General features: G+C 39.4%; 1 protein-coding gene and 1 long non-coding RNA gene across 3 annotated transcripts; one reads left to right on the top strand and one right to left on the bottom strand.

Annotated features, from left to right (window-relative positions):
• The first annotated feature begins 2,999 nt into the window (after positions 1-2,999).
• Positions 3,000-6,080, top strand: LOC133801880 (uncharacterized). 2 transcript variants are annotated; one of them, XR_009877043.1, is made up of 4 exons: positions 3,000-3,126; positions 3,217-3,287; positions 4,836-4,901; positions 5,893-6,080. It is a non-coding gene; the product is annotated as an uncharacterized LOC133801880 (long non-coding RNA). The 2 variants fall into 2 exon arrangements; XR_009877042.1 differs by lacking the exon at positions 4,836-4,901.
• Positions 6,081-25,042: 18,962 nt separating this feature from the next.
• Positions 25,043-35,626, bottom strand: LOC133802200 (gamma-glutamyl hydrolase 2-like). Its single transcript, XM_062240477.1, has 10 exons — positions 34,590-35,626; positions 34,163-34,249; positions 33,707-33,796; positions 33,069-33,163; positions 32,850-32,910; positions 32,444-32,533; positions 32,257-32,319; positions 31,586-31,674; positions 25,552-25,644; positions 25,043-25,275 (listed from the first exon to the last, which is right to left on the bottom strand). Exons 1-10 carry the CDS (start codon positions 35,037-35,039, stop codon positions 25,230-25,232), a joined length of 1,164 nt encoding a protein of 387 aa, XP_062096461.1. The 5' UTR covers positions 35,040-35,626; the 3' UTR covers positions 25,043-25,229.
• Positions 35,627-72,089: the final 36,463 nt, after the last annotated feature.

Raw genomic sequence — 72,089 nt, 5'->3', positions numbered from 1 at the left:
CTTCATATCATTCTCATCATCTGACCTTAAAATCCTAAACCCACCTTTAGATTTCAACTCTACCATCTTCAACAACTTCCCATGGAAAACAGAGTGAGAAAACACAAAACAAAGCACAAGTATGACAAAAAGGACCTATTATTATCAACAAAACTCAGAATCGAACTAATTCAACAAACTATTTTAGCAAAAAAAAAAAATCTGGTTCAGCTATTACAGATCATAGACAAAAAAAAATGTGAAGCATACACAAACACTTCAATCAAAATCAGAGAGAGAGATTTCATACTTGGTTCAGCTAGAATTGATGAAAGAGATAAAGAGAAGAGGCAGCTAGGGCTTCATAGCTAGAAGGAGATGAAGAGAAGAGGAAATACGTCTGAGAGAAGAGTTGAGATTCTAGTCAAATAAAAGTCAAATATTTTTAAGTTAAGATATTTCTCCCAAATAAAGTCACATGAACCCCACAGGAAAATTAAACTCTAAGCTAAAAATGTAAAAAATGACATATCAGACATGAGTTTGTCTCCACATTCCCATTCCTACGTTAGGATTACCCATACCAAACGCCCCCATTGTTTTATGAACTAAACTTGCCCATAAAGATTCCCCACCCCACCCTTACAGAGAAGGGGTATGAATCAGGGTAGGGGACAAGGACAAGGAATGCATTTCCTACAAGATCCCTATTCTGTTGACATTGCTAGATCACGTTGATGGAGTTTGATATATTAATAACTATTCTAAGATTGTACTATAATAGGAAAATTATTTATACTTTATCTTATTATTTTATGATTTCAATAAAATAAAATAGGGATATTACTTTATAAATATTTAGTGGGACACACTCAAATCACACACAATGATTTGTCATTAATTCTAACTTCATAATTTAAAATAACGTGCGATACATGAAAATTTTTAAATGACTAAAATTGATTACATAGTGTGTGATTTGAGTTTTTCTGGTTCTATTTATATAATTTATGATATATTTCATAATATTATAATCAAGGATGAAGCTAGAGCATATGGTGAAGGGGACTATATTGAATTTAATTTATTTAAAAAAAAATGCTATTTTTTTGTATACATCTAATTTTCTAGGTTATCGTTTGAATAAATGACCGTATAATAAAAATCCAACGGCTAGTTTTTTTTTCGATAAGTTTCCAAGGGCTAGTTTGGTTACACTTTAGTAATCAAATACCAATTTAATATGTAAATATACAATATTTAATACCTAAATACATACAACAGAGTATTTTAAATAAAATAAACAATTACATATTTCAAGTAAGCAAATTTAATTATTTTATAATTACAAGACATTTTCATTATAAGATACAAGCTTTCAAGTCATTATGATTATATTTATGGCAGGTTTGGTATTGTATTGTATTATTTTTATACAACATTATGTTTGGTATTCACTTGTATTAAAATGTTGTATTAAATTATATTATGTTTGGTACGCAATTAAAGTATATTGTATTAATTAAAACTAAATAAAATAAATATTTTTAAACGATATCATAGGTGACACTACCCCGGCCCCTGACCCCAACCTCTAACCCGATCCCGAACCCTGCCCTCGACCCCAACCCTGGCTCTGGCCCCAACCCTGACCCTAGACCTCGGACTTCACCCCAACCCCGACCCTAGACCTCGGACTCGGCCCCAAACCCCAACCCCGACCCCGGATTCCAGCTCGGCCCCCGACTCCGGACCCCGACCCAAGCCCCCAGCCTCAGACCCCGACCCCGGACCCTGGACCCCAGCCACGAACCCCGACCCCAACCCCCGACCTCGACCCATCCCTTAGCATAATACAACTTAATTTAAAAAATATTACAATACGAACTAACACATACCATTTTATATATATTGAATAATACGGTTGGTATTGTATTAAAATTTGTAATTGTAATAATTAATACAGTAAAACATTTATATATGAATACTCTATATAAGAATAACCTCTATTTTATTATAAAAAAAATGAAATTTTTCAAAAAATCTGGCATTTTAGCTCTCAATGTGCAAAAATATGGGAGTTAAATTTTCTTTAATTTGTATAGAAAAATATAATTAACAAAAACTTAGTTTATGGGAAAACTAATCCCATATTGGCAATCAAAATTAATAAAAAAAAATCAGCAAAATGAGGGGTACTATAATAATTAACATAGCCAAAATTCATTCAACCAAGTCATATATCCTCTTTCATTTTGCCATAACCACCTCTGTAACGTCCTACGTTTTCGGGTACCTTTAAACGACTCGGGTCGGGATTTTTTCCCCCGGGTTAAGAATATTATTTTAAATAATATTATATTTTATTTGTAAGTATTCCATGAGTTATTGCTAGCCAAAATATGAATTTTGTGATTTTAAAAGTCAAGATAAGACTTTCGGTCCTGGACCGACACAAAAACCCTGATCGGGTAAACATCTCGGAAAATAAAACGAAAAATCATGGCAATTATATTTTGGGCATAAAATACATTCATAAAAGTTAAAGTTTGATCAAAAATAATAAACCTAAAAGAAAATGGAAATTTTAAGGCATTTTGTGGTAAATGCCTAATTTTGCCGAAATGGGGAATTTTATTCCATGAATGGACCTTAGGTTAAATTTTATTATGTGATTAATTAAATTAAATGTGAGAGACATTTAATTTAATTAATTAATGTTAAGTTTGGTGATTAAAACTTAATAAGAGTGAAAAATGTGTCAAAAGCCAATTTGGACTTTTCTTCTTATGAAACCTTTATTAACCTTTATAAAAAATTAAAAAAAAAATTAATGATCACATATATGGCAAAGGGTGGCCGGCCATGTGCTATTTTAGAGTGGTGTGAACCCAACTTAATAAAGATAAAATCTCATTTTAAGTAAGTCAAGTCAAGTGGGCAAGTGGGAGTAAAACATTTGAGTGTTTTTAGGGTAAATTAGATAGTATAAACTCTTCCAACCCTCCCCAACCGACCACATCACTCTCTCTCATTCACTCATCTGATTTTTGAAGACCTCTCAAAGTGTTATCTCAATATTCAACCTCAAGAACACCAAGGAAACTTGGAGGCTAAGTCTTGGTCTAGGAAGTATTTTTCCCTAAGGTAAAGTTTCACTAATCTAGGCTTTTGTAAAGTTTTAAGCATAGAGTTTCAAATAGCTAATTAACTATGTTGTTGGGGGAACTTGGTTAGGGTTTTTGATAGGTTTTGAAGGAGTCAAAGCTTATAGGAAGGTCCAAACCTTAAGCAAGAACACCAAAGAGGTAAAAAGTTTACTTTTGATGATTTTGTTGTAGGGTTTTTAGTTTTAAGCATTATTTTGTATATTTAATGCTTAAAGTTTCTTGTTGGTGATGTAATAAGGTTATGGTAGTTGTTTAATAATTTTTATGATGCATGTGTATTGATTTTTGAAAATGGGAACCAAAACTCCCAAGGGTTTTGTAGGATACCCTAAAACAAAACATGTTTTGAGCTGTGACTTCCAAGGAGTCAAGCAGCCACTGTATATTGTTTTTGTAAAATTAAATTGTACTGTGATGTTGTTGAGATTGAGTACATAAAATTGAGCTTTTGAAACACTAAAAAATGTTTAGAAATGAGCAAGTTATGCTATTTCAAAGTTTAGGTAAAAAACTGTTTTTTTCGTATTCATATTTTCGGAACTAAGTTTGGACAGCCACTGCATAGGGCAAATGAACCCAGTTTTTTCTAAAATTTTGTGGACATATTTCTGGCATAACCTATTATTCCACTGTAAAATTTGGTAAGAAAATATTGAACGGTTTGAAAGTTATTAACTGTCAAAGTTTGGAAAAAATAAGGACTTGAAAATAAGGTCATTTTTACCTCATTGTTGGAAAATGATTTCACCAATCAAAAATGCTCATTTTGACCTAAGATTTTACAAAGACCTAAATGGCATAACAAAAATGGAATTGGGAAATTTTGGTAACAATTGGGTAAGTAAATTTCAAGTTATGAACTAACGAAGTATGTAGTTAAAAATGTGAAAAATAGGCTTTTCACACTTAGTGTAAAAATGAGATTTTGGAACATAAGGTAAAAAGAAAAATTTTGTTTATTTCAAGATATAAAATGGTAAGTCTTGAAATCATATTTTCACTAAAATTACCCCTTTGAGTTTAAATGAATTATTTTTATTAAGGAGTTTTTATTCTTTTTAAAAATAAGAGATTTAATTTATTAATAGTTAATAAATTAAAAGATGGTTTAAAACCCTATATTTTGATAAAATAATTAAATGAATTATTTTTCTAGTAAGTAAAATTGATTAATTGCTTTTGGAAAATTAATTAGTCAAGATGAGAAATTTTTAACGGTTTTCCTAATTAAGACAAATTAGGCAATTTTCTTAAAACGGTTTTTAGATATTAAAACCTTAAGAAAAATAAAAGGAAAATTTAAAGAGTTTATTTTCTTTAAAAATAATTAAGGAATTTATTTGTATTTTCTGGATATAATACCGGCTAAAATCTTACATATTTTAACCAACTAGTCGAAAGTGCGGGTTAATAGCGATACCTTGAAAGAATAAGATTTTTAGCGGGTTGTGGGGAAATACCATTGTGATACCCGAGCCTAGGTATCGAGACCTTAGGATAGGTCTCCCCGAGACTTAGGGTTTAGTCTCGAATATTTTGCATGACTTTCCTTAATAGGTTTAAAACCAAATAAGGATTATAAATCCTTACAAATGACTTTTATTAAAATGACCAAACTGCCCAAAATAATAGTAATGAATTATGAGTGCCATAATTAATCTGAGTATACTGTATGGATAACTACAGTATTGGCTAAGTGTAACTGGACTGAACGTTGGAGGGTGAAAACCTGCTGAGCACTAAGGACTCCAAGTAAGTCAACTTATATTGTATGGCTGCAACATGAAATTATTATTGTCTTGTATGTTAGTATAGGGATACATGCACATATATAGGCTGTCATAGAAAGTTGCTTAGAGACGTTAGTCTAGTGAGTGCTGATTTAGAAAATATGAACGGTAGAAGTCCGTCATATCCTAGACGGTGGATCCCCGTCACACTGCTTGATTTTATTTATGTCCGGTTCATTACCGCGACGAGTGGCCATGAGATGAGGATAAGCTGGTTAAACCTAGGGGCGCCAAGATAAATGGGACCTAGGGGCCCTCATGCTTACTTAATCATTGGACGGTTAGAATCCGAGCAAGTGCTCTGATAAGTTATTCCCGGATAGCAGCCGTGAATATTGGCCATTCAGTGAGAGTGCCTAGAGATACTAGGGGTTGCCAAGATTGAGTGAGGCTGAACACCCTAGGGGCAACTGCTCACCAGCACCACTGATTAACATAGAAGTCTCTGTAAAACCGTGTAAATTGGATTACACTCTTGAATAAGTAGCGATGCCCTAGGTAACACGATAGTTACCCTTGATGAGAATATTTATTGGCTAGATCTTAGTGTGGAGACTCGGTTCTCTTTTACAGATTAGCAATTATGTTGGAGGGCGCGTTACGCCTTAATTGTTGGAAATTGTCGAGCGTTGGTCTCGAATTATGTTGTGATATAATATATCTGCTTGCTCTGGGATTTTCTGAGTGCAGGGATATAATTTTTGATAAGATATAGTTATGATATAATATATCTGCTTGTTCTGGGATTTTTCTGAGTGCAGGATTTTTATCTAGTTATGAATTAATTTATCCTTGGTTATCAGGCATGACCATAAGTTTGCCAGGACGCTTTAGCGTTCTTGAAATTGATTGTGTAGGGTCCGGATGGGTCTGGAACCCTAATTCTCTACATGCTTTGTTTGAAAGTTGATCTTAGTAAGCGTTTTCGCTTACCTAGTTGTTTCATGTTGTAGGTAAGAACAAGGGCAAGGCAGAGCAGTGAGCGCTGGAGTCTTCCTTGCAAATGTACATGTGGACCGACCTTTTGGGAAGCCTTTTTATTTTTGGAAATGTTGTGTAATTTTCCTAAACTAGGCTCACTCTAATCTTTATAAAACATGTTTGTAACTAAATGTTAAGTATGGCCATACGACTTTTTAAAAAGTTTTTTTTTTCTATGGGTTTTTTAGACATTTTATTAAATGAAAACATTTATATTTCCGCATTATCAAGTCTTGAAAATACGGGTCGTTACAGCCTCAACAGCATATATAAGCGAAATTTTTTTTTAATCCCAATAATAGTTAAAAAAAATTATAGCGTTTAGCTAATATGTATATATATGTATATATAATTAACTTTTTAAAAAATTGCATCAATATATATGTATATATATTTATATATATATATATATAAAAGTAACTATATACCATCGTAGCATGTGACGAGACCTACTTCACGAACTCGTCCGAAGTCCCAGGAATGGTTCCGTCGAGGTGAAGTGCTCTCTCCACCTCCTCCGTCCCGTTATCATCTTTGTCCTCATCAGTGGTTCCACCACCGTCTGATTTGCTAGAAGCTCGCCTCCATGATCTCCTAGAAAGCTTCATGGGTGAGCTCAGGCGTGTACCGGAGAAAGAACAAGAACAACGACTCTGATTCTGTAAACGACAAGAAATATAGAAACCCATTTGGCGAGGCCGAGGACAAAGGGGATTATTTGGGGATAGAACTAAAGAGGGCGAGACTGCAGAGAGCGAATCCATGGCGGCTAGCGGTGTTATGCTAGAATCCAATGAATATGGAGCTATGAGAATTGTTTCAACTATTTTTTGGGTCTTTATGTAATATTGTCAAACATTTGGCTTGGTCGGCGTGGTAGAAAAAAGGGACAGAAAAAGTTCTATGCGTAAACGGCTGCTTAACTTGAGTTGGTGTCACACAAAAAAACTGGAAAGAAGGTTCAAGAAGGAAAATTGGCTTTTTGTGATTCTCTGTGAATCTTTGGATATTTTCTGCCTCATGTCCGTGGCGGGCCCGGGTAACTGAATTAGACGGGTCAATTCGAATGCCCATAATTTTTTTCTTTTTTTGTATTTATTCATTAGGAAAATTAAGTACCGTTGTAATGATCCAATAGAACTTGAGTCAAATCTATTTTTTTTTTCAGATCTGTGGTAACTGGTTACCTTCACGTTATTTGTTTGTATATTTTAGGAGGTAACTGGTTACCTCCACATGCTGATGTGTGTGTATATTTCTGGGTTCTATATGGTAACTGGTTACCTAGGTTACTAAATCATACTTACTCTTTTTTTTCCCTTCAAATGTAATGTTTCTTTTCATTTCTAATATGAGTGACTCGTCACCCCTCTTATAGTAACTGGTTACCCCTCTTATGGCAGTAAGTTACTAATCTCACTGTAACTGGTTATCCCTCCTGAGACATGTTATTTAACGTCTAAGACTATTTTTTACATAAATGTGAAAAATCAAACAAGTAACTGGCTACCCCTCTGGATAAATGTTATTTAAGCTAGTTGTATGATTTTTTTTTACATAACTTTGAAAAATCAAATAAGTAACTAGTTACCTTACCCAGGTTTTGAAAAAAAAACGTACAACCTAAAAAACAGGGAAAAAATATTTACAATAAATAAAAAATAATAATAAACACAATTCATATTACAAAAAAAAAAATATTTGCAAAACAACCATGGGAAAATTTAATATAAAAATAGTTATATAAAATTAATATAAAAAAATAATCAAATTACAAACATACCCTTCCAAATTAATAAAACTTGATTAAGAGTGAAAATATGGCATAAACAAACTTTTTATACAAACATATGGGAAACTAAACCCATAAAAGTGAAATTTAAAAAAAAAACCATAGATTAATTTTTCTTTAAGAAAAGCCATATTTTTGCACAATCTATTAAAAATCCCATATAACATGTAATTTTCACTAAAAAAAAAATTGTCCCAATTTGAGCCAATTATAAATAAGAATAACCTCTAAAATATAATTAATTATACATTTTTTAAGTCCTGCATTATGAAAATATACCTCTATATAGTAATAATTATGTATACAGTCAATTAAATATATATTGTGTTATTTATTTGTACCAAATGAGAAAATTAAAGATTTATTCAACATTTGAATTACATGAATTACTTTTAAATATGCAATAGTTTATTAGGGAATTTTTATTGTTATTATTGTTAAAGTTGATACGTTTGGGTGTTTGGAAATATTTTTGTACCGATGCCTCTATTTAGTTATAATCTTTCAATTAGAATACAATTAGTTTGGTCCCAAAGCTATTCTTATATATAAGTTTTACTGGACAATACAAAATTCATTCCAAACATAATTTTCACTTATTTAATACATTACGACATTCTTATACAACTTGTCAAATGTGGTCTTATGTTGTTATTAGAATTATTGTTATATGTATAATACTATTTTAAACCCTCTATTTTTACTAAATATCAATTTGAACCATATGCTTTGAAAAATAATTTTCTAGACTTATATTTTGTAAATTGATTACAAAAGAATTTTTTAATTTGATTGTGAAATTTCGTTTTTAGTAATTACTAAATTAATTAAATCAAGTAAATTAATTAAGGTGCAAAATAGTAATTAAATGTTGAAACAAATTTCAGATCTGTCAGGACAGAATATGAACTTGTCACGACAGAAACTGAACACAATAAAAAAGATAGTGCAAAAAAAAAATAACACAACGAATTTTTACAAAGTTCAGAAACCATTTCGGATAAACTACTCCTTAGGGCCACTCCCAGAGAATAAAACCAATTAATAAAGAATCACAAGTACAAAATATTGAATTAAACAAAACAAGACTCCCTCTTGAGATTTGCCGCAACTTTGTACTAATCTGATTCTGATTGAAACGCCTAACCACTTGAACTCATTTCAATGGCCAGCGAGTGCTTGCATCCTCCCGACGCAAGGCTTGTAAAAATCTTCTCCTAAAAGCTATAAGAATTGTGTTCAAATAACAACATGTATTCACTCATGAATGTGGTTCAAACTCACCACAAAAACTAAACACTCATTTTACTACAAGATCACGTGAATATAATGACCTTGCATACAAACTAGGAACTCTCACAAATATTACAATTCACTCACAAACTATGCACCAAAGAGTTCATTTTTTCTCAATGCCTTAGAAGCCTATTTATAGAGTCAACTTCATGCTCAGAAAGGCTAAGAAATAATCTTCTAATAAAAGTAAGAATATTTGAAGATATTCTTGATTAATGAAGATTTGTCATTTTTAGGTTATTCTGATCCAACAGATACAGATTTGGCGAGGACAGCTAATACTTGTGTCAGATCAAATTTCTCAAGATGGAAATAACAATTAATTACTTCAAAGATTGTGTTTCCTGAAGTTTATTACCTTGAGCAGCACGAAAAATAAAATACAAATATTCCAAAAATGATTTTGAGTAAACACAGAATATTTTTTTATATAACGAAGATATAAATTCCCTTTATAAACATATTGTAATAAAATCAAGCTAAATAAGAAATTATATGAAAACCTTACAAATTAATTCAAGACATTAATTTTCAAAAAACACAATAATAGGAATTTAAAATTATCTTTTAAATAAAAAGATATTTCTATAAAATTTATCAATTTTAGGATTTACAGATTGTGGTTAATATATTTTTTAAAATGACTGTGTAGGTATCAGTGCCTATTGGGGATCCATGCATTTTCTACATTAATAATCTCGCAAATAAAACTTAAGACCAAAGATATTTTGCCCAAAATCAGATTATGGAACTATATTTAATCAATTTACAAAGCACATGATCAACAAAATAATTTTTTTAAAAAAAGAGAAATTATAGTAAATGGTCCAAAATAATAACATCAGAAGCTAATGTCCTTATTTTAAATTTTTAAGAGAAATGACCATTTACATTGTTGATTACATAAATTGTTATTTTTTATCATTTATTTAGGAGCACATGACTTTAATATAGTGATATATGTATATTAATTTTATTTAATTAGTTTTTATTTTAAAGTTATATTGATTTTTTATGGGTTGTTAGTGTAGAATATCAAGATGTCGATACATATTCAAGTGTATTTATTATTGCTTTCTTTTCCTAGTTAATAGATTTACTGCTATGCTTATTTCCTATTTACAGCTGTTTTTTTTATTTTCCTAGGTATCATTTCCTCTTCTGTATTAATTAGCTGCCATGTTTGTATATATATACCCTTATAATCTATGAAAAAGATACAAAATAAAATTATTCTTTTACCACGGTAAGCTTCATGGTATCAGAGCAATAGTTGGCTTCTCTGTTCACCTCTGTTTTTCATTAACCAAAACAGAGCTCCTGCTCCTCAGAAGTACAACCCTTCTGTCAACTACTCTTTATCATTATTTCATCCTAATCTGTTATCTCTTGCTATTTGCTTCAATGGCAAATGGTGGAAACACATCTCCAAAGAGTGGCGACTCCTCTTCCACCACTAATTCTCAAAAATCTTCAACTCCAGTCACTTTGCTCCCATCAGATAGCACTGTTATTCCAATGACTAGTCACAAACTCAACGGTCAGAATTATCTTTAATGGTCCCAATCTATTATGATGTTCATCAGTGGTCGAGGACGTGACGACTATCTTACTGGGGCTGCCATTCAACCAAGTGTTGATGACCTGCAATATAGGAGCTGGTGTGTTGAGAACAACTTGGTGATGTCTTGGCTAATCAACTCAATGACAACTGAAGTCAGCGAGAATTTTCTTCTCTACAAAACAGCACAAGATATTTAGGAAGCAGCCTGTAACGCCCTACTACCTTAGAGTCGTTACTAAGTGAGTTTTAAACGTGCATACAACTCGCTAATCGAGGTTTTTAGGCCAAAAGTGTAGTTAAATCATAAACAGCGAAACAAACTTTGAAAATAATTCCATTTACTTTAAATCGTTGAGAGTTTGACACTTGGGATACCAAGATACTGTTTAGAAATATTTACAACATATAATTACAAATTTGAGTCGACTAGACGACAAAAATCTAGGTTTTAATACAATCATCTCCCAAAACCACTGGCCGTGGCAGCCAGGCAGGCCAAACATGTACACGCCGCTTCACGCTCTCAGTATTCATGGTTGGTTGACTATCCCCTTGCCCTTACCTGCAACACAGAGCACCCGTGAGCCGAAGCCCAGCAAGAAAACTAAAGCAGTACACAACATATGCATATTATATAGTCACTACAACAGATAGCTCATAACTAGTCAGACAGTCCATATAATCAACACATATACAGACATGCCGTCCCAGAGGCGTTACCAAAGCCTGGGATCTCGGTCTATACCGTAGGGATATCCCATGTATCCACTGGGGTCTCACCCTAACCACGAGCACTCCATGTGCTAAGTGGTATTCTCGGCCCCACTGCCGTTCTCGGCCTTCGCCGTTCTCGGCCTTTCACCGTTCCCGGCCCTTCGCCGTTCATTTTGCTATTTCCACATTTAGCATACTCAAATAACAATCAAATACATAATCATTCATGTAATGCTACATCCTAGCAATAATACAATCTAGGGCCGCGCCCTGTAACAAAACTATGGGCCCAAGCCCTGCTCTACCGGTGCTACAGTTTCCTTACCTGTATCCCGGGCTTTCTGATGCACTAAGGCCGCGAGCACGGTCCTCTATCTCGAGCCTCTCTGAAAACCTAGTCACAACACATATAAAACACCCTTTAATTCTAACCAATCCAAAACCACTTTCCGGGGCCAATCCCCCACTCTCGAAACCCCCAAATCCCTAATACAATACATCGAAGACATCCCCCGAACCCCCGGAGCAAAGGCTCAAAATTGCAAAATCACATGTTCTGAAAATGGCCTAGCGCCGCGGCGCTGCCCTAGAGGTCCGCGGCGCCCAGCAAGTCAGAGAGCTTCCCCTGCCCAGAAACAGCCTCGCGCTGCGGCGCCCAAGAGCAGGGCCGCGGCGCTCCTTCGCGAACCCAGAAATCTGGGTTTTTCCTCGCGTTTTTCCCGAGCTAAAACCATTCCAAATCATTCCAAGCAAGTACCTAAGTCCCAAAATCATTTCAAAACCCTAAATGAACCCTTTAACAACCTATAAACATCATAAACAACCCCAATCACAAAATCACACCCAAAATCCCATCTTGAGTTTCAAATTCCTAAAACTTAGACTATGGCTTCCAAGACTTAAACCAGAGCTTGAAAACTATAAATCATGCCTCTAAAATCTTAAACCACACCAGATACGAAAATTAAACATGCTAAGGATTTTTACCTCAATCAAACTTATCTTGAACTCCTCCCAATTCCAGCTCCAAGCCCCTTTCCTTTTGATTATCCTAACTGAATTTTCCAAGTAAAACCAGCCATATTTCCTTTAGGTTCCCACACTTATTCTCTGTAAATTCAAGCTTAATTTCAACAAAAACAGAGTTCAAACTCTTACCTTTGATAAATCCTTGCTCAAATTCGAGTTTGATTGCTCCAAACTCCCTCAATTCTCCTCCTAGGTCTCCCAACCTCAATCTTCCTCTTCTTCCCTTTTCTTCTAGCTTTCTCCTCAAATTTCAGCATAAACCCAATTTCCCAAATGAGAATAACGTGAATGATTTTTCCCTTCAGCTCAAGCTTATCTCTTCTTAGCCAATGGACCATTTTACCCCTCCTTAATTATCCCTTCCTAACTAAACCTCAAGGGCTCTTTTGTCATTTCTTATCTATTACAATTCTACCATTCCTTTCAACCAAACTTGTTACTCTCAGTGGTTACTAGCAGTTACACAAGTTACCAAATTACCAGTTACCATTAACTCACAAGAACTCAATTTACAAAATCCCCAAAGTACCCCTAGGCTCCTCCCGAACCGGGTAGTTAACCCCGTTGTGACTTTTAAACTAATTAGCTCCTTAGGACCGTCTCGGCACGTGCATCACACTGTTATCACCACGCTCACGTGGTGCAAATCGCATAACACATTTATGCCCTCACGGGCTAAAATTACCAATTTACCCCTATCATGCAAACGGGGCTCACATGCACATTTATACCACCTAAACATGCATTCTAATCACATATTCATTTAAATTCACATATTATCATATTAATTCACTTATTGCCCTCCAGGCATGCTAATCAAGGTCCTAAACCTTATTAGCAAATTGGGGTGTTACAATTATCTCCTCCTTACAAGAATTTCGTCCTCGAAATTACCTGAACAACTCGGGATGCCGCTCCTGCATATCGGACTCAAGCTCCCACGTCACCTCTTCAACCTTGTTGTTCCTCCACAGCACTTTAACCAAGGCGATGGTCTTGCTCCGCAAGACAGTACACCCCGTACCTCCGACTATAATTTTCAAAGTCCACCGCTTTTACTCTACTCCTCGACCATACTCTTACAAGAGTAACAATCTTGTTCCACAAGATCTTGTCTGTTATCCATATTTTCGTAAGCCCCCTGCTTACATCACAACCCCGCTGAAACTTCAGGGTCTGCTTAGCTCACAATGATCACCTCATTGTCTTATTCTTGATTCCAGAAATACCCATAAGTCATCACCCCTACTAGGGTGAGATCAATTTATAGGCCCCTGGCCCAACCCTTGGCACAATTCCAGAATTTATGTTGCTTCAGGGATCATAACTCCCCTTTCTTTCTCTAAACACCATTCTTCTCTTTGTCCGCGCTTACTTAGAGAGACACCAATCTCTTATCCCGGAACTTTATTTTTTCCAAAATTTAGCAATTTACAAGTTCTTTTATTCCTCTAGATAGGCAGACACTCCTGCCTTAAGAATTCCAACAACCTCTTCGGCTTTCTCTCTGAACCAATACTAAACCGTAGTATTCACTATCTTTCACCTCTTACCATGTCTTATGTCATATTACCTTAGCTAGATGCCAGTATTTGTCACCATGACTAACTTATCAAGGATCACACTTTCCTTAACATCTCAAGTATTCGCATACCCAGCGCTAAGTTCCTTAAGATATTTGTTAAGCTTTCAGACTGTTATTCCATTTGCATTCCACCAATAATTCTAGGTTCCTACTCTATTTTCTTTATTCTTTAGTTCCTTTCCAAAACTTAGAATATCATAGGGTCTCGATTCAGTACCATCGACGTTCTACCCTGTTACCAGTTCACCTGAACCAACTACCTTAACTCATTCAGCTGAGTTAAAACTTTTCATGTCCAAACATCTTGCTTATAGTCTAACGTGGTCTACTCCTGTGATACACCACCACATCACCTTACCCTCCTGTGTCCAAAGGAAGATACTAAATTTTGTTACCCGCTCAGCCCTCTCGGTACAACATACCCTAGGAGGTGGAATGATATCCATTCAGAGTTCTCATTTCTACACCAAGTTCTCATTGGATCTTTCATCCGATCCTGGTATCCCAACTTGTACTACCTTGACAGGGTTCTTCCCTGTTTCAACCAAAGCCAACACTTTGGACTCCGTAGTCCAGTGATACTCACCCGCTTATCATTACATACTAATGCATCACCAATTTCAGTCACTGCTTTGTCCACTCCATTACAATCTGACACACATCTCTCAGTTAGGAGTTCCGCCTCCAATTAAGTTCCCCTCAGTCGAGGATTCCAAACACCAATCACCCATCTGTTGTTTTTCACTAAATATGGGTCTCAGTGTTATCTTTCTTACGAATGACCAAATATTCATTACCTTTTACTATGCGTACTTTGCCTACCCATTAAATCAAGTAAATTTACCATGTTCTCACTTTACCTTCCACGAGGCTTAATCCATCCTCTCATCAGTTTAAGCCTGGGCATGCCCCAACCTGTGATGCACCCCTCACAGTTTCCTATCTTCATCAAAAGTTAGATTCTTTACGCTGCAACCATCTACCCAATAATAACACGCTTATTCCTGCATTACCAAATGCTAATCAATTCTTACTCTGTTCTTTGAACTCCTAATCTAACACTATCCATTCAGTCTATCTTCAAGTTCTGCCGTTTCCCCCCAATCTTCGAAGTAGGCTTCTGCGAAGACACTTGTGTAGTGGATGACGCGTTTGCCATTCTTGTTGTGCTCTCTATCCCTCAGACGTTCTTTAGTAGCTTCTCTGTGGCTTCAGACCAAACCTCTACATACCTATCCTCTCTTCTTCTTGTAACGTTACTCTGAATTCCCCTGACAAGACCAAACCGACACTTCATGGAGCTTTACCTGTGACCCTGCTTCTTTAATGCTAACATCTTCGGCGCAGTCGTTCGCTTTCTACTTCTGACTTGGAGCAGTCCCTCATACCGTCCATAAACCTTGAAGGAGATTTGTCTGTACAGTTCCTATACCTTCTATCTGTAGAGCTCACCTGAGTCGCTAACACTTAAATCAATTAAAAACCTTTGTTACCAATCCATCACGCCCTACCCGGTATAAGTTGTGATTCCCGAAATGTCTCTCTCCTTGACCCCCAGCTGGTGATAACCAGACCGTAGATCAGCTCCCGGAGACATTTTCTTGTCTAGTATCTGGGCATCTAATCTCTTTATCCATATTAAATGCTGCTAACAATTTCCACAATGCGATGCTCTGACTAATTCACCCCAAAGTCAAACTTCTTCAACTGCTTCAGTAGTCTCTTTTTTTCCCCTTGTCAAACCATTATCATCTTTCATAATGTCCCTAATACCGAACCTATCTGCAGCCGAGTTATGGAACGTGCCCAGTCCTCCCTTGTACACCTATCTGAATCGCTACTAGTCAGCTTAGTTTCTATTCCGTCCAACTAAAGTATTCCAATCGATTTTCTCCACTATCCATAGTTGTTTCTTAATAAATTTATTCCCATTCTGACTCATGCCAAGACTTCCATATGACGAGCTCTATCGCTCTCCCCACGAGCTCCTTTATTACCTGTGTCCCAATTCCTCTTCTAGAAATTCCTAATTCTTCTCAATATTCCTCAGCCCCTCGCAAAGTATCTTGAAACATATTCTCTATGTCCAACTCCGTCTTGACACACTCTCAGTACCGAACTCTTTCAGCTTGTTATATATCCAGAAACGTGAACTTCCAGTTAGCCAGTCAATTCTAAAAAACTAGCCTCAGCTTCAAATGTAACAAGGCATTCCAGTCTTCCATCCCCTAGCCATGGAAAATCCATCTTAACATACCGAATCATTCTATGTAGAAGCCATACTCTCACCTGACATCCTCCCAGGTGGTACCTCGTGCCTCCGGTGCATAGTAGACAACTGCACTGGTTTCCATCACCATCCTGACAACTACCTTGTCAATCATATTTTCCTCCTTTCTGACAAAACTAGAAGCCATAAAGCTATCCGGGGTTCTTCTGCTTTGATTACCGGGAATCCATCCTTACTAAACTTCATCAGAGGAAGCACTGCCATTTTCAGCTCTGGCACTCATGCTCTATACATCGTTCCTTAGTTCTTCGAACAACATGGCCCTCTCCGTTACCCACATACAGATGATGAGTTCTTACATCGGAGCGACCCAAATACTTTGGACTATTCCAGAGTTTAATCTTTAAATGGGTCATCATCATTTCTAACTACATCCGTCTGTATCAATTTCCCAAAATGAGTTACCCCAATTCACAAAAACCATTGATTTACACTGTTGTTACCCTATTATTCCAAACCAAGCTTATAATCCCTCCAGTCTCCACAGTTTAAACCATGTCTTTCTAACCTCTTCTATCAATTCACCATCTAAGTTATTTCCAACCTATCACGCCAATATCTCGGCCCGAGTACCATTCCAGGCATCCCTCTGCCATAACATTTAACACAACCCTTTAATCATGATCTCTCATCCTCTTAACCAACGGTGGAATTAACTCTGCCCATCCACTGACCAATTCTTTGTCAACCCAAACTTCCCTCAAAATCAGAGGATAACACCCCTTTAGGCCTTTCACATAATACCCTTGTCTGTCCATATCCTCCCAACAAACCAACACTGGTAACCTTACTACTAAAGCATACAAAACAGCTCTTTTGCCAGAGAAGTCCACTGTTCCTCTGTCCCGTCTCAACTATTAAACTCCACAGCTTGCTCACACACTAGCGATCATCTGCTGCGGTTTTCAGGGATAGATGGAGGTCTCCAACTCCAACTATTAACTAGAATCCCCCTACAGAGCAATGCCAAGTCTACTTAACCATTCCAGACACAAACAACTTGAGTTTCTCTGCCACTACTGACCAAACTCCTCAACCCTGAGGTTCACACTCTGAACCAATCCACAACTAGATCCAAATAACCACAGTTATCATGCATACATAAAACATATTAGGCCAGATCCACAATGCCATACATTTAGCTACCGAGTTTTGTCACAACTAAGTATATCCACATTCATCATGCTTCTTACAAGCCAATAAACAGATATATCATATGAATTCAATTTAGGCAGTTAACCACATACACTCAACATACAAACCATTATCCCAATATTCATCCACATGCAATAACAATGCTATTCAGCACACTCTAATCTCATCATGCAATAGTCAAGGGCCAGGCCCTATCAGTATCTCATGCATATATCAACTCATTCATCATGCTCCATATCAACAAGCAGGCAAACAGGGCATTTAAACACATATTCAAGCATATCAATCACTAATACCAACCAACCCTGAATCGAGCTTGTCACTGACAGCAAGCGTACAAGTTCGGTCAATCTCCAGAACCAATAAACCTTGGCTCGCTCTGATACCAAGTTGTAACGCCCTACTACCTTAGAGTCGTTACTAAGTGAGTTTTAAACGTGCATACAACTCGCTAATCGAGGTTTTTAGGCCAAAAGTGTAGTTAAATCATAAACAGCGAAACAAACTTTGAAAATAATTCCATTTACTTTAAATCGTTGAGAGTTTGACACTTGGGATACCAAGATACTGTTTAGAAATATTTACAACATATAATTACAAATTTGAGTCGACTAGACGACAAAAATCTAGGTTTTAATACAATCATCTCCCAAAACCACTGGCCGTGGCAGCCAGGCAGGCCAAACATGTACACGCCGCTTCACGCTCTCAGTACTCATGGTTGGTTGACTATCCCCTTGCCCTTACCTGCAACACAGAGCACCCGTGAGCCGAAGCCCAGCAAGAAAACTAAAGCAGTACACAACATATGCATATTATATAGTCACTACAACAGATAGCTCATAACTAGTCAGACAGTCCATATAATCAACACATATATAGACATGCCGTCCCAGAGGCGTTACCAAAGCCTGGGATCTCGGTCTATACCATAGGGATATCCCATGTATCCACTGGAGTCTCACCCTAACCACGAGCACTCCATGTGCTAAGTGGTATTCTCGGCCCCATTGCCATTCTCGGCCTTCGCCGTTCTCGGCCTTTCACCGTTCCTGGCCCTTCGCCGTTCATTCTGCTATTTCCACATTTAGCATACTCAAATAACAATCAAATACATAATCATTCATGTAATGCTACATCCTAGCAATAATACAATCTAGGGCCACGCCCTGTAACAAAACTATGGGCCCAAGCCCTGCTCTACCGGTGCTACAGTTTCCTTACCTGTATCCCGGGCTTTCTGATGCACTAAGGCCGCGAGCACGGTCCTCTATCTCGAGCCTCTCTGAAAACCTAGTCACAACACATATAAAACACCCTTTAATTCTAACCAATCCAAAACCACTTTCCGGGGCCAATCCCCCACTCTCGGAACCCCCAAATCCCTAATACAATACATCGAAGACATCCCCCGAACCCCCGGAGCTAAGGCTCAAAATTGCACAATCACATGTTCTGAAAATGGCCTAGCGCCGCGGCGCTGCCCTAGAGGGCCGCGGCGCCCAGCAAGTCAGAGAGCTTCCCCTGCCCAGAAACAACCTCACGCCGCGGCGCCCAAGAGCAGGGCCGCGGCGCTCCTTCGCGAACCCAGAAATCTGGGTTTTTCCTCGCGTTTTTCCCGAGCTAAAACCATTCCAAATCATTCCAAGCAAGTACATAAGTCCCAAAATCATTTCAAAACCCCAAATGAACCCTTTAACAACCTATAAACATCATAAACAACCCCAATCACACAATCACACCCAAAATCCCATCTTGAGTTTCAAATTCCTAAAACTTAGACTATGGCTTCCAAGACTTAAACCAGAGCTTGAAAACTATAAATCATGCCTCTAAAATCTTAAACCACACCAGATACGAAAATTAAACATGCTAAGGATTTTTACCTCAATCAAACTTAGCTTGAACTCCTCCCAATTCCAGCTCCAAGCCCCTTTCCTTTTGATTATCCTAACTGAATTTTCCAAGTAAAACCAGCCATATTTCCTTTAGGTTCCCACACTTATTCTCTGTAAATTCAAGCTTAATTTCAAAAAAAACAGAGTTCAAACTCTTACCTTTGATAAATCCTTGCTCAAAGTCGAGTTTGATTGCCCCAAACTCCCTCAATTCTCTTCCTAGGTCTCCCAACCTCAATCTTCCTCTTCTTCCCTTTTCTTCTAGCTTTCTCCTCAAATTTCCGCATAAACCCAATTGCCCAAATGAGAATAACGTGAATGATTTTTCCCTTCAACTCAAGCTTATCTCTTCTTAGCCAATGGACCATTTTACCCTTCCTTAATTATCCCTTCCTAACTAAACCTCAAGGGCTCTTTTGTCATTTCTTATCTATTACAATTCTACCATTCCTTTCATCCAAACTTTTTACTCTCAGTGGTTACTAGCAGTTACACAAGTTACCAAATTACCAGTTACCATTAACTCACAAGAACTCAATTTACAAAATCCCCAAAGTACCCCTAGGCTCCTCCCGAGCCGAGTAGTTAACCCCGTTGTGACTTTTAAACTAATTAGCTCCCTAGGACCGTCTCGGCACGTGCATCACACTGTTATCACCACGCTCACGTGGTGCAAATCGCATAACACATTTATCACATTTATGCCCTCAACGGGCTAAAATTACCAATTTACCCCTATCATGCAAACGGGGCTCACATGCACATTTATACCACCTAAACATGCATTCTAATCACATATTCATTTAAATTCACATATTATCATATTAATTCACTTATTGCCCTCCAGGCACACTAATCAAGGTCCTAAACCTTATTATCAAATTGGGGTGTTACACAGCCCGAGATACTTACTCCAACCAAGATAATACTTCTGAATTGTTTCATGTGGAAAATCTCCTCCACGACCTTCGACAAGGTGAAAACTCTGTTACCACATACTTCTCTGCCCTTAATCGATGTTGGCAGCAACTAGATCTCTTTGAAATTTATGAATGGAGGTGTCCAGATGACAGAAACCAATTCAAACGAATCACTGAGAAAAGACGTGTTTTCAAGTTTCTTTTGGGCCTTAATAAATCCTTAGATGAGGTGAGAGGTCGTATACTCAGTACCAAACCTCTACCTAGTCTTCGGGAGGCTTTTTCTGAGGTTCGTAGAGAGGAAAGTCGCAGGAAAGTGATGATGGGACAGCCTGAATCTGCTGTAGAAATGGATGGATCAGCCTTGGTAGCCCTCAAAAATCAGGTCATACCCGATTCAACAGCGTTTAATAGTCGTGGGGGGCCTCAACATCATGACAATCGGTCTCGTAAAGGTAGACCATGGTGTGATCATTGTAAGAAACCTGGGCACTACAAGGAGACTTGTTGGGTGCTGCACGGCAAACCACCGGATTGGAAACCAAGACGAGATTGGGACAGCAGAAGCATATGGCCTCAGTTGAAGCTGAAAAGACCCTGCCAAATGTGAAAAATGTGCCTTTCACAAAAGATATTCAATAGGCCTTCTCAATCAACCATGGCTTCTGATTTAGCGGCAGTCACTCAGCCAAGGTCTGATAATCATTCTCTACATGTTGCAAAGCCATCTTCTAGCCCTTGGATTGCCGATTCTAACGCATCAGATCACATGATAGGTGACAAGTCATTTTTCTCTCAATACTCTCCAGCTAAGAGTCGTCATACCGTTCGGATAGCAAATGGTTCTCATGCCATAGTTGCTGGGAAAGGAACCATACATCTCTCTAAAACCCTGACTCTTTATTCAGTCTTATTTGTTCCTGATTTTGACTATAATTTGCTCTCAGTTAGCAAACTTAATAAAGATTTGAACTGTGAAACTAAATTCTTGACAAACTCTTGTGTTTTTCAGGATCTGGATTCGGGGAGGACAATTGGCAATGCTAAACTTTGCTCTGGCTTATACATCCTCAAAGGAAACAATTCCTCTTCATGTCATGTTCCTAGTTATCAGTGTCAAAATGTCAGTTTTGAGTCTAGTAAGGATAGTGAAATTATGTTGTGGCACCAACGATTAGGTCATCCTAATTTTATGTATTTAAAGCGCTTGTTTCCCTCGTTATTCAATAATAAAAATCCAAAACTATTCCAATGTGATGTTTGCCAATTTTCAAAACATACCCGCAGCAACTATCCTCCTCAGCCTTATAAATCATCTCATCCTTTCTCTCTCATTCATGGTGATATTTGGGGACCTACAAAAATATCCAATATCACTGGTGCCAGATGGTTCTTGTTATTGGTAGATGATCACACACACCTAAGTTGGACCTTTCTTATGAAAGAAAAATTTGAAACAAGTCAAATTTTCAAAAACTTTCATGCTATGGTTCAAACCCAATTCCAAATGAATATTCAAGTGCTCAAAACAGATAATGCAAGAGATTTCTTCAATTCCTCTCTTGGCCCTTACCTTGTTTCTAATGGGATCGTTCATCAAAGTTCATGCGTAGACACACCACAACAAAATGGAGTGGCATAACGCAAAAATAGACATCTGCTTGAGGTGGCTCGATCATTGCTCTTCACTTCTACTGTTCCTAAGAGATTTTGGGGGGAAGCGATTCTTGCTGCAACCTACCTTATCAATAGAATGCCTTCTAGAATTATAAAGTTCAGAACTCCAATGCAAGCTTTCCTTGAATACTGTCCAAAATCTCACTTGGCTTCGCAAATTCCTCTCAAAGTCTTTGGATGTACTGTATTTGTTCATATCCATAGTCAAAATCGAGGTAAATTGGATGCAAGAGCCACAAAATGTATCTTTGTTGGATACTCACCCAACAAGAAGGGATACAAATGTTATTGTCCTACTTCCAAAAAAAATGTTCACTCAATGGATGTAACTTTCTTTGAACACCTTCCATACTTCTCCAACTCTGCAATTCAGGGGGAGAACTACAGCCATGAATCACAAAATTGGGAATGGTTTATAGATTCGAATCTGCCAAATACTCATAAACTTCATTCATCAATTCCAACACCTCTAGACCAGCCATCAACTAGTACTTGTCCTAAGTCTACACATCCTGAACCTCCATTTCAATCTATTCCCCTTCTTTTTCCAAAAAATAATATCAAGATTTACACAAGGAGGAAAACATGTGAACAACCTGTGCCAGTTCAGCAAAGCCATGAGTCCAATCCGAGACCAATCAATCCTGAGATTGTGCAAGAAGAAACTGAACTTGACCCTAGTATTGAGTGTGATTCAGAGTTAGACAAGCCAATTTCTCAAAGAAAAGGAGTCAGGTCATGCACTCAACACCCACTTCGAAATTATTTTTCATACTCAAGTTTGTCTCAGAACTTCAGAGCTTTCATCTCAGCCCTAGATCAAATTCAGATTCCCAAGACTATTCATGAAGCTCTTTTGATACCTGAATAGAAGGCTACTGTTCTAGAAGAGATCCGAGCCTTTGTAAAGAATGGGACATGGATGATTACTGATTTACCTCCTGGAAAGAAGACTGTGGGATGTAAATGGATCTTTTCAGTAAAACAAAAGGCTGATGGGAGTATAGAAAGATTCAAAGCTCGTTTGGTGGCTAGAGGTTTCACCCAATCTTATGGGATCGATTATCAGGAAACCTTTGCTCCTGTAGCCAAATTAAACATAGTTCGAGTCATCTTATCTGTTGCTGTGAACCAAGATTGGCCATTGTATCAGTTAGATGTTAAAAATGCATTCTTGAATGGAGATCTTTTGGAAGAGGTATATATGGATGTTCCGCCAGGTTTTGAAAGTAACCACTCTAAGCACCAGGTATGTAAACTTCGAAAATCTCTTTATGGGCTCAAACAATCACCTCGTGCTTGGTTTGAAAGGTTTGCAAGAGTACTTAAAATAGATGGTTACTCACAATGTCAAGCTGACCATACTTTATTTGTCAAACACTCATCTAACAATAGAATTGCCTTATTGATAGTGTATGTTGATGATATAGTAGTTACTGGAAATCATGAGGAGGAAATTAATCATCTAAAGAACTTGCTTTCTAAGGAGTTTGAGATCAAGGATCTTGGGCAGTTGAGGTACTTCTTAGGAATGGAAGTTGCTCGTTCCAGTCATGGTATCTCTGTCTCTCAACGGAAATATGTTTTGGACCTTCTAAAGGAGATGGGAATGAGTGGGTGCAAACCTGTAGAGACACCCATGGATCCTAACATTAAATTGGAGCCTCGTGGTGAAGGAATAGTGACAGACAAAGGGAAGTTCCAACGTCTTGTGGGTAAATTGATCTATCTAACTCATACTCGCCCAGATATAAGCTTTGCTGTCAATATAGTTAGTCAATTCCTGAGCAATCCTTCAGAGGGACACATGGAAGCTGTATATCGAATCTTAAAATATCTCAAAAAGGATCCTGGAAAAGGTCTCATGTTTAAGAAATCTCTCAATCGCTTGCTTGAAATTTACACAGATGCTGATTGGGCAGGGTCCCCAATTGATCGAAGGTCAACCTCTGGATATTGCTCCTATGTATGGGGTAATTTGGTTACTTGGCGAAGTAAAAAGCAATAGGTGGTTGCTCGCAGTAGTGCAGAGGCTGAATTCCGTGCTTTAGCTCATGGAATATGTGAAGGGATCTGGATAAAAAGACTGCTGGATGAACTCAGAATCAATGTAGAAAGCTCCATAGAAATGATGTGTGATAATCAAGCTGCTATTGCCATAGCCAATAATCCAGTCCATCATGATAGAACAAAACATGTGGAAATTGATAGATATTTTATAAGTGAGAAAATTGAAGGCAGAGTAATCTCACTAAAGCATGTTCCTTCTCGTTTTCAGATTGCTGATATCCTTACTAAGGCTCTACATCGTACAAATTTTCAGGATCTGAGTTCCAAACTTGGTTTGACAAGCATATATTGTCCATCTTGAGGGGGAGTGTAGAATATCAAGATGTCGATACATATTCAAGTGTATTTATTACTGCTTTCTTTTCCTAGTTAATAGATTTACTGCTATGTTTATTTCCTATTTACAGCTGTTTTTTTTATTTTCCTAGGTATCGTTTCCTCTTCTGTATTAATTAGCTGCTATGTTTGTATATATATACCCCTATACTCTATGAAAAAGATACAGAATAAAATTATTCTTTTACCACATTAAGCTTCAGTTAGTATATTATTTTCCAACTAGTGTATATGTTTTTTTTGTGGTATAGTATATAGTTTTTTATGATATTTTGTTTTTATATTATTATACATAATGATAGTATATAATTTTATATCATGGTATATACATTTTAATAGTAGTATATAATTTTCTTAGCATAGTATTTACATTTTTTAGTAATAATTTTGTAAATTTTGTTCGTATATTATTTTTTAATTTTGTATATTTATTTTGTGTATAGTATATCATTCAACGACTCGTAAAAAACGAAAAAAAATCAAAATAACTTTAAAATAAAAATTAATTAAACAAAACCAATATTCATATACTATAATATTAAAATATTTAGAATAAAATAATAATTTATTTAAGGACATATTTGATAATATGTAATATTAAAAAGGTGGTTATACTATTTTACTATAAAATTAAAAAAAAGACATTTACTTACTTTCACACAACATTAAGAACCATTTTGCACCAAACTCCTTTAAAAAAAGAGAGTACAAAAATGATATTATCCTTTATTAAATTTTACTTTTATTTTGACAATATATTAAGAATTGTTTGTTTAAAAGCATAAGATCTTAAAAGTTAGGCCAATTATATATGTGTGTATATACACACACAAATAATAAGAGCAAGCAAAGAAAGGTCTTGAAAGTCGAATGTTAAACCATGTCCTTAACATCAAATAAAAGGAACAATGGCATATGCCTCTTAACTATCTGGCATTATACAGTAATTCACAACCAATTCACAACATAACCTATACAAAGATTCACATATTAGATCGGGTGAAGATGTAAACTTCATCATATCCCTTCCTGCAATCAAATTCACATTTCACATTGAGATCAAAATTAAAAAAAAATATAGAGCAAATCTGAAACCAAGTAATAATAATAATAAAGTTTCAAGAAGGCATTTTTCATCCAAAAATAAACAAAAAGATCACTTGTCCAAAAAATTTGTATAGTCCACCAACTACTCAAATTTTAACTATAAAAAATTGTATCAAAACTTAAGTAGTTGGTGGACAAATTGGTACAAGATCTTTGGACAGTGATCTTAGAATAGTTCCAAGAGCATTTTGGGCTCACCCGGCTTTCCCACAAAACGTAGGGCTGTAATTGTAGATGAGATTGTCAAGCACTTTCTGAGTAGGTGGTCTGTTTAGGGACTTCCTTGCCTCGCTGCACAAAAAATATATGGTTTGAGTGAGTTGAAGAGACGGTATCTTCGAAGTTAGAACCATTTCTTACCTTTACTCTCTTTCTTTTTGAACTTATAATGGTAGAAGTAACTATGCACAATTGCTTTCCTATATTTTTTTTTGTAGCACTTTCCTATACATATTGGTTTAATAAAAAAACTACGTGAAATGGGGCATAAAAGTGGTACGGGGGAGTAGAGTTAGGAGATTTGTGGCTGGATTTGATTGTAAATGATGATTGTCCATGTATATAAGTTGGATACAATCATGTCTTTCCCCTACAATTTATAGACAAAAAAAAGGGGAAGATTTCTGATAGGCCCGATAAGCCTATCATTCGGTTCACCTATACTAGGAGGGGAACCGGGTACATGAACCAGGGGTAGGCCGAGTCTTTTTGTATTGGATAAATTGTTAATTGGTTAGAGGGGTAATTTGGGCAAGTGTTAGCCTATTAGTGGGAAAGGGAAGCTAGTATTCTGTTATGCAAGAATTTAGAGAATTCTAGGCATCATGGAGATTTCTCTCCTTTTGTGTATGAACTCATTTCCATTTTTATTCAACAAAGCTTCTGATTGTTCTTTACTGGTTTACTGTTTCATTGGTTCATTACTGCTATTACTTTGGTAGTGTTTGTGCTTCTGTGAATTACTGGCAGGTCCTATTAATTGGTATCAGAGACAGTCCCGGTGTTTTGCATGCCGGTATCGACCAGGATGGAGTCGCGCGTGGAGGGTGTCGAATCGTCTCTGTCCTCTGTCCAGCATCAGCTTCAGGATCATGGCGTGCTCCTTAAGGAGCACGGAGTGGAGCTTGGCTCCATGAAGGAGGTGCTAGATCGTCTGGTTACGGCTCAGGGTCGGGTGGCTGACGAACTCGCGTCGCTGCGAGAGGGGACGTTGGGCGGCCCTGGTTCGCATCGCCGACTGCCTGGCGAGGGTTCGGCCGTGACTGGTGGTGGTTCTTCCAGTCGTGGCGTCGATTGTGGTGAGAGGCGGTCGGACTTTCGGCCCCGTAAGATTGAATTACCAGTTTTTGTGGGTGACGATCCGGATGAATGGACCTATCGGGCTGAACGCTACTTCGAGTTGCAGCGACTGTCCTCCACCGAACAATTAGAGGCTGCGGTTTTGTGTTTGGAGGGGGCGGCCTTGAATTGGTTTCGTTGGGAGAATCAACGCCGCCTTATTACGACTTGGGAGGAACTGAAGTTGCTCTTGTTAAGGCGATTTCGTCCCGTGGGTGAAGGCTCTGTTTATGACCGATTTTTTGTTCTGCAGCAGGTGGATTCCGTTCAGGAATACAGAAGGAAGTTTGAAGCTCTAGCTGCTTTAGTGGAGACGATGGGAGAAGCTGCTTTACGGGCTGCATTTTTGAAAGGGTTGAAAGTGGAAATCCAGGCCCCTTTGAGAGTGTTGGAGCCCAACGGGCTAGTTCACATGATGGAGCTGGCTGAACAACTTGAAGCAACCCAGGCCCTCACTAAAGGCCTTCGGACTGGGCCAGCTGGGCCCGTTAAGTCCAATCCAAAACCTCCCTTAGGCACTCTGTCTATTCCTGATGTTCATAGTAAGGGTACTTTCGTACTTTCCCCTTCTTCCTCCACTTCGACTTCCACGATCACCAGCCCCAAACCAGTCACGGCTCCAGCCCAGACCTCGACGTATCGGCGCCTGTCAGAGGCAAAAATCCAGGAGAAAAAACGTCGTGGTGTCTGCTTTAAGTGTGATGGTCGTTGGACGCGGGGCCATGAGTGCTCGCAGGCTGAAGTGCAGGTCATTATTCTTCAAGATGACGCCATGGAGGATTCGGCCACTGATCCGCTTGGGGCAGTCTTGGGTGTGACGGAATCGGCTGGGGATGCGGAAGCCCAGTTGGTGGAAGTTTCGTTGAATGCGGTAGTTGGGTTAACTTCTCCCAAGACCATGAAACTTCTGGGCTCGATCTTGGGTCATGAAGTAGTTGTTTTGGTCGATAGTGGGGCGACCCACAATTTTATTACCACGGAGTTGGCCCAGAAACTTGCGCTGCAGGTGTCCGAGACTGAGACATACGGGGTACAAATGGGCAGTGGTAACGCAGTGAAGGGGGCGGGAGTGTGTCGTTTGGTTCATTTACAATTACAAGGCATTGAAATTGTGGAAGACTTCCTTCCCTTGCAGCTGGGTAGTACAGACGTGATTTTGGGTGTTCAATGGTTAGAAACTCTGGGAGAGACTACACATCACTGGAAAGAACATACTATGAAGCTTAGAGTCCGCGGGCAACCTATCGTCTTACACGGGGATCCTCTCCTCCATAAATCGTGTATCTCGTTGAAGCATATGATTCGCTTACTACAAAATGAGAAGCATGGCGTGTGGGTCGAACTAGGTTGTACAGAAGTATCTCAGCTTTTCGCGGTGTATTCGGAAGGCGTACAGCAAGTGTTGCAACGGTTTCGCAACGTATTCGACACCCCATTTTCGTTGCCGCCCCAGAGACGTCATGACCACGCCATTATTCTTTAGCCAGATGCAGCTCCAGTGAGTATTCGGCCCTATCGATACCCCCACGGCATCAAAGACGAAGTCGAAAAGTTGGTTCAGGAGATGTTACGAACAGGAGTGATACAACCAAGTACCAGCCCCTTTTCGAGCCCGATTCTTCTAGTTAAGAAAAAGGATGGGGGTTGGCATTTTTGTGTGGATTACAGGGCACTAAATCGAGCCACGGTGCCCGATAAGTTCCCCATACCAGTGATAGATGAGCTGATTGATGAGCTCCATGGCGCTCAAGTTTTCTCCAAACTGGATTTACGCTCGGGCTACCATCAGATTCGCGTACGGCAAGAGGACATTCATAAAACTGCATTTCGGACTCATGAAGGCCATTATGAGTTCGTGGTGATACCATTTGGGTTGACGAATGCCCCAGCCACTTTTCAGTCACAAATGAACGACATTTTCAGACCCCATTTACGGAAGCGGGTTTTGGTATTCTTCGATGACATTCTTGTGTATAGCCCGGATGAGCAAACCCATGTCAAGGACCTTGAGATCATTTTACAAACACTGTCGAACCACCAGTTTTTTGCAAATCTTAAGAAGTGCTGTTTTGGACAGCGGCAAGTTGAATATTTGGGGCATATCATTTCAGGTGCGGGTGTGGTCGTGGACCCTTCAAAGATCCAGTCAATGGTGGATTGGCCGCTACCAAGAACGTTAAAGGAGCTAAGGGGATTTCTTGGGTTGACTGGGTATTATAGGAAGTTTGTTAAGAACTATGGCGAAATAGCCCGGCCTCTGACGGAGCAACTGAAAAAGGACCAGTTTAAGTGGAATGAAGCTGCCACAATCGCCTTTGAGGAGCTAAAAAAACGGCTCACTACAGTCCCTGTTTTGGCAATGCCCGATTTTACCAAGCCTTTCATAGTGGAGACCGATGCGTCGGGGTTTGGCATAGGGGCTGTTTTAATGCAGGAAGGAAGGCCACTCGCATATTTCAGTCAAGTGTTGAAGGCTAAAGCTCGGCTGAAATCCATTTACGAGAAGGAGCTTATGGCTATTGTCCTAGCGGTACTAAAATGGAGACCTTATTTACTTGGTAGGCGGTTCATTGTTCGAACGGACCAAAAAAGTCTTAAGTTTTTGTTGGAGCAGCGATTGGTTACTCCGGAACACCAAAAATGGCTGGTCAAACTATTGGGTTACGATTTTGATATACAATATCGGCCGGGAGAGACCAATCGTGCCGCTGATGCTTTATCGCGGGTCAGCCAGGTCGAATGCACACTGTTGACATCGACCACGTGGCTGGATTGGGGGTTAGTGCACCGTGAAATTACAGCTGACCCATTTTTGTCTCGGATTCAGCATGAGTTGGAGCAGGGAAAACAGATTGCTGGGTTTTCATTATCCCAGCAACGGTTACTCTATAAAGGTCGCTTGGTTTTATCTTCTTCTTCAGCCTTATTGCCACATTTTCTAAGGGAGTATCACTGTTCGTCTATTGGAGGACATTCGAGGGAGTTGCGCACTTATCACATGCTGAAAGGAGACGTGTATTGGGTGGGAATGAAAGCTAAAGTGTTGGAGTTTGTTCGCTCTTGCGATGTATGCCAGCGAAACAAGTATTTGGCCATGTCTCCTGGGGGATTACTACAGCCTCTTTCGCTGCCGGCACAGGTTTGGGAGGAATTAACCATGGATTTTATAGAGGGACTGCCCAAATCCGAGGGAGTGGATACTATTTTAGTGGTGGTGGATAGATTGAGCAAATATAGCCATTTCATCGGCCTCCGTCACCCATTTACTGCCAAAACAGTGGCTGAAGCGTTCGTTGCACATGTGGTCAAACTACACGGTATACCTCTCTCTATTGTGTCAGACCGAGACAGAATTTTCCTCAGCCATTTTCTGGTCTGAATTGTTCAAATTGCAAGGCACAGAACTCCGCCACAACACCGCTTATCACCCCCAAACAGATGGACAGTCGGAGGTGGTCAACCGGTGCCTTGAAACGTACCTCCGCTGTTTTGCTTCGAATAGACCAAAAGCGTGGGCAAAGTGGCTTTCGTGGGCTGAATATTGGTATAATACGTCGTACCATTCTTCACTGGGCTGTACGCCATTTAAGGTGCTCTACGGGCGAGATCCGCCTCCTTTAATCCGCTATGCAGCTGGATCGACTCATGTTGTAGCGGTGGATCAAATGCTCGAAGAACAGGACTCTTTTCTAGATGACTTGAAGATGCACTTGATGCGTGCACAACAGAAGATGAAAGACAGCGCTGATGGGTCACGAAGACGGGTAGATTTTGAGGTGGGTGACAAGGTTTTCGTGAAGCTTCGCCCTTACCGACAGAAATCACTAGCCACACGCAAAAATGAGAAGCTGTCTGCTAGGTATTACGGCCCTTTTTCTGTTCTGAAACGTGTTGGCAAGGTGGCATACCATCTCAGTTTGCCTCCATCAGCCGCTATTCACCCAGTATTTCATGTCTCGCAACTCCGAGCGGCTATTGGCAACGCCCATTCGTCCCCTACCCTGCCTCCTACACTCACATCAGATCTGGAATTAATTGTTGAACCTGCTGAACTGTTGAATGTGAGGCAGAATCCAGCATCCCCGGGGCAGGAGGTTGAAGTGTTGATTCGCTGGAAGGATTTACCACTGTTTGAGGCCACCTGGGAGAAGTTTGAGACCATTCGCAGCCAGTTTCCAGCTTTTAACCTTGAGGACAAGGTTCTCAAATTTGGGGGGAGTAATGATAGGCCCGATAAGCCTATCATTCGGTTCACCTATACTAGGAGGGGAACCGGGTACATGAACCAGGGGTAGGCCGAGTCTTTTTGTATTGGATAAATTGTTAATTGGTTAGAGGGGTAATTTGGGCAAGTGTTAGCCTATTAGTGGGAAAGGGAAGCTAGTATTCTGTTATGCAAGAATTAAGAGAATTCTAGGCATCATGGAGATTTCTCTCTCCTTTTGTGTATGAACTCATTTCCATTTTTATTCAACAAAGCTTCTGATTGTTCTTTACTGGTTTACTGTTTCATTGGTTCATTACTGTTATTACTTTGGTAGTGTTTGTGCTTCTGTGAATTACTGGCAGGTCCTATTAATTTCTTCAGTTTTTCCCTTTCTCTCTAATCAAACATGGTAAAAGAAAGTTCTCTTCTTAGTTTCACACTTTTCTTCGAATAAGTTTCTACTTTCTACCCTTTCCTATATTCTATTCCTCTTACCGAACATGGTAAATAGCACATGCTGAAATATTGAATATTGAACATTTTATCACTATAATGTTTGTGATGTTTAGAAACTTAAAATACCATTAAAATTTTGAAAATGATAGCCTGGAAACAAGTATAGGGTGGAAAAGCACAGCACGGCACAGAACATGATCCTGTTACAATTCAGTGCAGCTAGATTCTTACCGGACCAAATAGTTTGCCGCATGCTGTGTCACCTGAATGGCATCCTCCGAGTGTGGAATTCTTGTTAAGCCCCACTCGAAAGCATTTTTCTACACAGAATATGGTGTATAAGAGACCAAAAGATATTGGTCATTTAATTTTACAATAGAGTTACAGTTTACTAAAGCAGTAAAGCAATGTAACTTTAATACTTTCACGTTTTAATGCCTAATTGAATCTAAATCAAACACATAGACCATTAAGGCTATTTAATCATCTGGCTCTATTACCATTTATAGTTGTTTCAAAGACTAAAATTGGGGGAAAACAAAAATAACGTTAGCATTGTAAACCATCTAGAGACTAGATATGACAATGGGAAAATGGGGGAAAGACTCACAAAAAATAAAATAAAATTTCAAGTGGACAGTTAGACACATGCGACTACTTTCTCATACAACCTCTTAAGCCTTGTATTGAATGAAACAAGTTTGAATTAATCTTATCATGCATGTAATTATGTCCATTACTAAACTTCTGAAAAATTATATATCAGGATCTCAAAAGAAAGAAAACTAATGAAAAATCAGAGGCAAATTGAGATTAGAAAATGTCCACACAATCAAAGAACAGAAAAGAAGCTCATTTCATGCATTTTACACATGTTATTTGGGAACACATTATTGTAATACCTCCGGGTGCCATTGAAATCCAGTAACGGGATAGTGGCGTGCCTGTACTGTGGACACATAGACCTGAAATTAATGCTTAACAAATCAGAATTTCTAAACAAAAAATATAATAAAATCCTTGTTAAGATGTCTTTTGAGTCTATGATCCCTGAACCAAGATTCCAACAAGAAAAACTACATTCAGTACCTTATGATCTTCATCAGTACAGGTTGTTATGATCCTAAAGAAGCTGGTTAGTTCATGGTTCTCCTGAAATCTTCCTGGGGAGATACCATACTGTAACATTGAAACCTTGAATCAATTCTAATGAAACAAATTTTTAATTTGTACTTTATTCTTTGGGCAAGCAAAATGAAATGAAAAAGAATATGGTGTACTTTAATCTTGATAATATAATCATAAATTTTAGAAATATAGAGGAAGAAAAAAAAACTGTGATTTAGAATTTTTTTTTAAGAAACATGAAGAATACATTGGAAATTTAAATTTTATTAAATAAATAATATACTAGGTATTTATTCAGATTAAACGAAAAAGAAGAAGATGTAATTCTATGCAAGACAAAGAAACGTTTTCAAGAATTAAAACTTACACGATGGTTTTGCATGACTAGACAATCTGTTTGTAACTTGCTAAGCAGATCTGAAGGAAATCTGCAAAAGAATTTGATTAGCAAGTAAAAAAATAAAGACAACAACTCCAATGAATGAAACGATTGACTAAGCTTAGAACGTGCAAGTGGTACGGATATAATATGTGTGTTCTATTAGTTCCAAATTACATAGTGAAAATCTGAATAAAAATTATGTACCTATTAAAAACGGTTCCTTCAATATTCACATTTGGGGAGAACTCTAGTGTAGTCGCTGCATCTGAAGCACTGAAGGGTTCAAGGATTTTCCTGTCCTATTATCAAAATATTGCATTCCAAAGATAAAGAAAACAAATATGACTGTTGAAATAGTTTCTAAACAAAAAATTATAAGCTAAAACATTAACAGTGTCTTGAAATAAATGAGTTACAATGAGTCTGTTACCCACTTCCCCAACTAACACAAGAAAAATCTTTCAAAGGAAAAGCAAAACAAAAGATCAAATGTTGTAATGTTACATAAATTAGTATTGAATGCACATTACAATTCATCTAGCTCCAAATGGGATACTTTCTTACAATCTGAAGCTCTCTCTGTCAATAGGCCAGTCCCAAAATCAGGATAGCCAATATACAGTAAGCACTCCGCTTTTTAAAGTGTATCTATAAATTTATATAGAATATACAAGAAAAACGCACAGCACTAACAGAAGGAACAAATTTTGTAATTCACTGGATCACTGAAAGTGGAAAGTTAGATATTACTCCATTCAGGTTAGAGGTAAAAGAAACATACCAAGATAATTGAATTGTGAGACTAACACTTAGTGTTGCAGAACATAGTTATGAAAAATTACCCTGCTGATGGACATTGTCAGAATTTCAAAACCTAAGCAGATGGCGTATAATGGGAAATGGTCCCCAGCATCATTCTTCTCCAAAACTTTCTGCAAAAAACAAATAATGAAATAACATATTGAATCTACAATAAGAGGTCCAAAATTTGTAAAGTTGTGATTCACTCTAAATTTGAAACATAATTAACTATAGCCTATTCTAGTCTTTCTCAAAGTAGAAAAGGATTTTAAAAAATGATCCTTTTGAATACTTTAAAATAAACTGCTTGTAGGGACTGCAATTCCCATTTCAAATGATCAAAATTCTGTTTGAATTGTCTGGTTAATGCTCAGAAATTATACTCATTCAACAGAATATGCAATGCTTACTCAAAAAAACCCATATATGGACTGTGACATTGATTGAATAGATATTAAAATGAAAACACTACGCATATCAATCAGTTAAGCAATTACCTGAAATATTTTTTGAGCAACTTCAAAGTACAACCCACTTTTAGCCCACCCACCAGTGAAAAGCACTCCATTGACCAGATTAAGCTTCTGCAATGCAGCTGGATATGGTAAGCAACACTCCATAAACAACAACACGTAATCATTCCTTCACAATTTAACTAAATCTAAATGTACATCAGTCATAAAATTTCATCAATACTAAACGAAAAAATAAAGCTTTAATTTGATGCAACCAATAAAAAATTCTATACATCTATATTTTGGTATATATACCAATATATTGGTTAGCAACTCTTTTTTTAGTAAACTAATCTAAATGTATATCAGTCATCAAATTTTATCAATACATAACTGGAAAAACAACGATTCAATTTGATGCAACCAGTCGAAAATTCTCTATATAGATAGAGAGAGAAGAAGAGTTGACCTGGTAAAGAACTTCTAGAGGCTCGTTATAAATAAGAGGAATAACGCGAGCTCCAGCTGATTCAACGAACTTGACATAAGAGGCGGCGATGTAAGAGGCGTTGGTGGCGTTACTAAGGCGGCCAGAGGCACCATCGCCGGGGTGACTGAGGATTCCGATGACTGGAGCATAGTAAAGTTCCTGGTCAGGCAAGGGGCAGCTCAACGGCGAGTCGTGATCAGTCTGACTAGGCAAGAAAATGGAGGAGGACTGGGCCTTGGTGGTGGGGACGAATTCCTTGGATAAGGAAATCAAGAAAGGAATCCACAAGTAACTCCACATCTCTGAAAGCTTAGAAGTCGATCCCAAAGAAGACGAAGAAGAAGATGCGACGTCGTCAACGATGTCGTCGGAGGAGGCGCCGGTGACGGCAGGGGTAGAGTCGGTATTAGAGAGGAAGTTAGAGAGCATCGGAGGAAGACGAGGGCAAAAAGCTTAGCATTGAAGAAGAAGAATCGACGAAGCTTTCAACAATGGCGATTGGAGAAATAAACACCTGAAGTTGAAGATTATTAATTATTATTATTATTAGAGAAATTGGTGAAAAAAAAAAAAATTCTTTATTAATTTTGCAATTTGTTTATTTTTTGATAATTTTTTTTTATAAAATGTCATAGGTCTAAAATTCTACTAATTCTTTAAATTAGGATAAAGTATAAATTTACTTTAAGACTATTTTGTCATTCATCTCCTTCTTGTTCTTCTCAATTTAAAATAAATAAATAAATGTTTCTTAAAAAAAAAAATAAATAAATAGATAATAAATGAGAAGGGTATTAGTAGATAAGAGACTGGAGAAATATTAATTTGGCTCTTTGTGTTTTCGTCTAAATACTCAATCGACTTGTATGTTTTGTTAAATAACAAAATGTACTTAGTGTTTTGCAAAATAGAATAAAATGATACCTGAACTCGATTTTAGTCAAACAATGACCAAAATACCCTTAAATTTTCAACTAATGAATTGAGTAAATAATTAAAAATATATATTAAAATAGAAAATAAATTAAAATAATTTTAAAATAAAAATAATTAAATATTAAAAATTAAAACATAATTATAATTTTAATCTCTATACTAAACTTTATTAAATAAATTAAAAATCTTAAAACAAACTTAATTAAATCTAAAACTAAATAAAATTAAAAACTAAAAAAAAACCCAAAAAATTAAATCGTTTTCTTCTTCTTCTTCTTTAGTTATGGGACGAGAGAGGCTATTGGATTCGGCAAGAGGGTTTGGGCATGCTTCCTAAGACCGTCGTATGACTGGAATCATCGAACCAAGAACCCCCCTTCGTCGTTAAAGTTATCGTCGTGTTGTCGAAGCCATTCTCTGTCGAAGCTCGTCAGCCCAGCAAACCTCGTCCCTGTGCTTAGATGCACTGGGTATTGGTGTCGTCGAAGCTGCACAGTCAAATCTGAAGCTTAGATCTCCTTGGCTGGGGACGGTGCGGTCAAATCTGAAGCTTCAAATGTGCGGGATGGGCTAGGTGCTGGACGATTCGATGCGAGGCTAGGCTAAGAAGATTTGAAGCTTCGAACTCCTTGGCTGGGCTCGCCGCGGTCAAATCTGAAGCTTCAATCATGCCGAGGTCGGGGTTGGCCAGGTGCATGACGTTTTGACAAGGTTGTGGAGATGATATGAAGCTTGGGTCTGGGCTAGGTTAGGTGCATTTCACCAGATCTAGGTTGAAGGGAACAACTTGCAGAGAAGAAGAAGAAGAAGTGGCAATTTGATTTTTTTGTTTTGTTTTTAATTAAATCTGATTTGATTTTTTGTTTTTAATTAAATCTAATTATGTTTGTTTTTAATTTAATCTGAATATGCTTGATTAGTTTTAAATTTTAATATGTTTTTGTTTATTTGATTTACATTTAATGAGTATATTGAAGAAAGGAAATGAATCTATTTTTATTATGTGTTTTGGTTATTGATTCTGTGATCTTGATGATTTTTTTTTTCAAATCTAGGTTGAGGATGAACTCAAGAACAAAATTTGAATTTTTTTTAATTTAAGTTGCATAGTTGGAATTTAGGATGGTTTCTATTAATTTTCTCTTCCAGTGATTAATTAGATGATAAATTAAATTTATGGTAGATTAAGTTTTAGTTTAATGATATATTTAGTTTTAATAAAGATTTTAATTAATTTTTATTTTAAAATTATTTTGATTTATTTTTTATTTAAAATCTATTTTTTATTATTTAATAAATTCATTAATTCATAAACCTAAGGGTATTTTGGTCTTATTTGACCAAAATCGGGCTCAGGGTATCATTTTGTTCCATTTTACAAAACATAGAAGTCGATCGAATATTCGAGCAAAACACAGGGGCCAAATTGCTATTTTCTCTTTATTTATTTATATTTGTCCTCACAAATTCAGTCAGTACATTTACAATGAAAGTTTCAAGGGAGGGCCAATTTTTTTAAACAAATTACTTAATAATTAGGCTAATTTTTTTTAAGTTCACATGTATAAATACTAGGTACAAGTAATGTGCAATGTACATTTATTTAGTTTTATTTAAAAAATTTACTAATTATTTTTATTAAGTTTTTATGATTGTCATATAAATTTTAAAGGATAAATATCATTTTAGATCCTATGTTTTGCAAAAGTTACCGATCGAACCTTCTTTTTTGTTAAATGATAATTTGGATTATGTGTTTCGCAAAATGGAACAAAATGATATCGTGAGCCTAATATCGGTCAAATAATTTTTCAATATGACTAAAATACCCCTTAATTTTATTTAACATTTTTTTTTGTCGAATAATATTGAATTAATTAATAATTATAAAACATTTTAAATAAGAAAATAATTAAATTTATTTAAATAAATAATATATATTATTTAATTAAAAAAACTTAAATATTTTTAATTTTTAAAATAACATCACATATAAAACTAAACACAACTAAAAACTAAAACTAATTTAGTTTAGTATTAAAACTAAATGGATGAATCTCGCATGAATCAAATTAGTATTCATCCATTCTTTTTTTTCTTTTTTTCATTTTTCATCAATTCAATGTTGAAAATCCAAATTATCAAACAAAAAAAGTAAAAATTATCTCAACAATCAACAAAGAACAAAGAACAAAAATCCCAAAGAAGAAAACTTAGATTCATAAAATGTTCAGATTCGAACTCTCAAATTCAAAAACAAAGAACAAAATGAGTGAAAACCTAGATTGAACCAAACACCAGAAAATAAAAACAATGAACAAACACAAGAATGATGGCAGATCTAAGAATAATTAGTCTTTCAACAATATTGACTTAACCCCAACCCCAACCCCAACCTCTTCTCCATAGTCGGCATCCCTTACAAACAATCGCAGTTCTAAAGCTAAGATCTAAATGTCGAGGGTGTCGTCGTTGCGATGAAGCCACACCTCCGAATGGTCTTAGATCTAAACCCTGCTCCATCGATGTCGCCCACTGCCAAATCCCGTTTGTGAGAACTAAGAGTTGGAACTCTTCCGGTTTGTGAATCTTGTCTAGAAGGAAAAATGACCAAATGTCCTTTCTCAGCGAAAGGAAATTGAGCCAACAAACCTTTGGAGCTTGTACATAGCGATGTCTGTGGTCCAATAAATGTACAAGCAAGAGGTGGGTATGAGTATTTCGTCACTTTTATTGACTATTACTCAAGATATGGTCATACTTACCTAATGCTTAGGAAATCTGAAACCTTTGGTAAGTTTCAAGAATTCAAAGCTGAGGCTGAGAAGCAGTTAGGTAAGACTCTAAAGACACTTCGATCTGATCGAGGTAGAGAATATTTGGATTTAGAAATCAAAGATTTCTTGCTGGAGCATGGTATTCTATCCCAACTCACAGCACCAGGAACGCCACAACAAAATGGTGTTTCTGAAAGAAGAAACAAGACATTGTTGGACAAGGTTAGGTCTATGTTAAACTACTCTTCACTTCCTCTCTCATTCTGGGGATATGCACTTCAAACGGCGACGTACATTTTGAATGTAGTCCCATCTAAGACCATTAGCAAAATTCCACTGGAACTGTAGAATGGAAACAAACCTAGTTTACACCATTTCCGCGTTTAGGACTGTCATGCTCATGTTCTTAGACCTAAATTAGGAAAACTTGAATCAAGGTCGGAAGTGTGCATTTTTGTTAGCTACGCTCCAGAAACAAGAGGTGGTTATTTCTATAGTCCTAAGGATCAAAATGTATTTGTTTCAACAAATGCGACATTCCTTGAACATGACTATATGAATAACTATAAACCTTGAAGCAAGGTAGTATTGGAGGAACTCACAGCTAATAAGATTCCATCACAATCATCTTCATCATTAAATGATAAACGACAAACCGAGGAAACCATGATTCCTGAAGAAGAAACCCCGGTGCAACATCGTAGTGGGAGGATTGTGAGATAACCTGTTCGCTACTAACATGAGGCACATGTCCTTGTTTCTGATACAGACAATGACGATCCATTAACCTTTAAAGAGGCAATGGATGATCCTGAAAAAGATAAATGGCAAGAAGCCATGAACCAAGAAATGGAATCGGTGTATTCCAATTCTGTTTGGGAACTTGTGGATCCATCTAAAGATGTCAGGCCCATATGGTGTAAGTGGATATACAAGAAGAAAAGAGGTGTATATGGGAAAGTAGTGACTTTCAAAGCGAGGCTTGTAGCCAAAGGTTACACTTGGAGATAAGGTGTTGATTATGAAGAAACATTTTCTCTTGTGGCCATGCTCAAATCCATACAAATGCTCTTATCCATAGCGGCTGCCAATGATTATGAGATATGCCAAATGGACGTCAAGACAACATTTATGAATGGCTATCTTGATGAAAGTATCTATACGGTACAACCAGAAGGGTTCATAAAGAAAAGGGAAGATCAAAAGGTGTGCAAGTTGCTGAAATCCATTTATGGATTAATGCAAGCATCTAGATCTTGGAATATCACTTTTGATGAAACAATTAAAACATATGGTTTCGAACAGAATGTCGACGAAGCATGTGTGTATAAATACATCAAAGAAAAAGTGGTAGTTTTCTTAGTTATTTATGTTGATGACATTTTGCTCATTGAGAACAATGTAGAGACATTGTCAAACGTAAAGAAATGGTTAGCTGAAAAGTTCCAAATGAAAGATTTGGGCGAGGCAAGCTAAGTTCTAAGAATCCAAATCCTAAGGGATAGGAAGAACAAGCTCTTGACACTTTCTCAGGCTAATTATATAGATAAAGTGCTTGAAAGATTCTCTGTGGAGAATTCCAAGAAATGTCAATTACCGACCAGACATGGAATTGCTCTCTCCAAGGAACAATGCCCCAAGACATCTTAGGAGGAAAATGATATGAGAAAGTATCCCTATGCTTTAGCGGTTGGGAGTCTGATGTATGCTATGTTGTGTACTAGGCCCGACATATGTTATGCAGTTGGGATTGTAAGTCGTTATCAATCAAATCCTGGTTTGGAACACTGGATTTTAGCAAAGCACATTCTCAAGTATCTTAGGAGAACGAGAGACTATATGCTGGTATATTCAGGGGGTGAGCTAAACCCTACTGGATACACTGATTCTGATTTCTAATAAGACAAAGACAGTAAAAAATCGACATCTGGGTCAGTGTTCACTCTTGGTGGAGGAGTTGTTGTCTGGAGAAGCATTAAGCAATCCAGCATAGCTAATTCAACCATGGAAGTCGAATACGTAGTGCCTTGTAAAGCAGCTAAGGAGGCGGTTTGGTTGAGGAAGTTTTACACTGATCTGGAAGTTGTTCCAGATATGGATAAGCCACTAATCCTGTACTGTGACAACAATGGAGCAATAACTAATTCTAAAGAACCTAGAAGCCACAAGAGAGGGAAGCATGTAGAAAGGAAATACCATCTAGTAAGATAGATTGTACACTGAGGTGATGTGACTGTTGTGAAGATAGCGTCAGTCATGGGTCACGTGCGCAATATGGGATTTAAGGGAGATGTCTCACTTGCTTTGAGGGCAAGTGGGAGATTGTTAGAATTAATGCCCTAGAAGCATGTAACGACATTTTATTGGTTTTAAATAAAAGTACAATTTTATTATATTTGAATGTTATAATTATTGTTTGAATTAATTATATAATAATATCAAGAAAATTCCCTATTCATTCATGAGAATATGATCTTGTATTAGTACAAGTGAATTAAGATCATATATAATGAATAAAATAGTCAGTAACATATTAAAGTAAGGAATATTTAATGAATGGTTACTAGTACGGTTTGCTAAGCATACGAGATGCAAGTAATCTAGATACGAATTACTGATGTGGATAGACATCTTAATAAATGTGTCGTATATAATAGAGATTATATATGATAGGACCGATGAGAATTAATTATCGTTATAAACTTGTCGTTTGACGTAAAGATTTAATTATTGTCATAATAGATGATCATTTGTAGGTCAGTCTAAATCCTGAGTATACATGAACTCCTGTTTGTGTTTATTGGATCTTTTGATTCACTCGTTAAGGTCTCTTAGAATAATGAGGCTAATGACTTTTGTTTTGGAGATTCAATGTCATGGATGGCTGGGAACACGAATTACAATAATGGAGTTCATGCTTTCCTAACAGATCGAATATTGGTTCCCTTAAGGGTTGATTCTGGAACTGAATAGTTATTGAGCTCAAATCTATAATTAGATTATAGATTAATTATTCGCTAATGAATTAATGGTTCTTAAGGATAAAGAGGTAATTAGAAGGGTAAAACGGTAATTTTGACCAGCTCTAATTAACGAACCAATAATGGAGGACATAACTACATATATTGATTATATCAATGGACTACTAGAGAAAACTCTTTAAATATAACTTTATAAATACTTAGAGTGCAATTCCATATTTATGGTAGAGTAATCATGGAATTAATAAATAAGATTATTAGATTAAATAGTTCAATTAATAATCTGGTTTATTGGAGCTTCATATTATAGGTCCATGATCCCCAGATCACATTTGTCCTACACTGTCAAGGGTAAGGATGTCAAAAGAAAGATTTGTAAAGAGAAATGACTAAATTGCAAAGGAATTAATTTTTCAGGAAAAGGAAATAATTATTTGATAATTATGGGTAGTTGATTAATTGTGAATTAATGGATTATTTAACTATATAGTTTTTATTTTGAAAAACTATGGGTTAAAACTAATATTGATCTTGTTTGGATTAATATAAAGAAAGAGAATAATAAATATCTTATTTATAATATGATATTAATTTATTTAATTTAAAACTGATATTTTAAGATAAAGTTAATTTTGAATTAACTTATATATATGTTGGGATAAATATATTGTCTTAAAAGTTTATTAAATAAATAAATGAGAAAATTAGGGCAACCCTAATAGGGCTGGGCGACACACATTGTACAGTACAGTGTGTGGCGCTTAGCATCATGGATTTTTATTTCTGCGATTTGAATTTTGAATTTAAAATAAATTTGTTTAGTCAATTATTTAATTATTCTTTTTAAATATCATTTAAATAAATAATTAAATGAAAATATCTAATCAGTTTTAATTTGCATTATATTTTAATTATATAAAGATCATTTAATTAGATTAAAATATCTTTATAAATCTGATATACGTGATATTCAAAAAAATGCTTAATGATCAGACTCTCTCTCTAAAGCGATCATTTTCTCTAAACCTGAAAACTATTATAAACATTCTCTCTGTTAAAACTCTTTAGATCTCATGTGTTGAGTACATCTAGGGAGTCACATAAATCAACATTTTGATCCTACGTGCACACACACGTCCTTAAGTGTTTGAGGATTAGTCTGGAAGATCAGGGTGTGAGATCTCAGAAGACTAGATAGGAAGAATGTTGATTTATACAAAAAAACTCAAGGACACTTGATAGGCTACAAGAGGTAATCCTTGATCTATTTGTATGTGATTTAATATTTATATATGTGTATGATCCTACTTGGTATTAATAATTATTAAAATGGGTCCATATATTCCGCTGCGTACCATTGATTTGATCATTTAATACCAACATAAACTTACTCGCTTAAATGAAGATCTCGTTCCTCGCTATTGGAATGAAGAACACCTACACAAATATTATCAATGAACATTTATTTTTAAAGAATGGCTTGTATTTATTAGTTTTTATTTTTACAAGTTTTTGAACAAGGGCTGGTCAATTGTTTGGCTAGTCACTTATAAGTATAAGATCATTTGATCACTCGTTCAAACACGAATTTTGTCCATTTTTTACGAGAAATAAAAGGAACTGTGCGCAGCCAGTTATTCTTGCCAATTGTTGTATTTTTTACTAGTATTTGCTCATTACATGTGTTTTTTTGCTATATTTTCATAGTTATTTATAAGTACGCGAGCAGTAATGTTCGAACAAGTATTGGTCTAGGGCAAGTGACCGAGCACCTTAAGCAGCTCAATCACTTGGGGGCATATAAGATACCAAGACAAGCAAAGCATATGAAAATATGTAAACACATGAGAAAAATAAGGGAAAGCATGCAACAACACTTACAATATTTTTCAATTTTTTTAGATTTTGCACAAAAATATAAAGTGTTATGCTAAGTTCAGTCCTGCAAGCAGGTGTTATAATAACAATTATAATATAAAAAAAGAGGTCCTTACACCGCGAGCAGTACTGCTCAGAAGTAATTAAAAAAATAGCTCAAATAAAAGTAAAACTGCCTTGGGCAGTAAATTGCCTTAATACCACGAATAGTATGTTCGAGTGTTATAATGTCAAAATAAAATAAAAGAAATAAAGTCATTGAGCAGGAGGGTCTTGATGGGGCTGCTGGTCGACGGTCGCTCTAGCCTCCTCCTCTCCATCGATCCCCATGCCCAAAGAAATCTCAGGAGATGCATGGGCATTCTTCTCCTCCTCCAAGCGAGCAGCGCATCGAGCAAGCTCAGACTCCCTTATCTACTCAGGAAGATAATCAAAGTTTGCACATTGATTGTTATTTCGAAACATGTAGAAGCAAGTGAAGGTTGCGCCTTGGAACCTCTCTAGGTTGCTCGCGTTGGTCTCCTCAAGCTATTTCACCTTGTTCTCTAGCTTGTTTGTCTCCTTCTTACTCGCGACCAGCTCATCGTGAAGCTTGACCGCCTCATTGTGGTTAGTCTTGGACGCAGCCTTATATTTTTCTTTTAATGCTATGGCTTTGTCCAAGTCCTCCTTGGTCCTTTTTAGCTCATCGCTAAGGGCCTTGATTTGGTCCTCTGCTGTTTTTGCTCCTCAAAAAATTTGGAGTTGTCCTTGTTGACCCTCGATTTAGTCAACGACACTGATTCACAAAAAATGATAAGATTTATAATATTAATTGCAAGAACTAAAATGACACAATGATTTTATAGTGGTTTGACACCAGAGATTGGTAATAACCTACATCCACTTAGTGTTTTTATTGATATAGAATACAAAACCAGCGATCAACGATCTAGGGTTCACTAAGTTTCATAAGCTCTGAAGTTGAATACAAAGAATCGTGATAAAAACACTTGTTCTCTTTGAATACAAAATATTGCGTATCTCATAAATGAATCTCATGAGTCCTATTTATAGGCTCAAGGATGTACATATGGGCCTATGAGTCGTCCTTAACTTTTGCTACAAGCATAACAAAACAGTAACAGAAATAATGATATTTACATATAAAAGTAATCAAATATCTTGGGAGTATCTAACTTATAACCGCCCTGAGTACTGGCCTCGATCCTACGAGCAGATCTGGTCGCATATGTCAACACATCTTCTTTTCCTGCTGCTCAACATATTCCTTGCGCCTATCGAGCAGCTCAATTTCCTATTGATACTCTAGTCGCCGGTCGACAAGGTTTTTGTTGACCGCGTTTTTGGCCAACGACGTGAGAACGTAAAGAACGATAAAACCTTCAAGAAAAATTAAACGACACAGATGGTTTTATAAAGAAAGTAAATAACACACGCAATTTTTATAGTGGTTCAGCCCCAATATGTTGGTAATAGCCTAATCCACTTAGAGTTGTGATTATAGATCTGTACTCAAGATCAGATGAACTGAGCCAACTGAGTTTCTTCAGTACAGATTACAAGAATACAAGAATTCTTTCATATACAAGCACTTTCTCTCTCTAGAAAATTCAGACCCAAAAAGCCAAAAGTCCCAAAAGAAGAAGCCCCTTTTCTAATCCCATAAGCCATATATTTATAGGCTTAGGATCATACATCTGATATCCCCTAGAATCGGGATATTTTATTATATTTATTACATTTAAATTACAAAAATATTCAAAATGTAACAGAACACCAAATCTGTGGGAAGAATGAGAGATTCCCGCGTGTGCCAAGATCGATTCTTGTTGAAGTCGTTTCTGGGAATCTTGACGCAGTCATGCTCTATCTAGTTGATCCACATTCACCTTCATTCTGGTTGAACACACCTTCACTGGGCAGATTGCCTGTGTTGAAGTGCACACCAGTATACCTTATGTGCACGCCAGTATACTCTATGACTGGGCAGTCATGCACTTAGCTGGTAGGACATGCACTTGGCTAGTAGGACATGCACTTAGCTGGTCGGACATGTGCATGACCGATCGGCCAAGTTCATTCCTAGGCAGCAAAGTCATTACTGGGCAGCAAAGTCATTCCTGGGCAGCAAAGTCATTACTGGCCAGACAAGTCACTCCTGGGCAGACAAGTCATTCCTGGTCGGTCATGACATTTCTCAAGCCAGTCAAAATTTTTCATCAGTCTACCGGGTAACTTTATCACAACTCTAAGGAGTCAATGTATTTATTGACTATTTAATGTGTCTTTTACGGACCATGTACTGCCACTTGTCACCTCTATTGCCACGTCATCAATCTCCATTTTTTGGGGATAACAATTTTCATCAATAATCATTCACGTGTTGTCCATGTGCCTCTGAAATATGCCATGTCTGTAACAACCCAGATTTTCAAGACTCGATAATGCGTAAATATAAATGTTTTCATTTAACAAAATGTCTCAAAAACCCATATAAAAAAAACTTTTTAAAAAGTCGTATGGCCATACTTAACATTTAGTTACAAACATGTTTTATAAAGAGTAGAGTGAGCCTAGTTTAGGAAAATTACACAACATTTCCAAAAATAAAATGGCTTCCCAAATGGTCGGTCCACATGTACATTTGCAAGGAAGACTCCAGCGTTCACTGCTCTGCCTTGCCCTTGCTCTTACCTACAACATGAAACAACTAGGTAAGCGAAATCGCTTAGTAAGATCAATTTTCAAACAAAGCATGTAGAGAATTAGGGTTCCGGACCCATCCGGACCCTACACAATCAATTTTAAGAACACTAAAGCATCCTGGAAAACTTATGGTCATGCCTGATAACCAAGGATAAATTAATTCATAACTAGATAAAAATCCTACACTCAGAAAAATTCCAGAACAAGCAGATATATTATATCACAACTATATCTTATCAACAATTATATCCCTGCACTCAGAAAATCCCAGAGCAAGCAGATATATTATATCACAACTATATCTTATCAACAATTATATCCCTGCACTCAGAAAATCCCAGAGCAAGCAGATATATTATATCACAATATAATTCGAGACCAACGCTCGACAATTTCCAACAATTCAGGCGTAACGCGCCCTCCAACATAATTGCTAATCTGTAAAAGAGAACCGAGTCTCCACACTAAGATCTAGCCAATAAATATTCTCATCAAGGGTAACTATCGTGTTACCTAGGGCATCGCTACTTATCCAAGAGTGTAATCCAATTTACACGGTTTTACGGAGACTTCTATGTTAATCAGTGGTGCTGGTGAGCAGTTGCCCCTAGGGTGTTCAGCCTCACTCAATCTTGGCAACCCCTAGTATCTCTAGGCACTCTCACTGAATGACCAATATTCATGGATGCTATATGGGAATAACTTATCCGAGCACTTGCTCGGATTCTAACTGTCCAATGATTAAGTAAGCATGGGGGCCCCTAGGTCCCATTTATTTTGGCGCCCCTAGGTTTAACCAGCTTATCCTTATCTCATGGCCACTCATCGCGGTAATGAACCAGACATAAATAAAATCAAGCAGTGTGACGGGGATCAACCGTCTAGGATATGACGGACATCTACCGTTCATATTTTCTAAATCAGCACTCACTAGACTAACGTCTCTAAGCAACTTTCTATGACAGTCTATATATGTGCATGTATCCCTATACTAACATACAAGACAATAATCATTTCATGTTGCAGCCATACAATATAAGTTGACTTACTTGGAGTCCTTAGCGCTCAGCAGGTTTTCACCCTCCAACGTTCAGTCCAGTTACGCTTAGCCAATACTGTAGTTATCCATACAGTATACTCGGATTAATTATGTCACTCATAATTCATTATTATTATTTTGGGCAGTTTGGTCATTTTAATAAAAGTCATTTGTAAGGATTTATAATCCTTATTTGGTTTTAAACCTATTAAGGAAAGTCATACAAAATATTCAAAACTAAACCCTAAGTCTCAGGGAGACCTATCCTAAGGTCTCGATACCTAGGCTCGGGTATCACAATGGTATTTTCCCACAATCCGCTAAAAATCTTATTCTTTCAAGATATCGCTTGTACGCCCTGATTTTCCTACGGGCTGATTAGCAACCCGAGCTGCGGCCTAGCCATGATTACCTCATGATCATCCCCAGGGGCCGAAGCTTCTGTCGTAATGTCGTGCCTTCTTAGCTTGAGGAAACCCCAAGAGCTCGCCTTCACTGCCTAAGGCCGGGGCAGGGATTCCGAAGGTCGAAGACCGAGCTAAGTATGAAGCTCGTGGTACGAGCTTCATATGGAGGCTATGACCCTTTGTGAAGTCAACACACGCAAGGTAAACGTGCATATATTAGGCATCACGTGTCTGATATTCCCCTGACTTCTCGGACACGCAGCAGGAACGTGCGTATTCAGACACCCACGACTGGGTTAGGCCGTGCGGCCCATTACCTCCTTACCTATTGATTTGACCACACTTATGTGTCAGGTTTAGGAATTAATCATGAATGTCACAGAATTGATACGACAACTAAGAAGGTCACGGGATGACCTTCTTACCAACTTCCAGGTGCCTTCTCCTATAAATATGGAGACCCTGGGAGTTGATAGAGGTTGAAAAAATAATCTCTTGTAAGAAATACTCAGTAATCAAATACTCAGTATAGATCAATAATATTGACTAGTGGAGTAGAAGGATTTTAACCTTCGAACCACTTAAAAAACGTGCCTTGAGTCACCTCTTTCATCCTCTAAGATCATATATCTATTTCGGTTTTACATTTGGCACTAATCCCTTTCTCTTCTTCTCTTAATTACCTGTTGGCGAAGAACCGTGTCAACAGTTTAGTGCTTTCATTGAGAGAAAGTTCGATTAGTGCTGCTGCAAACATCCAACTATGGTGACTACTCGGTCCAGGCATGGTAACGAGACAGAACAACATGATGGGCAGGAGGCTCATCATACTACCATCTCTGATGAACAAGTTCCTGAAGTCCAGCAGCGGCCAGGAAAACAACCGGTGGGCCAAGATGATACCGGTAGTTTGGCGCCTCGGCCACCTAATCCGAACCCATGTTATTATACTGCGGTGGAAATGGAGAACGCTCAACTGAGGAGTCAGTTAGCAACAGCTAGCCAGCAAATCCAGGATATCCTGGCCCGATTACCCCCTCTCACAACCGGCGTTAACGTCGGAGAGAGGCAAGGCGAGGCTCCTAAGTCTCGCCGGGGTAACCGGTCCAGGCATAGCCGTTCGGATAGACTTCCGGCAGCCAACTCCACCCTTTCATCACACCATCGAGAGGCAAACTTCAAGGAAATGCCTAGGGTCGGACAACAGCACTACAGCCGTTCGGTCAGGACGTCGACTCCTAGCTCCTAACCATCCTCGAGAACGCCCAGGGGAGCTCGAGAAAATTCCCGAAGGAGATCCGGGAAGGGCTCATGACGTCAGCCCGTCCCCGACGACCGTCCTGCGCCTCGTCCAGATCGCCCGGCGCAGGACCAGCAGGTTGGCAGGGCCGAAAGGCCCCCACCAAACTTGATCCGTCCAAACGGAACTAGGATCGCCTCCCCAGTCAGGCATCCTCCATCTCCGATCAGATATCCGTCTCCTCCTCGGCCCGTCCGGGACATCCCAGCCTATGGGAGTAGTAGGAGAAACCCGCCATCAGCTGGACCTTCCTGGCGCAGCAGGGCGCCAGGGGAAAGCTCAGGTCGTCACCACCAACTCTCATAGAGGGGACAGAGCAGGAGGAGATGGCCAGGCTCGTTCAGGAGGGGGGGGGGGGGGTTCTGTCCGGAGTACATAATGGAGGGAATGTCCCAAATAACCTATCTCAAGATAGGAGGGGCAATAATCCACCAAATGTGTACAATGGATCCGGAGCTGTTGAACAACCCCGGAATAACCAAGGACATCAGGACCAAACCCTCGAGCGCCTGACTCAGATGGAGGAGCTAATGAGGAAGCTCCTATCAGAAAAAGAAAAAGACGAATATGATTCGGGAGACGAGATGGAACTCTTCGCCCCCAATATAGCATCAACGACATACCCATCTGGTTTCCGTATGCCTCACTTGTCAAAGTTCAAAGGAGACGGAGACCCGTCAGACCATTTAGGGATGTTTAACACCCTAATGATGGCCCATAACATTGGCCTGGAGTTGCGATGCTTAATCTTCCCTTCCACACTGACTGGACCTGCCAGACAGTGGTTCAAGCAAAGTAAAAGACAGTCAATCAGTTCCTGGAAGACCTTCTCAGTCGACTTCAAAAGAGCATTCCGAGCCTCCCAGGCCGCCCGTGTTCAGGCCGACTCCCTGGCTAATGTGAGACAGCAGCCTGGTGAGACTCTGAAGGCCTACCTGAGCAGATTCGCGAACGTCGCTGCTCGAGCTAGAGATGCGGATGATAGCTCCAAGCTCATGGCCATGAGAACCGGAATCCTTGTCGGAGGAGACCTATGGAAGGATATACAGAGGAAGGGAGTCAGCTCGGTCAACGAATTCCTTAACAGGGCCCAAGAATGGATAAACTTGGAAGAAGCCGAAGCCTCAGCTGCGGGAACCAGCCAGGTTCCCGATCAGTCCGCGGGAGTAAAGACGGAGGTCATGGAAGCGACCCCAAACGTCGCACAGAGCAACCAGCCCGGTGGAGGAAAAAGAAAGGGCAATGGCGAAAACAGTCAGCACGGCCAAAAGAAGAATAAGTCCGTAGATAAGTTTAAGCCCATTTTCATGACGTATACCGAGCTCACCCAGTCCAGAGAGAGTATCTTCTTGGCCAACTCTACTCGGGTCCCTTGGAAGAGGCCGGAGCCATTGAAGCACCACAAGGGAAAGAGAGACACTTCCAAATTTTGCCGTTTTCATAACGACGTCATCCGAGCCGGTCCCTTGGCTCAATACTTGCGGAATAGGGTCCCAGCGAGTCGACCTGCTCCAGAAGCCCCAGCCAGTCAGCCCAGGTCTCGGGTAGATCAGGATGTCCCTCCCCCCGTGGTCGGAGGAGAGATATCCACCATCTCTGGAGGACCGCACATGGCTGGCACGAGCAGAGGTGTCCAGAAGAGATACGTGAATGAACTAAAGGCTCACAACGGAGTGGAGTTCGTCCCGGAGCAGCGCCAGTCAAAGCAGCAGCGATTGGAACCAATCATTTTTACGTAGGAAGATGCAAGCCATGTCCAGTTCCCTCACAATGATCCCTTGGTTGTAGCAGTCCAGCTCGCCAACCGGAGAGTGAGGAGGGTACTAATAGACAACGGGAGCTCGGTGAACCTCCTATTCCGATCCACCTTAGAGAAGATGGGTTTGATCGTCGCCGAGATAAAGGCAACCTCCATGATGCTGTATGGTTTTTCGGGAGAAGGATCAGCGGCGATAGGGACGATCGAGCTGGTGATCACCCTAGGGGAAGAATCTCAGACAGTCTCCAAACTACTCGAGTTCGTGGTCATAGACTGCCCCACTGCTTACAACGCCATTTTGGGCCGACCTACGCTCATAGCTTTCGAGGCTATCACTTCCATTCGACACCTCGCCATGAAGTTCCCTACTTCAACAGGGATCTGCACTATCCAGGGCGATCAGCTCGCTGCCAGGGAATGCTACAGCATTTCCATGAAGGGAAAATCTAAACTTGGGCAGCTGGCTATGGCCATTCTGAGTGAAGAGGAATCTCAGGAACCCTCAGCGGACCCTGAGATTGAAAAACCTCAAAGCGCCAAAGGGGGAAATGTCGCTTTAAGTGAGGATATTGACCCCCGAGTAGGTGAAGACAGATCCGAGCTCCAGGCTATTGAGGAGCTCAAGGAGGTGAACCTTAATCCATAAAATCCATCACGGATGGTCAAGTTCGGGAAAAATCTCTGCGGCAAGAGGAAGGCGGAGCTGACTACGTTTCTGCGGGCTAACTTAGACGTATTTGCCTGGTCCCACGAGGACATGGTGGGGATTAGCCCGAGTGTCATCATGCACATGCTTCATCTGGACAAAAGCATTCCCGCTAAGTCTCAGAAGCAAAGACGTTTAGGAACAACCCAGGTTGAAGCCCTAGAAGAAGAAGCAGACCGGCTCAAAAAATGTGGCTTTATCCGCGAAGCCAAGTTTCCAATCTGGGTCGCCAACCCCGTGCTAGTTCCAAAGCTCAACGGAAAATGGCGAACCTGCATCGATTTCTCCGACCTGAATAAAGCCTGCCCCAAGGATTGTTTTCCATTGCCAAGGATTGACCAGCTGGTGGATGCCATGGCGGGGCACGAGCTCATGTCCTTTATGGACGCGTACTCAGGCTACAATCAGATCGCGATGAATCTGGCGGACTAGGAACACACCAGCTTCATGACCCCGACTAATGTCTATTGCTATAAGGTCATGCCGTTCGGACTGAAGAACGCCGGAGCTACCTACCAAAGGCTAGTAAATAGAATGTTCGCGGACCAGATCGGTAAAAACATAGAAGTGTACGTTGATGACATGCTAGTCAAGTCAAAGACTGCCGATAACCATGTTTCCGACCTGGAAGAATGTTTTAAAATACTACGAGAATACGGCATGAGGCTCAATCCCCAGAAATGCACTTTTGGAGTCGCGTCAGGGAAATTCCTGGGGTTCATAGTCAATACCCGAGGAATCGAGGCGAACCCCGGTAAGATCCGGTCACTGCTCGAGCTTCCTTCGCCCAGGTCGTGGAAAGATGTCCAAGGCTTAACAGGAAGAGTGGCAGCGCTCAACCGGTTTATTTCCAAGTCAACTGATAAGTGTTTGCCCTTCTACAACCTGCTCTGAGGAAACAAGAAGTTTGAATGGACAGTAGAATGCGAAAGCGCATTCCTCGACCTGAAGGCCCATCTGGCTGAACCGCCCGTGCTATCCAAACCCAAGGCAGGAGAGCCTCTTTTTCTCTACCTGGCTGTCACTGAGGATGCAGCTAGTGCCGTACTGGTACGAGAAGATGACCAAGTTCAGAAGCCAGTCTATTACATCAACAAGAGACTTCTCGAGGCAAAATCACGATACCCACTGATGGAAAAATTGGCGTTCTGCCTAATCACGGCCTCGCGAAAGCTCAGGCCGTACTTCCAATCTCACTCAGTACACGTCATGACCGATCAGCCTCTAAGGCAGGTTTTGCAAAAACCTGAAGCATCGGAACGTTTTTTAAAATGGGCGGTCGAACTCAGTCAGTTCGAGATTTTCTACACTCCACGAACTGCTATAAAAAGTCAGGCCCTCGCCGATTTTGTGGCAGAATGCACGGGATTCCAGGAGGATCCAGCAGAGGGCTCACCCCAGGTCACCTCGCCCCAATCGTTGTGGAGGATCTTTGTGGATGGTTCTTCCAACGAGAACGGCTCCGGGGCCGGAATCATTCTGATATCCCCCGAGGGACATAGATTCCACTCGGCGCTAAGGTTCAGGTCTAAGGCTTCCAACAACGAGGCAGAGTACGGAGCTTTGTTGGCCGGGCTGAGGATAGCCAAGGAGTTAAAGGCGAGCTCCGTCCAGTGCTTCAGTGACTCCCAGCTCATGGTAAACTAGGTTCTGGGCGAGTATCAGGCGCGGGGACCCAAGATGGCCGCATATCTGGCAAAGGTAAAAGCCGAGCTGTCCGCATTTGAGCGAGGATCGATCGAACAGATACCTCGAGAACAGAACGCTAATGCAGATGCTCTTGCCAAGCTCGCCACCTCGGGAGAGATGGAGACCTTGGGGTTGGTGCCAATAGAATTCTTGGAAAAACCAAGTATAGAAAGAGACCGGGCTGAGGTCGAGATGGTCGACGCCAGGCCGACCTGGATGACCCCCATTCTTGAATATCTCGTCGAGGGCAAGCTGCCTGAAGGACATAACGATGCACGATGAATCCTGTATCAAGCTTCGAGATATACGATAGTCGATGGGGTGTTGTACCGACGTGGGCATTCCCTACCTCTCCTCTGGTGCGTTCTTCCAAGTGAAGCGAAGGCCATCCTGCAGGAAGTTCACGAAGGATTCTGCGGAGACCACACCGGGGGGCAGAGCTTGGCCTTAAAGGTTCTCAGGCAAGGGTATTACTGGCCAACTCTGTCCAAAGACTCGATCTCGTACGTGAAGAAGTGCGACAAATGCCAGCGATTCGCTGCAAATGCTCGAGCTCCTCCGGTCGAGCTGAAGATGATCTCGTCCCCATGGCCGTTTGGGGGATAGACTTGGTTGGCGCCCTCCCCACTGGAAAAGGTGGGGTTCGTTACGCCGTGGTAGCCATCGACTACTTTACTAAGTGGGTTGAGGCAGAGCCGTTGGCAACGATAATGTCCAAAAAGGTGCTTGACTTCGTGGTTAAAAGCATCATCTGTCGCTTCGCCCTGCCCAAGAAGATCGTCTCCGATAACGGCACTCAGTTCGACAGCGACCTGTTCACTGAGTCCTGTGAAAAACATGGGATTGTAAAAAGTTTCTCCTCCGTGGCCTATCCTCAGGCTAATGGCCAAGTCGAAGCTGTCAACAAGACCCTAAAGGCGAGCCCCAAGAAAAGATTAGATGAAGCGAAGGGGGTCTGGCCAGAACAGCTCCCCCAGGTCCTATGGGCATACCGGACCTCGCATCGGACTCCTACGGGTCATACTCCCTTTTCCTTAACCTTTGGGAGTGAGGTAGTCCTCCCCGTGGAAATAAAGGTTCCTTCGCATAGAGTCCAGTCTTACGACCAGGATCGAAACCATGAGCTCCTGTGCCATTCCCTCGATCTGGTTGAGGAAAGGCGAGAGGATTCGCAACTCCAGCTCGCCCATTATCTGCAGAAAATCACCCGCTACTTCAACACCAAGGTCAAAAAACGCGCTTTTAGCATGGGCGACTTGGTCCTGAGGAGAGTTTTCCTCGCCGGAAAAGATCCCAAAGATGGAGTTTTGGGACCGAACTGGGAAGGACCATACCAGGTCATCGAAGTCATCAAGGAGGGAACTTATAAGTTAGCTCGACTTGATGAAGGGGCGGTCCCGCGGACTTGGAACGCCATCCACTTAAAGAGATATTATCAATGATCCACTTGTAAGGCCTGGAAGGCCACTTTTTATGTATTAATGAAAATCAGCTTTTTACGCATATTTGCAAGTGTAATCTTAAAGTAACCACGAAAGACCCTTTCCCAGTTACTTGGGGGGCATATGGTACCTGGATATAACCAGGTCTCCTTAACGACTTAGATGTTGATTCTTATCGATTGACCGTTGTTTTCTTAAAAGCACGAGATATTGATAAGGGTTAACATTGACTAAGTCCTATCCTGGTTTTAATCGGGTCATAAAACTTAGAAGTTAATTTAAATCTATTGATCGATGTTCTTCCTAAAGAGCTCGAGATATGGATAAAAGTTAACGCGAACTAAGTTTTCAAATTAAGTTCCTGGTTTTAACCGGGTCATAAAACTTAGAAGTTAATTTAAATCTATTGATCGATGTTCTTCCTAAAGAGCTCGAGATATGGATAAAAGTTAACGCGAACTAAGTTTTCAAATTAAGTTCCTGGTTTTAACCGGGTCATAAAACTTAGAAGTTAATTTAAATCTATTGATCGATGTTCTTCCTAAAGAGCTCAAGATATGGATAAAAGTTAACGCGAACTAAGTTTTCAAATTAAGTTCCTGGTTTTAACCGGATCATAAAACTTAGAAGTTAATTTAAATCTATTGATCGATGTTCTTCCTAAAGAGCTCGAGATATGGATAAAAATTAACGCGAACTAAGTTTCTCAAAAAAAAATTTATTGTAACCAAAGCGCGAAAAGGCATGAAAAAGCGTAAATTAAAAACGTCAAAGCAAATTGTCTCGAGGTGAAAACACCTCATGCAAAGGTTACATCAAAAAAATACTTAAAAATATTCAAGGGCAAAAGAGAAAAAACGCCCTAAGCTCCGTCAGGTGGCCCCTGGGAGGTCGCTGTCTCACCCTGCTCCGCCGCGCCAGAGCCTTCCCCAGTTTCCGAAGGCGGCGCCTCTTTCTCAAGGCGAGCTTGGAACTTCACCATCAAGCGCGCCCAAAGACTCGGTGACATGAAAGAAAAGTCAGCCTCCGAATTGTAGGCCCAGTAGTGATAGAACAGATCTTCCAGGGACTGCTCCGAAGTGGTCCGTTCGGCCTCCAGGGCGGCCTGGATCTCAGTCTTCGCAGCCTCGAGGTCTGTCCGCGAGGTGGCAAGGGAGGTCTCGAGTTCTTGGACCTTCGAGCGGGTCTTCTCCAACTCGGCCTTCGAGGTCGCCAAGGCATCTTTAGTTGCCTTAGCCTCCTGAAGAGAGGCTTGGTGCTCGGTCCTCATATCCTCGAGCTGAGTTTTGGCCCTGACGATGCTCCGGTGAAGAGCGACGACGCCCTGCGAGAAATGAAAGATAAATTGCCTTAGAGGAAAAATAGGGCAAAGTGTAATGGTAAAAGCTTCAAGAGAACAGGGCAGCTTACCGTTAGGGTCATGCCCATTGAGGACTCCATTACGCCAACCGGGCTCATTGTCTCAATGGCCCAGAGCTCCTTCTCGGTGAACTTGTATATATGGCTGACGGCGTAGTTCACCGACTCATACACCGTTCCCCGGAAGGCCTCTGGGATCTTCTCCAGATCCTGGGGATTGATTGGGATGCGTACATCGGAGGCCACCACGGCTGAAGTCCTGAGCTCCGTTCCTGCGTCCTGGGTGGCAGCTGGAGCTCGCGGAGGTGGTGGAGGCATCCGGCTTGCTCCTGCAGCAAGGAGAATCGCTCCCGCGACCTGGTCTGCCATGGTTTTCTCCTTCTCCTTTGTCGGAGACTTGGTGGAGACCCCAGCGGCGCTCTTGGACCCCCGAAGCCTTTTCAGTCTTGGCCCCGCTGAGGGGTTCCCCCCGAAGACTGCCCCTCACAAGCTCTCCTCGGGCTGAGACATCTCTTCTGTCAAAACAAAAACATGGTTAATACAAATTAGCGACCATACAGAGACAAAGACAAAGGGTTAAAGGTAAAAAGTACGCGAATACTAAGGGAGCCCTACCCCCCGAGCTGGAAGAAGAACCTAAGACGATTTCTTCCCGAACTGGCGCAAGTTTTGGGTCCGGGTCTGACTCAGGGCTAGATTCTCCTACGTACTGCCTAAGCCCCGGAGCTAAGATACCCCTCCGGAGGGATGGCCATGAACGGAGGTTGGTCCCATACTCCTCGAATAGGATTGACCTAAAGGTTAGGGTGTTATCTACTACTACGGTACCCCTAGGTCGGCTATCTTGGTAGTCCAACACGAGCCGATCGACGCAGTGGAGCAGGGTTGTGTCCAGGTCTAGATCACTTCGGTGACGATGGACGAGCTGTCGGGGGTTGAATCTAGCTAGCTGGGGGTTGGCAAATGCCCTATCTAAGTTCCTAAATATGTAAAGGTTACCTTGGCCTGAGGGACCCGCGGCTGCTCCGGACTGGATCCTCTCTTCGTCCGTTATCTGGGCGACCTCCAGCGCCCGCTTCCTGCTCCTCACAAGTGGAGTCTCGTCCTCCTCGTCCTCGTCCATCACGACCTCCTCCACGATGATGGGCATAGGGGAGCGAACTGGGGGAGGCCCCCGAGGCCTCCTTAGATTCAAAGTCTGATTTAGGAAAATCAGCTTACAAGCCACCATCGTCTCGTCCGTCACGAGCACCCGGTAATCCTTCTCACTGGGGGGCAAGCCCGCCAGTGTCTCGTATTGGGCCCCGAGGGTCACAGATTTCTCTGTCCTCGCGAAGATGGCTGCAAGATTAGTTTGAGTCAGAACGGGGTACGGGAGGAGCTAAAATGACACTTAAAGTACGAGCTAAGGTCGGAGAAAACTTACGAGGACGATTGAAATAGTGATGCTCGCAATTCCGGAACCCAGTTGACATGAAGAACTGGTCCTTAAAGTCATTAGGGTGGCTGGGCAGCTCGATGACCGCTGCCGTATTGGGAAACCGGGTTAGATAGTAAAACCCATCGCCTTGCCCCCGCTGGTCCAGGCTGGCTTTGAGGCAGAAGAAATATAAAATGTCTGCAGGAGTGGGGACCTCCCACTCGTGCTTCTGGAACAAATACCTCAACCCTGCCAGCAGACGGTAGGAGTTGGGGGGGAGCTGAAACGGGGCCAACCCCACGTAGTTGAGGAAATCAGCAAAATACTGATCCAGTGGAAGGAAGGCCCCTGCCTTAAAGTGTTCACCGCTCCAGGCCGCGAACGACTCGTCGAGCGGCGCACAGCTCCGCTCGCCATCTGAAGCAGGTCGGGCCACTACGGATGCTTTCCCCAGGGCGATGTTGTGGGAAATGAAGATTTTGTTAATCTTCACCTGGTCGATTATCTTTGAGACGATCCTCTCCACCTCAAAGAATGCATCAGGGGCCACCTTGACCTCCTTCTCCACTGTCGGCCCGAAGCGAGGGATCGGGGAGCTAGGCATCGCCGCCTTTCCTCTATCCTGCTGGGAGGCCGAGCTGCTGACGTTCTTCTGGGGGAGATTCCTCTTTGGAGCCATTTGGTCGCCTAACGAACAAAAGAAAACATTTCAGAAAAGGCGACCCAGGCATGAGGAAAAAGCAATAATTATTTGCACGAGCTGAGGTAAGCCCAGCCCGTGGAGAGTGGGACCACGCGGTTCGATGAACACGCGCCTGTGCTCCCAACAGATCCTCGATTCCTCGGGATTCATGTGTCAGGAGGGTCATGATAGAATTTGCCTTGGGGGGAAAGTTTCAGTAGGCAGAAAATTGCAAAACCGCCTGTGAGGCGTGTTCCCTAAGCTACCCGGTTTTGCACCCAAAATTACCAAAACTCCTACCCAGAAAATTTTCCCCAGAGAAAGCATCCTAAAACCCATACTCTAAAATGGTTTCCTACAGCAAAGATACCCTAACCTAAAAAGGGATTTCACCCTCCGTATCCACAAAACCCAGTAAAACCTTGCATGCGGCGACAGTAAATTTTTTACCTATGCTACAGTGGCATATATTTTCAAAACGCACATGGTCAGGAAACTTACAGTGTGTGGCTGGGAGGTGGATGGAGGTGTCGCCCTGGTAAAAGCTTCGTCGGTGTATTGGCTTCCAAATCTTTGAAGAAATTCGTGCGCCTAAGCTTCTTGAACGCTGAAAGTAGCAGTAACAGAGTAGAGGGTTTGTTCTTCTGAGATAAAGAGAGAAGAAGAAGAGAAGTTTGAAAAATTTCGAATGAAAGGGTGGCCCATGTGTAGGGTGGCCACCCCTTTTTATATACGTAAAAGATCACGTGTAGAGGGCCGTTGGATGGCCCTGATGAGGGATCCGAGGCCCTCCACTCGAAATACGAAACGACGGTTGGGCATAGGCTAGGCCATTAAATGCGGTTATCGTAAGACGTACCGTCACCACCCACGATGTTCCACCTATCAGGCGCCTGCGTAAAAAGTGGAATACGAAGAGTTCATGGGGAAGTCTAAAAGCCCCTACTGTGGTCTTATATACAGCGTAATATACCACGAGCAGGAGCTTAGGGGGCAGATGTACGCCCTGATTTTCCCACGGGCTGATTCGCAAGCCGAGCTGCGGCCTAACCATGATTACCTCATGATCATCCCCAGGGGCCGGAGCTTCTGTCGTAATGTCGTGCCTTCTTAGCTCGAGGAAGCCCCAAGAGCTCGCCTTCACTGCCTAAGGCCGGGGCAGGGATTCCGAAGGTCGAAGACCGAGCTAAGTATGAAGCTCGTGGTACGAGCTTCATATGGAGGCTATGACCCTTTGTGAAGTCAACACACGCAAGGTAAACGTGCATATATCAAGCATCACGTGTCTGATATCCCCCTGACTTCTCGGACACGCAGCAGGAATGTGCGTATTCAGACACCCACGACTGGGTTGGGCCGTGCGGCCCATTACCTCCTTACCTAATGATTTGACCACACTTATGTGTTAGGTTTAGGAATTAATCATGAATGTCACAGAATTGATACGACAACTAAGAAGGTCACGGGATGACCTTCTTACCAACTTCCAGGTGCCTTCTCCTATAAATATGGAGACCCTGGGAGTTGATAGAGGTTGAAAAAATAATCTCTTGTAAGAAATACTCAGTAATCAAATACTCAGTATAGATCAATAATATTGACTAGTGGAGTAGAAGGATTTTAACCTTCGAACCACTTAAAAAACGTGCCTTGAGTCACCTCTTTCATCCTCTAAGATCATATATCTATTTCGGTTCTACATTTGGCACTAATCCCTTTCTCTTCTTCTCTTAATTACCTGTTGGCGAAGAATCGCGTCAACATCGCTATTAACCCGCACTTTCGACTAGTCGGTTAAAATATGTAAGATTTTAGCCGGTATTATATCCAGAAAATACAAATAAATTCCTTAATTATTTTTAAAGAAAATAAACTCTTAATTTTTCCCTTTTATTTTTCTTAAGGTTTTAATCTCTAAAAACTGTTCTAAGAAAATTGCCTAATGTGTCTTAATTAGGATAACCGTTAAAAATTTCCCATCTTGACTAATTAATTTTCCAAAATCAATTAATCAATTTTACTTACTAGAAAAATAATTCATTTAATTATTTTATCAAAATATAGGGTTTTAAACCCTCTTTTAATTTATTAACTATTAATAAATTAAATCTCTTATTTTTAGAAAGAATAAAAACTCTTTAATAAAAATAATTCATTTAAACTCAAAGGGGTAATTTTAGTGAAAATATGATTTCAAGACTTACCAATTTATATCTTGAAATAAGCAAAATTTTACTTTTTACCTTATGTTCCAAAATCTCATTTTTACACCAAGTGTGAAATGCCTATTTTTCACATTTTTAACTACATACTTCGTTAGTTCATAACTTGAAATTTACTTATCCAATTGTTACCAAAATTTCCCAATTCCATTTTTGTTATGCCATTTAGGTCTTTGTAAAATCTTAGGTCAAAATGAGCATTTTTGATTGGTGAAATCATTTTCCAACAATGAGGTAAAAATGACCTTATTTTCAAGTCCTTATTTTTTCCAAACTTTGAAAGTTAATAACTTTCAAACCGTTCAATATTTTCTTACCAAATTTTACAGTGGAATAATAGGTTATGCCAGAAATATGTCCACAAAATTTTATGGGGTTCATTTGCCCTATACAGTGGCTGTCCAAACTTGGTTCCGAAAATAAGAATACGAAAAAACAGTTTTTTACCTAAACTTTGAAATAGCATAACTTACTCATTTCTAAAAAAAATTTAGTGTTTCAAAAGCTCAATTTTATGGACTCAATCTCAACAACATCACAGTACAATTTAATTTTACAAAACCAATATACAGTGGCTGCTTGACCCCTTGGAAGTCACAGCTCAAAACATGTTTTGTTTTAGGGTATCCTACAAAACCCTTGGGGGTTTTGGTTCCCATTTTCAAAAATACACATGCATCATAAAACTTATTAAACAACTACCATAACCTTATTACACCACCAACAAGAAACTTTAAGCATTAAATATACAAAATAATGCTTAAAACTAAAAACCCTACAACAAAATCATCAAAAGTAAACTTTTTACCTTTTTGGTGTTCTTGCTTAAGGTTTGGACCTTCCTATTAGCTTTGACTCCTTCAGAACCTTTCAAAAACCCTAACCAACTTCCCCCAACAACATAGTTAATTAGCTATTTGAAACTCTATGCTTAAAACTTTACAAAAGTCTAGATTAATGAAACTTTACCTTAAGGAAAACCCTCCCTACACCAAGACTTAGCCTCCAAGTTTCCTTGGTGTTCTTGAGGTTGAATATTGAGAGACAACTTGAGAGAGTTAAAAAAAAAGATGATAGTGAGAGAGTGAAAGTGAGTGGTCGGTTCTTAGGGGGAGGTTAGAAGAGTTTATACTACTCTAATTTATCCTAAAAACACTCAAGTGTTTTACTCTCACTTGCCCACTTGACATTATCCCAAACCTTTAAATAAATGAGATTTAAACTCAATTAGTTAATAAATGGGATTTCCAAAAATCACATGGCCGACCACCCATTGTTATATATGTGATCATTTCATTTTTTTTATAAAGGTTAATAAATGTTTCATTAGAAAAAAAGTCCAAATTGGCTTTTGACACCTTTTTCACTCTTATTAAGTTTTAATCACCAAACTTAACATTAATTAATTAAATTAAATGTCTCTCACATTTAATTTAATTAATCACATAATAAAATTTAACCTGAGGTCCATTCATGGAATAAAATTCCTCATTTAGGCAAAATTAGGCATTTAACACAAAATGCCTTAAAATTTCTATTTTCTTTTAGGTTTATTATTTTTGACCAAACTTTAACTTTTATGAATGTATTTTATGCCCAAAATATAATTTCCATGATTTTTCATTTTATTTTCCGAGATTTTTACCCGATCAGGATTTTTGTGTCGGTCCAGGACCGAAAGTCTTATATTGACTTTTAAAATCACAAAATTCATATTTTGGCTAGCAATAACTCATGGAATACTTCCAAACAAAATATAATATTATTTAAAATAATATTCTTAACCCGGGGGAAAAATCCCGACCCAAGTCGTTTAAAGGTACCCGAAAACGCAGGACGTTACAATGTCATCATGCAAATATTTTAGGGAAACATTTGCCCCGAAGTTTATTTTAATGCGATCAACATTTAATAAACTTATTCGACCAGCAATCTTGCTGACCCGTCACATCTGTCAATACTTACTTTCTCGTAAAGGTAAGTAATCGTTACCCTTTCTATTCCCCAAACAAGTTTTGACAGTTATTGCAATTCCCCATGCATCGAAAACATATTCTCATCATTACTCACCATTAATGCCCCGAGCAGTATAAATATAAGCCCCTTCATTCCTTTTCATTTTTTAACCGAACCTTCTCTCTCTTCAAGAAAACTCAGAAAAACCTCCAAGAAACCCAGAGACTCCAGTGCGATCCGAGGCATCTTTGAGAAACTTCAAGTAAAACCTTCATGATTTCTTCCACAATTTGTACTTCAAGTAAGTTTTTGAACCCATCCTCTTATCTTTGTAGCAATTTTCATGCATTTTGGCTTTGATTTACCTATTTTCGTAAATGGGTTTCCACTGTTCTTGGCAAGTTTTTGGGTAAATCGGGTTTAGGCAAAAAACACATAGAATAATTATGCTCGAATAGGGATTTTAGGCAATATAATGTACAAAAAAATGTTTAGAAGGAATATAGGGTTTATTTACACTGATTTCGGTTCCAAAATCGAAGTGAAAATTCAATTTTGGGTATTTCGGGAAAACTGGGGTTTTCCCGCCTATTTTCGGAGTTGAAAAGTTTTTTCTGAATTTTTTTTCATATTCACCTTTGTTAGGAAAAATATAAATTGCCTCAATGGATATGGGTAAGAATATTACAACTCTATGCAATAATATTACTATAGACAATGATTGATTAAATAAAGTGTTACAACTCTATAACTGAAAATACAAATAAAAGGAGAAGGAGATGTAAGATGATAGAAATAGAAAGTACAAATCTATTACAAAAGGATACAAGTAAACTAGAAGTTTTTGAACAGAGGAAGTAAAAGGATTACAACTCTTAAACAAAAGTACAAGTAAATAGAATAAGAAGAAAAGAAGAAAGGAAGAAAGAGCAATAGAAGAAAATAAGAACAAGAACCAAAACAATAAACTCTCACTCACACAACCAAAGTGAAGAGTGTTGGGGATCACCAACTTGAACAAGGTTTGAAACCTTTGTCCAAAAGCTTATTTCCCCCTAACTCAAGCACTAAGGGATCTCTCACAGATTATAGGAAATGCTTTATGGAGTAATCAAGCCTCAAGGTGTTTCTAGCCAAGTGCTCTAATGGATAGAAAAAATGTTGTATCTTATAAGTGAGCTATAGGCTCCTATTTATAGAGTTTAGAGACACCCTTTGAATTTCAAATTCCACCAACCCCCATGGCTGTTACCAATGTTTAATTGGATTAATATGGAATTAAAAAAGAGATTTGGGAGTTATTTGAGTTTTTTGAGCCGTTCAACAAAGATTGAAAAAACTAAAAAATTGGTCAGTTTTTGGCTTGTGGCCGCGGCTAAAGACATTAGTGGTCGTGTCCACTATTCTCTGTTCCACAGGCCGCGGCCACCAACATTCAGTGGCCGTGGCCACCGACCAATTTCAGCACAAAAAATGTGCTGTTTTTCCAAACGGTTCCAAACCCTCCCAAATGAATTTGTAACTCCCAAAACACATTATTGGGGTTAAAATCATATCTCTAACAGCCATATCACATATGACTTTATGAAATTCATCTCAATATCGTGTAACAACAATTTTACACAATAAAGGGTAATATTTGGAAGTTACAAATTTGTAACACCAAATATGTTACATTATTTGGATATATCTCATATATCTAAATATTGTAACTCTCTATTATATGTTACAATATGTGATACAATTTTTCACATTTATTTAATCTAAAACATTATATTATAATATAATATAATATAACAACTTTTTGATCCATTTTTCCAACCCGTTCACATATTTATTATGTTTTTATTAGGATGCTGCTGGTCGTATAAAATCTTAACTTTTATACACGAGCAACGCTATCCTTACTTTCCTTTTTCTATTTCTCTATTGGTCGTAGATTCTCACTTCCCTTTTGCTCTTCTTAGATATTCATGCATGATCCATGGGGAGGTGAGAGACCAATAGACAGCGACCTGCTTGCTCTGCAATTTGAGGATCAGGAACAACCTTCTTTGCCTTTTCCAGAGCCTTCGACACCACTACTAATTCCTACGACCATCCTTCCTCAAAATCATCCATAGAATCAACCAAACATGGGTCGTGTCAAACACATTGCTCATAGGAAAAGAAAAACCACAAACTCACCTACAACCCAACCATCTGCTTACACCAAGGGTCCTTCAAACAACCCTCAACCATTGAATGTTGCACCACCAGAAATTCAACCTAAGGCCCGTCCACGTGAAGGCCCACGAGCAGAAGTACCCTGGTACATCGCCCCTCCAAGCGTCATATTAGACAAGATGGTGGCAAAGTATCCCAAGAAGTATGGGCTTTCTGGGATTACTTTATATAAGCCTACACCCGACAAAAGGGAAAACGTGCCCGGAGGTGCCTATAGCCTGGTCGAGATACCATATAGAAGCAGGGGTAATTTTTCCCTTGCAAGACTTTTTCGAAGGGTTAGCCAATTATTTCGAGGTCGCCCGATTCCAAATAACTCCCAACGAATATAGAGTCCTTTAGCACTTTATATCCTGTATAATCATAAAAAATGGTCTGTGCCTACCCCTCACGAGATCAACTACATGTCCGATCTCAAATCTAGGGGTGTACACGGTTTGGTTTTGTGCGGTTTAGAAGAATTTTTAAACCAAACTGCTCATGCGGATTTTTCAAAATGAAAAACCAAACCAAACCATTAAAATTAAAAAACCAAACCAAACCAAACCATAAATAAACGGTTTGGTGCGGTTTGGTTTGGTTTTAACCATATAACCAAATTATTAAAATTAAAACTTTTTTTATTATAAAATAATTAACTAAATAATTTTATTTAAATAATAATAATTTTAGCTTTACTTTTAAGACCATAAAAGTCTACAAGAAGCTTATTGTCTTTGTTGTTGTAAGTTTAAGTATTTTGAATAATTTTATAGAAGTGAGAAAAAGAAATGTTTACTTTTTAAACAATGTGGGACTTTACATTTTTTTTAGTTTTAGAAACTTGTGCATGTATTAAATACTACTAAAAACATATCATAAACAATTAAATTGTTTGGCTTGGATGGTTTGGTAAACTTTATATTAACTTAAGTGTAGGGGTTCAAACCTTTGAACCATAATTTCTAAAAATTATTTTTTTAGAAAAAATCACGGTCCGGTCCAGTTTAATTGGTTTTAAAAAATTAGAAACCGTGACCAAACCATTAAAGTTGAGCGGTCGGGTTAAACTGAACCATCGAAAAACAGTTTCATTGGTTACGGTTTTTGGCAGTTTGGTGGGTGCAGTTTGGTTCCAAACCGCGGTTTGCGGTTTATATGAACACCCCTACTCAAATCCAACCCCAACCAAAGCAACACGTGGTTCTTCCATTTCTATCACCAGGAATCCGATCGCACATTCCTGAGTGATATAACTTATAAATCCAACGTGGGAAAGTACTTCCAAGAGTACTTCCTCACGACTGACCTGGTCGCAGACAACATGGCCTTCACTCGAGGAGGTAAACTCTTTAATCTCTATTCGACATTCTTCTAGTCATTTTTTATTTTTTCCTTGTTCTTAGTCGATTTGCATTGTGCCTAGGTTCATGGTACTGACTAGAACCCACTCCAAAGATGGAGATAAGAGCTGCAACCTTGGCTAGCATGACAAATATAGAAAAAGCACCAAGGAGTTGGTTACGGAAAGAAATTTGAGGCTGGTTTGCCTTCTAGAGCCTCACCAAGAGGTGAGAGAATCAATTGCGGGGAGTGCCATTGGAGATGGCACTGAAGAACAAGAAAACCCCAAACAGCAACAGGATGTGTCACAACCCCAAAGGCGTCGACCAATGGGAGTGACCATTCGAGAGGCCACCCCCAACGCTCGACCAGCCAATATTCCTCCCCAACATGGGAGAGGAAAGCAAAAATTACCCGAATATGCTGGTCCTATACTCGAATCCTCTGACGAGAAGGGTATTGTAATGACCCAAAATCACTAATAAGGCTTAAGGGCCTTGATTAGTGTGCCGGGAGGGCACGATTGGATTATGTGTAAATCAAGTAGTTTAATGCATGATTCTGTGATAAGCATGCTTGTATGGTTATATGAAGGTATATGTGAAATGCATGTCTACGAGTATTAGTATGCATGTAGGCCCCGTTTAGCATAAAGGGGTATATTTGTAATTTTAGCCCGTTGAGGGCGTAAATGTGATTATATGTTATAATTGTGAGGACCACATTATTATGTGGATAAATCTGCAGCATGCGACTTGAGGCGAGCGGGAAAGTCACAACGGGACCTAATACTTGACTTGGGACAAGTCAAGGGTATTTCAGGTATTAGATGGTTATTTGGGTTACCGAGTTATAGAAATAAATAATTGGAGATATATTTGAGGTTAGGAAGAGAATTTTACCATTTTTCCATCAGGGACGTTTTCGGTACCCCGAGCCTCGAGATTGACTTAATTGCTTAAGGATAGACTAAGTAAAATTTAGAACACGATAGAACAAAGCCAAACCGACCTTCCCTCCTCTTCTCTTTCTCTCTCAAAGAAAACCATAAGGAACCAAGAAGAAACTTGGCTAGAATTCAGAGAATTGGAGCTGTGATTTAGGAGATTAGCTCAAGGGTTAGCTAAGGATTCAATCGAGAGTTAAGGTAAGCCATAAGTTTTATGCATGGAGGTTAAATTCTGTGATTTTGGCTGAGTTTTAAAGAGTTTATGGGTTTTGGTATTAAAGGTTGAATTTGGGCAGAAAGCTTGGGAGTTTGCTCAGTGAGTGTTTGGAGGATTGATTCTTCAGTGAAGGTAAGCTCTAATTTATGATATAGTGTTTGAATTCTGGGTTTTTCTGACTGGTTTTAGTGTTCTTGAGGGTGTGAGTTTCAGAAATTAAAATGGTGTTGTGATGAGTTTCTAGACTAGGTTTTCACTGGCTTATGTTACTGAAATCATGCTAGAATGTTTGTGGTATTAGAGTATATTATTGGGATGGTTATGGGTGGTTTTGAGTGAGGTTTGGGTGTTAAAAATGTTGGTTTTTCTGGGTTTGAAGGGGTTGGGCCGCAGCATAGTTCTTGGTGTGTCGCGGCCCTCTGAAGCTGATGAGTGCTAGACATGGAGGGCGGGCCGCGGCATAGGGTATGTAAGGTTGCGGCCCGTGTCAATTTTTGGGCGAGGCAGAGCCTCTGGTTGGGGCCATGCCGCGGCATGGGGGGGGGGGGGGGGGGCTTGAGCCGCGACCCTTAAGGTCATTCGTAGCCTTTTGGAATTTTTAAGCGCGGGAACATAACCTAGGGTGCTCGGGATCGATTCTACTACCGTGTTTGGTGGAATTCGATGTCCCGGTGGCTAGAACCTTATCCGGAAACCTTTTTACAATTATTAATGGTATCCCTTATCTTGGTTGTGACTAGGTATAAGCTAGGGGCTTAGGAAACAAATTGTGCTCAAGAGGCATCTCACGTAACCAGTACATTTGGAAACTAAAGGTAAGAAAATTGCACCCAGTTGTGAATTTATAATGGGACTAAGGGTTCCTTGTTTTGTATGCTTTATAGAGGATGGTATTATACCATGTGAATAACAAGCAAACGACCTAAGAGTGCCTGAGTTTACATTGGCGCACAGGGCGCGGGTCAGCCACTGGTAGCTGAGGACATCTTATTATTCACTGAGCTCGGTTTAAGCGGACCAGAGTCAGTGGGGTTAAATAGAAGGTGCGACCTAAGGGCGTCGAACCTAATTATCATGTGATTCGACTATTATTAATGATTGGTAAATTTCTCATGATGAATAGCTGAGTGTTGGTTTGTTGATTCTCTGGTTATGTCTGTGGACTACGTGATTAAGGTGGTATGCTTAGTATATGAACATGCTTTAAAGATTATTCAATTGTTATCATTGTTTGTACTATAACGTTATATTATCTTGCTGGGCCTTAGCTCACGGGTGCTACGTGGTGCAGGTAAAGACAAGGGCAAGCTTGATCAGCCCTGAATCGGTGAGCTCTAAAGGCAGAATGTACATGATCAGCTGCTCGACCGCCACGGTTGAGGGGAGACAGGAGCAGGAGGACCACAAATGTTTGTTTTTCCCTTAGAGTGGCTAGTGGTTGTTTGTACTCTGGAAATTTCGTAAACCGACTTTTAAACACTGTTTCTTTTGGGATCCCTTGTACAAAATGTTTAATTATATGAAGTGTGTCTTTTGTGACCAAAACCCTTTTAACCCTAGTTCATTAATGATTTTAGTGACACGTTTTTAACTAAATGACTTGATTAGCAAGTCCTGCACCTTTACAAATACACAGTGTAGCGGTCTTGGCTATCCAAGGAGTTATAGGTATAGATTTTTCACTTTTAGATAAATTTCCCATCTCTTATCACCTATTCGATAGGGACACCAATTTTAATTTTCCGATCAATAGTTTTAGCTTGGACTTCTTCGAGGTAGATAATGAGTGTAGCAGTAGTTCCTTAGATAACGTAGCGACCAATAATTATAGTTCGGGTATACTACTTAGAAATTCTTTTAATTTGCTTCCTTACCATATAAAAATATTTCTTGACATATCTACTCGTGTATGTTTTTCTTGTAGTCATGAAAACTGACGACACTTTCAACATCTGCGCCTCTAGAGGCAAACCAACGAGCTTGAAGAAATCGAGCAGGAAAAATTCTGGAGAAGCCAGAGGAAAACCTTCAAGAAAAAAGGCACGACCAGAAGAGCCTCCAGCTCCTATTCCTTCCAGAACAGCTACACCTCCCCCTCCTCCTCGCATTGGACCCTCCACTGACCAGATGGGAGGATCTTTGGCGGAGGAATTGCTGAGCAATGCTTATAGCTCAACAAATGATAAACTTCATAAAATAGCCAAGCACCGCTGCAGCCAAGAGGCCTTTGCCTATCTCCCTTCGCTGAAACCTAGCCAAGTCCTTGCTCATGGGTTCAACGAAGTCCTCAGCGTAAGTTTCTTCCATATTTTATTTTATTCGAACAACATTTCTTTTGATTAGCTCTGACAACTTCATCTTTTCACTGTTCACAGGGTCTTCTTACCATGAACAATGGTTAGCACTGTGGCGAGGAGGTTGACTAAAAACATGCTGAGGAGATCAAGGCATGGGAGACCAAGGTTAAGGTTGCTGAAGACAAAGCTGCTGCTTTAACCGAGGAGTTGAAGAAGAGCCAAGAAGATCTGGCTAAGGCTATTGCGGTTAAGGGAAAATTCAAGGAAGCCTCTGAGACCAACTATAAGGAGGCAGCAAAGCTGTAAGAAGATCTGGAGGCAAGCATGAAGGAGGCCAACAGTCTGGAGGATCGAGTGAAGCTGCTCGAAGTGCAGAATGCCCAAAACTTGGAAAGGTTTCGAGGAGCTACTTTTAATTGCCTTTAAATGTTTTGGAAGAACAATCAAAATGTGAATTTTGATTACCTTCATGTGCATGTAAACACATGCTGAACTTTCCAAGTGCGCTGCTCGCCTGGAAGAGGAGAAAAGTGCCCCTGAATCTCCTAAAATTTACTTGGCGACGAGCATCGATGGTGGCAAGGGAAAGCCGAAACTTTCGTTGATCAGCAACCTCAATAGAACCCCCCTTCAGCTGCACAGTAATTAAAAAAATTTATGTAACTAGAACACCCAAACAGACTGTTCGCGGTGTTAAGACAATTTGCTGCCTAAGGCAGTTTTATTTACTTTTAATATTGCAAATTACATCTGAGCAGCAATTGCTTGTGGTGTAAAGATATTTCATTTTGATATTATAACAGTTGCACATGACAATTGCTATTATAACGTCTACTCGTATGACCAAACCTAGCATATTTATTATCTTACAAAATTAGCTAAATTTTTTGAAAAATACTCTAACTGTCGTAGTATGCTTTCCCTTATTTTGCTCGTGTGTTTACATATGTTTATAATATGCTTTGCTCGCTTAGTATCTTATATGCCCCTCAAGTGATCGAGGAGTCTAAGGTTCTCGGTCACTTGCCATTGACCAATACCTGTTCAAACATTATTGCTGACGTACTTATAAACAATCAATGATAATATAGCAAAACAACACACGTAATGAGCAAATACTTGTAATAAATACAATAATTGGCAAGAATAACTAGCTACGCACAGTTCCTTTTATTTCTTGTAAAAAATGGACAAAAATTTGTGTCTGTACGAGTGATCAAAAATTGTTCTTACACTTATAAGCGACCAACCATCTAACTGGCCAACCTTTGTTCAAAAACTTGTAAAAAGTGAAATTAATACAAGTCAAATCTTTAAAAAGAAATGTTCATTGATAATACTTGCGCAAGTGTTCTCCATTCCAATAGCGAGGAACGAGATCTCCATTTAAGCAAGCAAGTTTGTATGTGCCTGGTTGAAGAATTTCTTCAATTTGATATGGACCTTCCCAGTTGGTCCAAGTACTCTAGCAGCCTGATCGTGAGTGTTGAGAAAAACTCTTCTAAGTACTAAGTCTCCTACATTAAACTTTATTTCACGTACTTTAGAGTTAAAATATCAAGCGACCTTTTGCTGGTAAGTTGCAACTCGTAATTGGGCTTGTTCACGCCTTTTGTTAACCAAGTCCAAAGACTTCATTAATAACTGGTTATTCGTATTCTGGTCGTATGTTATCCTTCTATGCGAGGGTAGATCTAACTCAATTGGTAACGTGACCTCATGCCCATAGGCTAAGGAAAATTGCGTATGGCCTGTTGCTGTTCGATGTGATGTTCTATATGACAAAAGTACTTCGGGAAGTTGCTCTGGCCATGTTCCCTTTGCTTCTTCGAGCCTTTCCTTCAGTGTGTCCTTTAGAGTTTTATTTACAGCTTCTACCTGTCTGTTGGCTTGTGGATCGACAACTGATGAAAAGCTCTTCGTTATGCCATGCCGCTCACAGAAATCAGTAAACAGGTCGCTGTCAAATTGTGTGCCATTCTCTGATACAATATTTTTCGGCAACCCATATTGGCATACAATGTTTTTGACAACGAATTACAACACTTTCTTGGTCGTGATTGTCGTGAGCGGTTCAGCTTCATCCCACTTAGTAAAGTAGTCGACAGTAACTACTGCATACTTGACATTCCCTTTCCCTGTGGGCAAAGATCCAATCAGATCTATTCCCCAAACTGCGAATGGCCATGGGCTTTACATCTATTTAATCTCATTTGGGGCTGCTCGAGGTGTCTTGGATAATCTTTGGCATTTATCACACTTCTTGAAAAATTCCATAGAATCCTCGATCATTGTGGGCCAGAAATATCCTTGTCAAAGAATCTTTTTTGACAAACTTTGCCCCCCAACATGATCTCCACAGAATCCTTCATGCACTTCTTGCATCAATTCCTTAGCTTTTTCCTTGGAAATACATCTCAATAAAGGCATTGAATATCCTCGCGAGTTTACTATGAACCCCAAAATTTTTCCTGATCCAACTCCAAAAGAACACTTAAGAGGATTAAGCTTCATTTGATATCTGTTCAAGATGTTGAAGCATTCCTACAGGTCCTTGACGTGTTCACCAGCTTTTCTCGATTTAACCAGCATATCATCGACGTAAACCTCCATGTTATTTCCCATCTGATCTTTGAACATGTGGTTTACTAGTCGTTGGTAAGTTGTATCAGCGTTTTTCAAACCGAATGGCATTACTTTGTAGCAGTAAAGCCTCGTATCTATTCGAAAGCTAGTGTGTTCTTCATCAGGTGGATGCATACTAATTTGATTATAGCCGGAGTATGCATCCATGAATGACAAAATTTCATGTCTTGATGTAGCATCGACCAGCTGGTTGATTCTTGGAAGTGGGAAATAATCTTTCGGGCATACTTTATTAAGGTTTGTGAAATACACGCACGTCCTCCACTTACCATTTGGTTTAGGAACTAGTACGGGATTAGAGACCCAAGATGGATAAAACGCTACCTTAATGAATCCATTTTCCTTAAGCTTCTTGACTTCTTCCTTTAAGGCTTTAAACCTGTCCTTGTCGAGCAGCCTTCTTTTTTGTTGTACTGGTGGGTGATTTTTGTCTATGTTCAGGACATGGCTAATAACTGTTGGGTCTATCCCAACCATGTCTTTATGCGACCAGGCAAAGACCTCCTGGTTCTTTCTCAAAAATTCCACCAGCTTTATTTTGATCGTTGTCTCTAAGTTT

The sequence above is a fragment of the Humulus lupulus genome, chromosome 9 (genome assembly GCF_963169125.1).
Source record: "Humulus lupulus chromosome 9, drHumLupu1.1, whole genome shotgun sequence".
Lineage (NCBI taxonomy): Eukaryota > Viridiplantae > Streptophyta > Magnoliopsida > Rosales > Cannabaceae > Humulus > Humulus lupulus.
The sequence above is the reverse complement of the archived record's forward strand: the minus strand, read 5'-3'. Positions and strand labels throughout refer to the sequence as shown.

Excerpts from the sequence above, each read along its gene's own strand:
- LOC133802200 (XM_062240477.1), bottom strand. The coding sequence starts at position 35,039 with ATGCTCTCTAACTTCCTCTCTAATACCGACTCTACCCCTGCCGTCACC. Across the intron at positions 31,675-32,256 it reads GATTTCAATGGCACCCGGAG|AAAAATGCTTTCGAGTGGGG; the intron begins GTATTACAATAA and ends TATTCTGTGTAG. Across the intron at positions 25,276-25,551 it reads ACGTTTTGTGGGAAAGCCGG|GAAGGGATATGATGAAGTTT; the intron begins GTGAGCCCAAAA and ends ATTTGATTGCAG.